Below are 72089 nucleotides of genomic sequence, written 5' to 3' on the forward strand. Positions count from 1 at the left end.
TGTGTACAGGTAACTTGCTGTCACAGCAGGGGTGGGTTTTTAAAGTGTGTACAGAATAAACTTTGTTGCTTCTCATGTCATTCCTCCTGTCGTTTCCTCCGTTCCTCTGTTTGTGCTCCTTCCGTGGAGAAAACAAGCAGCGTACTGTCCACAACAGGTCCAAACACTAAATATATAAACTAAATACTGTTCGTCTACACTGTTGAGATTATGCAGTTGTTGCCGAAGTACGGTAGCTCGATTTGAACAAAATACATCCAATTGACAAATGCGCATTTACATTAGGCATACGCTGTGCTGTTGCGCCCTCTTGTGACATAAACCATATTGACTGCATACAATCAAGGACATGAACCGAAAATAGTAGAATACATACAGTACATCATGGACAGCTGAGGATAAAGTATGTCACAATATCTCATACATTTCATATTAACAACCCTTCTTAATTATAGCCATTAAAATTAAAACCGTTCAAATTTAATGTAGCAAATGACTCCCAATTATTGTCATCATTCCTACAACATGAGAAGCAACAAAGTCTTTTGATCTGGAGACTGTCAGGCCATTTTCTCGATTACACCTGCCCCTACCTTCCTAGTCTGTTCACGGTCACCCTAGCACTAACTCAAAACAAAAGATAAATATATTTTAAATATACTGCATGTGGATACATAAATGCATAACACTATTATCAATTGATTTTCAGGTTATGCACTCCCAACGCCTTAATGAGCCACCAGTCCAACCATGGGTGATCCTCCGCTCCAGTGGAGAGGTAGAAAGCGCACATTGTACCTGTATGGCTGGCATTGCGGAGTCCTGCACTCATGTAGCAGCAATGCTGTTCAAGGTGGATTATGTGGTCAAGGCCAGAGGAAGGAAGACCGTCACTGATGTGCCAGCGTACTGGATGATGCCTCGTAGTATCAACAAGGTCTATCCTGAGGAGGCATACAAAATAGACTTTTCCTCTGCCGCAGCACAGAGGAAAAAACTGGAGAAGCAAATCAGTGGAGAGGAGGTGGGAGGTATCCGTACCCGTAGAGGGTGTTCAAAACCATGTGACCACCCCACCACCACACTAGATGACCTGGCCCCACTACTCGAAGTACTGCATGTACACAGCAAAGCTGTCTGTTTGAGTGGCATGAAAACATACTTCCATCAGTACAAAGACCCTGTTCAGCCACGCATTCTACCAAAGTCCTTACAACACCTCCGTGACCCAGGTACAGATGGCTTTGTCTACCCTCGACTTCAGCAGCACTGTAAGGAACTCATGCACTTGACTGCCATTAGTGACACCCAAGCAGCTGTGGTGGAAGCAAAGACGCGGCGACAACACCGGTCCCCTGCATGGTATACCATGAGAGCTGGACGGATTACAGCATCCAACATCCATGCAGTTGTTTCCACCAGCATCTCCAAACCAGCCATGTCTACAGTGAGAAGTGTATGCTACCCCAAGAAGACAGCTACCACTCCGGCCACAAGATGGGGAATCATTCATGAGGTGGAGGCAAGGCAGGCCTATGTTTCTCTCGCAGCACCCCACCATGAAAACCTGAAGGTGGAGCAATGTGGTTTCATTCTAAACCCAGCATTTCCAGAGGTAGGCGCATCACCTGATGGCCTTGTTCATTGCATTTGCTGTGGAAATGGCTGTCTTGAAGTCAAATGTCCTTTTAAACACCAAAACACCTCAATCTCTGAAGCCTGTACCACAGACAAACATTTTTGTCTCCAGATCACTGATGGAAAGGTAACATTAAAAAATACTCATAGGTACTTTTATCAAGTGCAAACACAAATTTTTGTCACTGGCTCTGAGTTTTGTGACTTTGTTGTCTGGACTTTGAAGGACTGTGTTGTGGTCAGGGTGTTTCCTGATGAGGATTTCTGGAGAGCCGTCTTACCTAAAGCACAGGAGTTCTTTGCCAGTGTGTCTCTGCCAGAGATTGTGGCACACTATTACACAGGCCTAGTCTCATCACAAGCTGGGCCTTCAACAGCCCTGTCACAGGCATCTTGTGTCCAACCCCCCAAGCTTAGGCCTAGGAAACGTGCAAGACATTAAAGTACAGTAAAACACTATTGTACCTACAGCATGTTTGGTGGCGCTGTTTGATACCACTTCTCTGCAATGTTCACTTCACATAGTTCTCATGTTCAGCATTATAATGTTAATGGAATAGTAATCAACTTCAACAAAATTGCAAAAAAAGAGTGTTGATATATGTATATTTATTCAAGACATTAAATATTTCTTAAAACACATGTCAATTGCTTGCTTTGTGGAAAGTCCATTCATCAGGTGTTATTTAGTCATCACAATGGTTTAACAACGATACTGGAGCACATGTTAGTGAGGGCACAACACACCCAAACAATTTTGTCCAATAACATCCTATCTTCACCTTCACCAGGAAGCACTGCGACCACTGGTGTTGTCCCATTTAGAATAGTGTATTTGTTTCGAATGCAACCAATTACTCTCTCCACATGTACCCTAAGATGTGCAATCTTTCTGGTTTCCTCCACATCCTTCGCCTCAAGTTGGCAAAGTCCTCGTGTGAACGCAGGTGTTTTGACTTCAGCACACATGAACCCAACACTTTCATCAATATCAAAGCCCCTGTCCGCCAACAAAATATCTCCAGGTAGTAACTTACGCAACATACCCGAGCACTCTGTAATGTGCTTATCACTAGCACGCCCCCCCCACCCTTTAGAAATGAAAGATACTGCTCCTTGTGGTGTGCAACCAATAAGATACTTAATTGTGTGCTTGTGTTTGTAACGGGAAAATGTTTTGCACTGCGCTGTAAGGTTTGATGCCCTTTCCATGCCAATCTCAAAGCAGTCCACAATAACAGCCACACGATTACCAAACGCCTCAACAAATTGGTGTGGCATGCTTCCACGTAAAAACTCTCTCTCTGGCCAATGTATCAGTGGGCTCAAATGACTGTTTAAAGTTGACACAGTGTCTCTGATTGTTGTTGAGGCAGTCTTCCGACAGATACTGAAGAGGTCTGCTAGATGTTGAATGGGTAGGTTGAGTCTCAATCGCATCAAGGTCAGCAGCAACATCTGGAACGCAGTCAGCTTCCGACCAATCTTTAAACAAGGGCTAATCTCAGCAAGAACGCCCATCAAGACGGCAAGACATGGGATACCAGTGTAATAGTTCACCTTCTCCTCATTTTCAAGAAAACTTTCAGTCATATTTTTTTTTGACAACTCTTCCTACAGATGCTGGTTCTCAGCGAGTAACCGGTTTATTTCTGCACGCCTCAGGCAACAAAAACTGCACTCCTGCTCGCCTTGGTCCATATCCACACTTGACGACAATGTATCAGAGGTGTCATCGCCATCATCTTCATTGGAAGGGGGAGGAGGTGAAGCAGGTGTTTCAGTAGATGGTGTATGCCTACATTCAGGAGGTTGCTGTCGATTCATTCTGCGGCGGTAACGTTCAGTATCCACACCAGCCTCCGTGTGACCAAGATGTAGGGATGGTGCCCAGTCTGGGTCACACTCCATCATTTCATACGAGGGTTTACCTACAAAACACATACAAAGATATTGTCAGGATGTGAAGCTGGTTGAAAATGAATGAGTAATTATCTGCAATTGAGTCACACAGTCACATAGTTGTTTAAATAATAGAGGTTTAAACCCACAAATAAGCCAAAGTGTAAGAACTAATTTAAGATATAGCCAGACAAAGATCATTACATTAAGTGCCATTTGTGCCATTCATGTTAAACCACACTAATGCTTAGCTTTTCTGAAATGCTGAGGTGTTGAGTCATGTTTACATGCTACTGTAGCCTACTTAATGTTGTCGCCTCTGCCAACCAAACAAACAAAAAATATTTCGACAAACCAACGACCCAGCAAGTCAAAAAAACTTGATAGTTTACCCAGGTAGGCTATGTTTACAAAAAAATATCACGTCTCTATGCCGATTAGCAGTATCCTGGTGCTAACGCTAACGGATGTTTACGAAGCCGTCAGACACATTTAAGCACATTCTGATTAAAACTATTACTATTATTTTAAAATATATTACAGATCTTACCAGTATGAAATTGTCTGGAGCAAACAAACATGTTTTTTGACACGTTGTTGAAGGTTATGGTAGTCCTCCTTACAGCTGCCACCCAAGCCATCCGACGCCTCTTTGTCACCTCTGACACATGGGCTCCTTGAGTTTGTTTCCACGTTGGAAAAGAATAAAATCTCCGGTTTTGTAAAAGCTTTCCATGGCCGTCGTGAGACCGATTATAGCAATCCTTCACACAACACCCACGAACCATTTTCCGAACTGGTGTAGTTGTAGCACTCGACTCTTACCGCAGTATCTCAATGTAAGCCGTTCGCTTTCTGCCTGGGATATCCCCAACTCCCACAATGCTTTGCGGCTTCTTTGTTGCGTGACGACATACACCCGAACCTTATAAAAAGGAATGCTCCTTTACTCAGAGCTCTGTACTACGCCACACCTCAGAAACGTAAAGACATTCTTAGTCATTGTTCACCCGATTTTCTTAAGACTTTGTGTGAGATTGCTCTGAATATTTTAAAGGGTAACATTAAGCTGTCACCTTCTCAATATCGGAAATTGAAAAAGCAGAAGAAAGTTATCAGACTGCTGGCTGATAGGAGAAGCGGTTTAAAACGTAAACAGCTGGCTCTCAAAAGTCAAGGAGGCGGGTTTATTCTACCTATCCTAACGGCTCTAGCACCTATAATTGGGGACCTAGTGGGTGGACTCGTCAGAAGGTAAAAAATCATGTCTCTCAGAACGGCGCAAAAAATGTTTCTCATTTCACCCCATCAGTTCAGACATTTGACTCAACCAGAGACCTCCATCAGACAAACGGCGGAGGAGGAATTAGATGGTAAAATGAGAGCTATACTCGATGAGTCGGGAATGAACTCTTATGAAAAAATTAAGAAATATAACGCTCTGTTGCAGAGATATCTCACCCTAATCAAGCAGGGTCAAATAGAGGAACCTCAAGTGACTGTGACTCTACAACGTAAAAGCGTTAATGACCCAATACCTGAATCAGATTCCACTGAGACGGATCGTGTTCACGATACCGCTCAGATAGAACTGGATGCAACAGCGAATGAGGTGTTAAAAATCCTCCCCAAGCGTGATCGTCGAAATGGAGAATACATTCTGAGAAAATTATCTGAGAGAAACGGATGGACCGCTAAGGGCGAATTTATTTACCAGGGGCAGGCTGTGAGAGGGTCTCATTTGATTGATTTGCTTAAAAATCTTTTACTCCCTTTTAAAAGAAAAACCAGTGCCCTGCAACCGACAGGTTGGATGAGTTTTCTTAATACCCTGAATGAACTGAACATACCCATATCCTCTGTGAATAACCCACAAGCACGTGATCAGTACCAACGCCTCAGAACGGATCCGAGTGGTTTGGAGAAAAGGCCAATCGTAAAAACCAGAAAGAAAATAACCCTTTCTCCGCATTTTTTAAGACCGGTGGAGCAAGATGAAGCTGCAGGTGGACAGAGTCTGCGTAAAAGGACAAAACCTCTCCGTTGGGATACCTTATCCCCTTAAACCTCTGTAAGAAATGAATTAAAAAGACACAGTTATTTGTTCTCAATAAAGTGTTTATTGATCCCAGTTTTTTCAGAGTGTACAGTTTTCTTTTTTTTTTTTTTTTTTCCATGCATTCACAATTTGTAACAATCTTTGAACATCTGTAAAGAGCAGGCTCTGTGATGAAAATAGGCACCATTCTGCTTTCTGATGCATCTCTGGTATTTTTTCACAAAGTTGGACACCATCACATCGTTTTTAAGAACATCACCACCGTAGGAAGTTAATACTTGCTGCAGAGATAGACCGCAGGCTCGTCTGCAGAGGTAATAAATACAGTGTTGACCGCATACGATGGACAGGGTGTTCTGAAGTTGGCGGTTGTGGTACAATATTTCCGAGGATCGATCTTTCAGAAATGAAACAATGTCTGACGGGTAGTGAGTAAAATCTGGAGGTAATCCATAAGAATCAAAAAAGGTGGCTTGACCATTCTCCTCCAAAGTCAGAGCTAGCCAGTGTTCTCCGGGCATGTGAGAAGGATGAGTGTTCACGATAAAGTAGGATGGTTTTGTAAACGTTTGTGCGAGTAAGGGGAGCTGGTCACAGGCCCACACGCCGCAAAACAGGTCTCCCAGTAAGTGATGCAGCAGGCTCTCGATCTCGTAGTTATTCATGCTCTCTCTTTTTTTAATAATAGTCCACCAGCACCTGTCTTCTTGAGTTGATCTCCAAAATGGAATCGTAACACGCATATACAATTAGAGTAGTGGTATGTGGTAGCGGTACTCTAAACCTCATTTCCAATCTTAAATTCCCATTGGATACAGGTGATAACGCCTCGGTATCCTCACCAGGGTTTAGATTAAAGACAAAAAGCGAATACCCATTATTAAATTCTTCACGATTGATACTCAGAGGGAGGTCTTTTAAATGGCGACCGGTAGCGATGAACATGTTGTAAAATTCTCTGACTGAAATGCCTTGGTTGAACTGCGGTTGGAATGCCTTGGCGGGGACTTGTCTGCCATCTTGGCAGAGGGCCAGATATTCTATATCCATGTGTTTAAAATTAAAAGGTGAGAGGTCGCGTCTGCCTGTGAATGCCTCGTGATGCACCATGCCTAAAACAATATATTTAGGCATCGCTCCCAAAAAGAGATTCTCCTGATTACATATCCTAGAGTTTTCAGGAATGGAGTATGTTTTCACATTCACACGTGACAGAGGATAGAGGGCATTTCCTCTCATTAAGGCGGATGTATGGCCTAAACGAACCGCCGGGGAGACGGTGACTTTTTTGACAAAAAGAGAGGCGCCTAATATCTGCAATCGGAAAGTTGAATCTCTAGCTCCCATGAGGTAGAAGGCTTCACTAGCCCTGGTTAGTTTAATTCTCATATCCACAGAGTTCAACAGAAGTCTTTCACAGAAAAAGACATCCCCGTGGAGAGGACCCATTAGATGTACTTCTCTGGAATTAGCTGTAGAGGCCGCTCTCTGGTTTAATCCTCTGTTTGGACCGTTATTGGTCACTATAGAGTCAACAGATCCGGCCGTATCTTTATAGTAAAGACCGGCGCTGAACTGACTCTTTAACGCATCTTCAGAAAAGTTGAGCAAAGTCTCAATCATGGCTCTATAAGGATGAGTGGCGCTAGACTGTGAAATTAATCTATCCCCCAGAGTAACATCGCATTGACTGAAAAGTGTATTGAGAGGATAATTGATGAGGCCCACTGGTGCATCGTTGACCAGGTCAGTTCCATCTGCATTGGTGATCTTAACGCGGAGATGTAGCAAGGTGTCATTCAGATCAAGATATTTTTCTCCATCTCCCGGTATAAAAAACTCAATCGGACCATTCTCAGTAATGGCCGAAAGAGGCCTAATTTCCGTGTAGACCTTATCCTCTATAGAAAGCTGAGTCATAGGTACTGAAAATAAGTCCAGTTCTGCCAGGGTGCACTCCGGGGATTTGTGATGCAAAAGAGCCATGTTTTTATTCTCTCGCCCCTGCTCCTTCTATTTATGATTCAGTGAAATATATCTCTGCTCTGTGTAGACTTCCTACCCCTAGGTCTGTTTATCCCGACTGACTTCTTCCTTTTTGCCCTCCTCTGTATTTGTAACCCTCTCACACGTTCACCAGGCGGCCGCTTCCTCGGTCTTCGTGAGAGAACCGTTATCCCTGACCCATCTTGACCTCCTGATATTTTAGTCATGGCTTTACCTACAACATCTGAGGCTATGTTTGTGGCTGCTGTCTTCAGATATGGCTTGGCTATAGCAAAGCCTTTTTTAACTAAGGGCGCAACAAAACGGAATAATTTTGAAAATATAGACCCTATCCCGCGGCCGTACATTACAGGTGCTCCATAAAAGCCGGGCAAGGTCCCGCCTACCTGGTTCTCGTAATAGTTTACAAAGCGATGAGGGTCATCCCTCATGTTCATCTTAACCATGTTGCTTTGTTTTGTTATCCTTTTTTTTTTCTTAACACAGGCGTCACCTATGGGGTTAATGTCTGCTCAATGTCTTACTCTCTCACTGATATCTGAGTGAATGACCATCATTTCATAACGTGCTGCGTTTTCACCGGTCGGAAATGTAATCTCACAATGGTTTTCCCGTAAGTAAAATTTACCGGAACATTTTGATCTGTTCTGATCTCGATCTGAATGTTTTCAATGTGCTTCTTTGCTACAGGTAGATAGTTGACTGGGTTAAAAGTATGCGTGATTATATCACCAAACTTCCCATCTACTCTAACTGTTCGTAAGAGAGGTGCGTACGCATCACCGACTATCTGTGGAGCAACCACATCGCTGTAGCAATAAAACTGGTAGAAACCTGATCTTAAATCCATCGGATAAGGGGCTCTCCTTTTATCAAACACAATCCATTCACCAGACTCCACGCCTAGTATGTAGCTCAATGGTGGATAAAATCGTAGATGATACTGGGCACCTGCCTGGTACTTGAGTTTATTTTCAAACGTATCCATGACAAAGTAAATATCAGAACCTATTTTTCTAAGCTGGTTCTCGATCTCTGTCTTTAGTTGAGTCATTTCCTTAAAGTATCCACATCCTATATTCTGGCGATGTATCTTTTCCACCCCCAGCTTCTTCCACTCAAAATAAGCCTGAGTCTTTGGGACATTGTGCCATGTATGTGGATAGGAAATCTCTGTCAAGGCCACTTGCCACGAACCTTCCAAGTCAATATGTTGTGCTAAAACCACACGAAAACTGGAGCTAGAATTATGCTTAAAGACATCGAGACTGGCGTTAGAGGGCAGGGTGATATAAAACCCCTCGTCCTCTTCCGTTCGATTCATGATGTAAAGTAACTTGTGGGGAGTAATGAAGGCTTCTTTTTATACGCCGCGAAGATCGCTGGCTCTGACCCAGCTGTTGAATTTCTCAGGCCAATTTTTCCAGCGGACAAGGACCTGTTTTATACCTCTGACGGTGCGTTGTTTTAATACCTCCTCCACTTGGTACATCTTGTCTTTATTCAGTTTAACTTTTTGGAGTTCCTCCGCATAAAAGGAACCTTCGATAGGCTCTCCATCAAAATCTTTGAGTTTGTATACACGAGGAGATCGGGCAATCTGATCAGTCACTGTAAACACCTCGTCTGTAAAACTTTGTTCATATTTTTTATCAAACACACCTCGCAGTTTAGATATTCTCACACTATCGCCTATTTTAAATCTTATCCTGGAGTCTGCGCGTGGTTGACCTGAAGTACCACCGTACAGGTTTTTAAACACTTGAAGGGTATTTTCTAAAGTCACCTGCATAGGCATCATTTTTATGCTTGAATGGTAACTATGGTTGTAACTTTTCACAAGATCCTGCAGGACATCCAGGTATCGGAGCGTGTTATTAGCAGTAAAAAATTTCCACATCCTCGTTTTTAAAGTACAGTTAAACCTCTCAATCACTGATGCTTTTACTTCACTGGGTGTAGCAAAATGTTCAATGCTGTAGCGTTCTAGTAAAGCCTTAAATTTCTTGTTAAAGAATTCTTTACCAGCATCTGTTTGAAGTTTTTTAGGGGTCTTACTTTCTCTAAAAACAGATTCAAAACCCTTCACCACCTCTGCAGCGGATTTTCTCTTGAGAGCACGAACGTACGCCTTTTTTGAAAATATGTCAATGACGGTTAATAGGTAATTATAACCATCGTTATGTTCCACCAGGGCCTGCATGTCGCAGAGATCTGCCTGGAATTGTTTTAAAGGGCTGGTGACAAAAACTCTGTTTCTCGGAAAACGGATTCTTGCAGGCTTATGTAGAGTATAGGCGTCTTGCCCTGATAAAAACTCTTGAACTTTTTCGTACATAACTTTCCTACCACTTTCATCCTGCACTGCTTTACGTAAACTCTCTACTCCCCCAAAACTACCTGGTCGACCAGGATCGTAGTAAACCTTTTTCATTAATCTCATTTCAGTCATCTTATCTTATGCAGGTTCAGACTTGTACTGATGAAAAAACATAAAACGCATGTATATTTCAATCTTATCTTTATTATATACACACATACACACGTTTATATATTCATGAACAATGGATAAATGACAGTAATTTAAGAAGTAGAAAAAGCTAAATGTTATAACAACATCGTACGTGATTACATCATTAGTCTAAATACTTATAAAATGAAAAAATGTTACATCCCTCTTCTTCAACCCTCCCAAAACTTTGTCATGGTTTGAAGTTGTTGCAGTTTCTCAGCATCCTCTCCAATCAGGTGTTCGTACATGTCCTGAATAGCTGTATTGATTTGTTTCATTACCGTCAGTTCGTACAAGTAAGCTTCAGCCACAGCCGTGACTCTCGCGTCATCCTCACGAATCCTACGTGCAGTCAAAAGATGCTGAATAGAAGCAACGAATCGTTGATTATAAAGTTTCCGCATCAGTCTGTAGTAATGGACATGGAAGAAGTCCTCCTCCATCACATCCATACATTGATGTTGTCGTAAACTAGGATGGTCCACGGTGCATCCATAGCAGCATTCTACCATGAATTTTTTGATGGTCTCATTCAAGAGGTGTAACACTGCAGTTTTTACAACTTTGATAAACCCCGAATGTACCCATCCATCAAATTCATCCTCACCCTCATCCCCCTCTTCTCCTTCATCCACGTCCTCCACTCCTCGGTCATCCCGAGTGCCAGCCGATGTACCCTGGCCTGGTGGAATCTGAGAGTCCTCCAAGTTGTCAGACTCAGCTTCCTCCGGTATTACGGCCATGGTGTTGATGCTAGATCCTACCCGGCAGAGCGTTACGAGGCTGTCATCGGGTGCCGTGGGGGAGAACTCAATCTCGGGTGAAGAGGATGGTAAGTACTCGGGTGATATTGATCGTGAGGGAGGGTGGTACGGCTCCAGGTCATAGTCTGGTGATCGACACTGCGGCGATACGGATGCCTCAGATGGACTCCCTGGTTGCACCAAGAGCGAGGGAGAAGTATCCACCGAACAGCAATCAGGGATCTCCCCGCACGTGGTCTTCTGAATATTAGTACTCATCCTGCTCTCGGTGTTGGTTGCTGAGTTCCTGACCATGCTGCAATGTCTCTTTATAAACCTAAAGGTTAGGGGGTGTGGTTAATGTCTAGGGGGTGGAGGATGAGGAGGAGGAGGTAGTACTTGATTGGCGGTATGTCTATACAGCCAGTGTTTTCTTGACTGCCAGAATTTCAACCCAATTCTGACAGCTGCGGAAGAGCGAGGAAATCCGCTCCGCTATTTCATCCATCTTCTCCATCCATGCTGCGTGAGGTAGTGCTAGCATCGTTCTAAACACACCACAGTCAGAGTTAAAACACTCAAGAACAAAAAGATCCCCGTCTATCTTATCACTAGATTCCCGGGAGCTTGCACGAAAGAACCAGCGACCACTGACTGCTGTTTTCGATTGCCACACCGCACTGAAAGCCATCCTTGTTTGGGCTATCTCGGTATCATTTAGAGGAGTCATCACTCTCGGGCGTTTAACAGGAGGTCCCTGGCTTTCTCCTGATTCTACCTTCACTGATGCCTCTTCCCGAAATCCTCCAGGACGACGACGAGGGGTTGCTAGCTTCAACACTCCCCAGTCGTTGGAGGTTAGCATACCCACGCTGGTCAGAGGCCCCAGAGTCTCATCATTTTCGTCGAGCTGATACAGACAGAGCTCGCCTATTTCATACCTGAACACATACCCCCATTTTCCACGCATTCTATAGGGCTCCAACGACCATTCTTCCTGTAGAGATTCAGGCGGAGGCTGCTGCGTTCTACACAGGAACACCGTACACCTTTTGGGAGCATCTGGCACCAATGGAGGATCTTGATATAAAGTTACCGGAGTCTCACAAATGAGAGAGCGCCGAGTAAATAACCTCTCCCCCATCTGCGAAGATTTCTCTTCTTCTTCTTTTACTCTGCTTCTTGTCCTAATCATCCTGAATCAGTTATCTTCACACTGATATTGCGCTCTACATACAGATTCGTTCAGGGTTTTATACATTACCAAAACCCCACCCTTCTATCATCTCATTGGTCCTCAAAGTCACGGGCTATACATGACCTTTATCCTATTTTTCCCCTACAGGGATCTGCAAAGCTGCCAAACAGCTATTTTTTCGTCATTTCTAGTCCCGAGGATACTTCAAATTGTTGTCAGCTTTGCTCCTAAAACTTAAACTTTCCCTATTCCGTCATTAAACACTCTTTCATTTATACACTCAATAAATATTTAGACTTACCTAATTACTTTATACTATTTTCACCCATACAGGGATCTGCAAAGCCGCCAAACAGCTATTTTTTCGTCATTCCTAGTCCCGACGATACTTCAAAATGTTGTCAGCTTTGCTCCTAAAACTTAAACTTTCCCTATTTTGTCATTAAACAATCTTTCATTTTACACTCAATAAATATTTAGATCCATCCCTTAACCACTCCCCACCTAAACACCTTCCCATAACTCCTCCCCTAACACCACTCCCCTAACCCCCTCCTCCCCCTCCCCCCTATAGCCCCTCCCCCCACACCTCATGACCAGGGGTCACTAGAGTTCACCTCGTGACCAGGGGTCAACTAGAGTTCACCTGTCACATCCAATTAACTAATTAAGTTTGACGAAAGGGTGTTACTTTAAGTGTGTCAGTACTTACCTTGCGCAGCGAGAAGATGAAAAAGGACTGACCTGCTGATGTTGCCGGAAGTATATAGGCTCTCCGGGGTCAGCAGGGGGTCACGAGTGACGTTGTTGGTATTAACACTCGACCTGCGCATACGCATCCAGTGCTTGAAAGCACCGCCTCTGGCGGTCAGTAAGGATGAAATAGAACAGTGTCTCACAGTTTCAGACACTAAATGTGTCTTTTAGTTTGAATCTCAGCTGACATTACAACAACTGTAGAGGGACTCATATCATTTCACCAGCTGGAGCAGCACCTGGGATCTTTTGGGAGAAAAGGGGATTCTCTCCATGCTGATAGAGCTGGTGATAAATGAGTTTATGGATCCTACATATTACACAGTAAAACAATGATAAAGGTGCTTTCTGAGCCTTGACATATTTTTCTTTTATTAGGAAAATGTTCCAAATTTTATCCCATGGAGGGAGCCAATGAAGTAAAGATTGATGCATAAAATCATTAAAACCTCTCCTGTAAGTTCTCTGTTCAAGTTTTATTTTGGTTCAGCTGCATGTTTCTCTTTGTGGAATCTTTAAGCCCTCATAGATCAGTCTGATCCCAACAGAAGTCTGGCAGGTTTACTTGGTTGCTGTAGTTCACTAAAGCAGGACTCTGAGCAGGGCCCTCCGCTAACAGGCTCTTCTCCTTTAGAGCCAGTGACAGGGTTGGCTTTGGGAGGTGTCGTTGCTCTGTGCTTTAAAGAGCAGGCTTTAATCCACCAAACTTCAGTTGGATTATGATCTACTTTTCAGAGGATTTGTAAATGACTAAATAAATAACACCACTGACTAAACCTTCAACTGAACCTGAACTGTGAGCAAGAGCCACAGGCGCTTGCACACGCAGCGACTGGCAGGGAGAGAGTTTGGCGTCCGACATGTTTGTTTGTTTTAATCGGTTGTATAAGTCTTAATTCAATTCAATTCAATTCATTTTTATTTATATAGCGCCAAATACAACAAATGTCATCTCAAGGCACTTAGATAGTAAGTCCAATTCAAGCCAATTCCTGACGTTTGTCTGAAGTCTGTTTAAAGTTTGTCCACGTCATTTCACCCTGAACTGACGATACAAAACAAAAATGGAACTTTTCTATCTGGTTGTAACTTGGATTCTGGTGTCATGCCTGCTGCTTGCCCGAGACATAATGCAGGCCGCCCAAGCAAGAACTGTGTACAGCAGAGACCAGTTGCTTCAACTTCGCTTTGAGGGCGCGCACAACACACCAGATCCGGTTTTAAACTTACCAGACTGTATAAGAAAAGATCACAAGCCCGAACACTCGGCATGGCAGGGAAAAAAGAGGAAGCGGGGCAAACGCGGAGGTGTTCGTTTACGCCGGAGGAAGCGGTGTCTGAAACGGATCCCCCTCCCCACCATGATTTTAGGAAATGTGCAATCCCTTAGGAATAAACTCGATGAGCTGCAGGGAAACGTCCAGCTGCAGAAGGATTTTGGGGAATGCTGCGTCTTGGCCTTCACGGAGACCTAGTTGTCTGGGCATGACCAGGACCGAGAACTGTGGATCGACGGTTTTGGATCACCTATCCGGACGGACAGAGATGCTAACATAACGGGGAAGACGCTCGGCGGAGGGGTATGTGTATACCTGAACAGGCGCTACTGTACTTCTGTGACTGTCAGAGAAAACATCTGTTTACCCGACATTGAGCTCCTGTCCGTGTCAATGCGTCCATTCTATCTGCCACGCGAATTTCCGCAAATCTTTCTAACAGTCGTGTACATTCACCCGAAGGCAAATGCCACCATTGCCTAAATGTTATTTCGGATGTCACGCATAAATTACAGTCACTCTCACCCGACGCTCCGAACTTTATCCTAGGTGACTTCAATCATGTGACGTTAAAACATTCCGTGAGAGACTTTTATCAGTATGTCACCTGTCCAACCAGGCGGGGAAAGACACTGGATCTCTGTTATGGTACAGTGAAGGACGCCTACAAATCGATTCCACTGCCCCCGCTGGGCTCTGCAGACCATAACTGTGTTCAACTCATTCCCAAGTACAGATCTGTCTTGAGAAGGGAACAAGTGCAAATCAAGGAAGTAAAAGAATGGGCTGAGGATTCAGTTATGTGCCTTCAGGAATGTTATGACTGCACAGACTGGGACACTTTTACAGACTCCTGTAATGATTTGGATGAACTCACTGATGTGGTGTGTTCATATGTGGCTTTTTGTAGGGATATGATTATCCCATGTAAACAGATCAAGATTTACCCAAACAACAAGCCATGGGTAAATGGGACTATTAAAAGCTGTTTACAGAGAAAAAGGCAGGCTCACAAGCAGGGTACTGCTACTGATCTACATGTAGCCACCAGAGAACTGAAAACTGAGATATCTAAAGCCAAACAAAGATATAAGTCCAAACTCAAACAAAGAATGGCTGAGAATAACCTTGGCTCTGCCTGGTCCTGTATGAAAACTATAGCTGGTATCCAGAACCAAAGTAAAAGTAACCATATATCCCTTGAAGGTTTTAAATCTGATAATGAGCTGGCAAATGCCTTGAATTGTTTTTATAACCGTTTTGATAAGTTTGATTTCAGCCAGGAAATTGGAAAACTCCAGTGCAAACTCAAAGATGGTCAGCACACCAGCATCACATGTAGAGATGTTGAAAATGTCTTCTTCAAGACAAAGGTTAATAAAAGTTATGGACCAGACAATATCTGTGGGCATGTAATTAAGACATGTGCAAAAGAGTTGAGCTCAATATTCCAGCTCATTTTTAATAAATCTCTGCAGACACAACATGTACCCAAGGTATGGAAACACGCTGTTGTGGTCCCTGTCCCGAAATGTGGCAGGCCAAGTACTTTGAACTATTTTAGACCCTTTGCCCTAACCTCAATTGTAATGAAAAATTTTGAGAAATTGATAGGGTCACACATCTTAAGGCACACTGAAAATGCATTGGACCCCATGCAGTTTGCCTACAGGCCGAACAGAGGAGTGGAAGATGCTACCATCACCCTACTCCATCAGCTTCTAAAACATCTTGAAGGAAGTGGGTCACATGCACAAGTTTTATTTATTGACTTTTCATCAGCTTTTAACACCATCCAACCACACATTTTAATAAACCGTCTTCTTACACAATTTTCTTTAAGTTTTAGTCTTGTTGGTTGGATTTTAGACTTTTTAATTAATAGGACACAGGAAGTCAGGGTGAATGGAGTCATGTCCAGTCAACTTTGCTCCTCCACAGGCTCGCCACAAGGGTGCGCACTCTCACCCCTCCTGTTCATCCTGTATACAAACATGTGTCAGAGTACTTTTGCTAATAGGACCATAATTAAATATGCAGATGACTCTGTCATTGTAAGCTTGCTACAGAAGAACGAACGAGGTCATGGACCAATAGTAGAAGATTTTGTACAGTGGTGTGAGGAATCATATCTTCAACTGAACATAGCAAAAACAAAGGATATGCACATTGATTTTGGAAACAATCCTAGGCATGAGGCCACCACTATGAAAGGTCAAATAGTGGAACAAGTTACATCCTATAAATGCTTGGGGACAATCATCGACGCCAAACTAAATCTCCGGGAGAATTGTGAGGCTATATGCAAAAAAGGACAACAGCGGTTACACTGTTTGAGGAAGCTTTACCAGTTTAATGTAACAAGACCATGATGATTTTGTTTTATCACTCTTTTATTGAATCAATTATATCTTTTTCTTTAGCATCATGGTTTGGCAATATTCCCCTTACACACAAGAACCGCCTATACCAAATTGTCAAGTGGTCAAGCAAACTAATTGGGGAGACACAACTGCACCCTTCTTCCCTATACACAAGACAACTACAGCGGATAGCAATGGGTATCCTGGATGATAGCCGACACCCCTTGAATAATGAATTCCAGTACCTCCCCTCTGGACGGAGGCTGGGAGTTCCTGGTTGCAGAACCAACAGATTCTAAAACAGTTTTTTCCCAGCTGCAGTTATTCTGCTAAATAAGATGTAAGACAAATTTCCTGTGGATTATTATGTTTCCAATGCACTTGCAGATTATGTATTTACTTGTAGCAATGCTTTTGCACTTAAATTGCATTCTAACTGCCATAGTTCTTCAATAACTGCATGAAGCCTTACGGTCATCCCACTGCAGTTCTGCTTCTTGCGTACATATATGTTGTATGTTATATGTCAGCTCTGTCCTTGTATTATTTATTCTTGTGTAGCCTATATGTGTTTTTTAGATTCCATGTTTATATGTGTCACGTGTCTTGTAGCTTGTATGTAAGGACACCCATCTCTCTCTTAAACTGCAAAACCAGTTTACCTACGGGTACCAATAAAGTAAACTAAACTGAACTGAACTAAACAGAAGTTTGACTGGTTTGGATACGGTCAGGAGGATCACACTCATTGGACTCATAGAAGATCTGATTTACTTCCTTTACTTCTTCATTTGCTGTTCTGAGTGACACAGAAGACGGGATGGTGAATGAAGAACTGCAGCTAACATTCTTCACAGAGCTGGTGTGGACGGGAGAAGATGATATTCACTGTTGAGGTGAATGGAGACGGTTCTGTGTTGGATGTCATGTAAACATTCCTTTCAACACCCCGACTGATTCATTATGGAACTGCTGCCTGTGCAGAAATCAGAGCAAAGGGTTCAGTGGAACAGTTTTTCTGCACAGAAAGGTTCCTAACTGAGTTCAATAACAGGAAAAGGTCAAAAATCATGAATGTAAGGTGATGTGTTTCTGTAGTTTATAGGTCAAAGTCCAGAGAGAAGAGGTGTAGGACAGCACATCGGAGTGTCTGGAAGAATAGCTCAGACTGTTTGGTGAATGTTTTCAACCTCAGAGGTTCTGGGATCAAAACTTATGACTCAGTGAAGTTTCAGCTCCAAACACTAAAAATACAAATTGAAAAACACTCCAGAAACATCTCCAAGTGTGAAGGTGGCTTGGTGCGTTTCACAGAGACCATAACTTGCCAGTGGTGCAACAGCTGGTTCAAATCCTGCCCGTTATCTTCAGGATAACTTTACACTCAATGGAGCAAACTCCCCATCCTTCCATTTGCTTTACATGGTTTCAGGGGGACTGGAGCCTATCTGCCACAGAAACTCATCAACATTTCAATCCAACAAGTCTGAAACTAAATGAAAAACTGCAGCCCCAGATCAACGTCAGCATGATATAGTCTATGTCAAATGCAAAGGCAGTCCCTGTTTCCCTTTTTGGAACTTCTCCTTTCTCAGGACAAAGTTAAATGTATGAGGACCAAAGCCAACAATGACCTGGGACATCTCAGCAGATCCAGGATCAGCAGCTTGTCCTCTGTGGAGGAAACCTCTGTTAACAAAGCTCAGTGAGACCGCATCAACGTTTCAGTTTAATTTGACTTCCTGAAGGAGAGAAACAGCGCTGGCTGCAGCTCTGAAGAAGTCTCAACTTTATGACTGCTTATACATTCACAGATGGGGTGTTACACAAAAGTGGACGACCTGCGCAGGACAGATAAGTTTTTCAGTCGCTAACTTGACCTCTAAAGCTGCCAGACTTTGCTTCCTGCTTCTGAAGAGTGCAGACGTGTCTCTGCTTCCTCCTGCTGCTTATTGCTTTATTTGCTTTTAAATCATTTTACTTCTTTCCACAAGTCTTGGATATAATTTTATTCTTTTTCTTTTAATGTCAGACAATATTTTCACGCCTTTCAGGTGTGGCGGATAAATACTACAAATTAAATGATACCATCACAGACTCTGTGGTATTTAGTAAATATAATAATAAACTTGAATCCACTGTGTACTTGGATGTAACTTTATTAGCAGCGTCCTCCTGACGTAACATCCTCTCTGCCTCCTAACGCTCTCTGGTCGCTATGGTAACGCTGAAACATGTCTTCAAAATGCAGCTTTCTTTTTCTTAGCCTCTTCTTCTGTCTCCTCAGAGGGAAGAAGCTTTCCAAACACGCCTGTTTTTGACTCATTTTGCTCGGTTCGTGGGTTTAATATCAGCTTTGATGTGACTGAGACGAGAGAGCGAGTCAAGAACAGACGGATGGAACAGAGAGAATTCGGTCATTTTTCCAAATAGTGTGGCTCTTTGTGGTAACACAGTAAAAATGCGGCTCTTAGTCTCTGACCGGTTGGCCACCCCTGCTTTAGGTGTTCTTGTGGGAGGTGTGAGCCAATGCCAGTAGTAGATGAGTCGGTGTGCTGCCGCGAACAGTCTAAAGTGTGCGAGAGGAGAGAGGAGGAGGGAGCAGACGTTCCGGAGCATACGTCATTTTTATGTTGGAACGTTGGCGGGACACTGGCCTGTGGATTTCAGTGGCGTGCGTTGAAATTTCGAAAATAACAGAGAACCGGGCATATTTATCACAAAAATGTATTTCAACTCGAAAATAATAGTTATTTCAGACTAAACAAAAAAAAAGTCGTCTCCAGGTGTCATGAGGTCTTTAATGTTGGCCTGTTGGGAATTTGATATACGTGGCTGAGATGCGATTAATTCTGTCCCACGCGGCTGGCATGGCTCTGGTCACGGTAGACTGGCACAGTCCCAATCGGTAGGCCAGCTCCCTCTGGAATGCCCCGGTTGGAACCCCAGTGTGCACATCACCTCTGGAATGCTCCGGTTGGAACCCCAGTGTGCACATCACCTCTGGAATGCCCCGGTTGGAACCCCAGTGTGCACATCACCTCTGGAATGCCCCGGTTGGAACCCCAGTGTGCACATCACCTCTGGAATGCTCCGGTTGGAACCCCAGTGTGCACATCACCTCTGGAATGCCCCGGTTGGAACCCCAGTGTGCACATCACCTCTGGAATGCTCCGGTTGGAACCCCAGTGTGCACATCACCTCTGGAATGCCCCGGTTGGAACCCCAGTGTGCACATCACCTCTGGAATGCTCCGGTTGGAACCCCAGTGTGCACATCACCTCTGGAATGCCCCGGTTGGAACCCCAGTGTGCACATCACCTCTGGAATGCCCCGGTTGGAACCCCAGTGTGCACATCACCTGTGGGCACAGGCAGCGCATGCCTCCTCGCTGTGTTGCGCTCCAACGCCGGCCGCAGCTCTGCGTACAGTTCCAGGAGGATTTCCCTCAAAACGGCTGATGAGTCAGTCGCCATCATGTGCCAGCTAATCCTCTCTGTTGTAGTGAACACACGCTCTCTTCGAATTGCACCATTTGCAAAGTCTTCTAATTTAAGCAGCCATTGTTTTTAATAGTATGCATTGCACCACTTTGCGCTGTTTTTATGTCCGCTCGTGTAACTGCAGACACATGGGTGTGTTAATAGTTTATCAGTATTAATTGTTCATGTGTCTCAGGTGTGCACATCACTGTCTGAGCACTAATTGTTTTCACATTTATTTATTATAACAGTTTCCCAACATCACCTTAGGTGTCGCCAAAGAATCAGCAGCTGTAGAAAAGTGCGTACGCCAGCCCTGAAGCTGCCGTGAGGCACCGCACATTTCCACGGTCTTTTCGTTCTTGATCTGATGTTGACGTGAAAACGTGCGCCACTATTTTGTGCGTACGCACGCTTTGTACATGAAGCCCCTGATGTCTATGTATGCACGCCACAGATTCCATGGCTACGTCAGCTGACCCCCCCGCTCTCATGAAACGTAAAATGTCTACCTTCTGGCTCGTTGGTCTAGGGGTATGATTCTCGCTTCGGGTGCGAGAGGTCCCGGGTTCAAATCCCGGACAAGCCCTCCTACTCTAAGAAAAGCTTACGGAAAGCTTGATGGTTAACTTTGGGTACCTTCCTTGATCTCACCCAAATTGATCATTAAGAGTGCTGATAACAATTGGAAAAATGTCCTGTCTTACTATATTGTTTGGAGCTGTAGCAGCTGGCTCTCCCTTCACTCAACATGAGTGAAGTTATTGAGGACATAGACTGAACATCCCCAACATTAAAGGAGTCTTGGCCCTGTGGTGAAGTGGTGGTTGATTGACGCTGTGACGCTTTGCTTTGCGGTAAGACGTATTGCATCACTTACTGTTACCTTGCTTGTGCACTGTGGAATTTATTTATCCTCTTGGACTACTGATAATCATTTTATTTCTACCTATAACTTACACAATTTTGCATAGTTAACTCTATAGCTTACCGTTCTTTTCTAACACACTCCTACAGATCTTTAATCTTTATTCTCACTTTTTAGCGGTGTGTCTGGTTCTCTAGCTTAGCATGGCTACCAGTTCTCTCCCTCCATCTCCTGCTTTCACTTGCTCCGTGTGTCAGATGTTTAGTTACTCCTCTGCCTCCTTTAGCGATAATGGTACATGTAACAAATGTAGTCTTTTTGTAGTTTTGGAGGCGAGGTTATCTGAATTGGAAGCTCGGCTCTGCACTGTTGAAAATCAGCCGATAGCGAGCCAGGTCCCTTTTGCCAGTGTGGAGCCACCTAGCGTAGCTAGCTCAATTAGCCTCCCCCTAGCAGAACCTGAGCAGCCGGGATTACAACGTGGCTGGGTGACTGTCAGGAAGAGGCATAGCTCTAAAGTAAAGCCCGTTGTTCACCATCGACCTGTCCATGCTTCAAATAGATTTTCACCACTCAGCGACACACCCGCTTTAGGACAAAATCCTGGTAACTGGCAGCTCTATAGTCAGAAACGTGGCATTAGAGACACCAGCGGCCATAGTCAAATGCATTCCAGGGGCCAGAGCGGGCGACATAGAATCCTATTTAAAACTGCTGGCTAAGGATAAACGTAAATATGGTAAAATAGTTATTCACGTCGGCGTTAATGACACCCGGTTACGCCAATCGGAGGTCACTAAAATTAATGTTGCATCGGTGTGTAATTTTGCCAAAACAATGTGGGACTCCGTAGTTTTCTCTGGACCCCTGCCAAATCTGACCAGTGATGACATGTTTAGTTGCATGTCGTCCTACAATCGCTGGTTGTCTAGATGGTGTCCAGCAAACAACGTGGGCTACATAGATAATTGGCAATCTTTCTGGAGAAAACCTGGAGAGACGGCATGCATCCCACTTTGGAAGGAGTGGGACTTTCCTGTTCCTGCACCACCGTTGACATAAAAGAAAAACTGCTCTGGATTTAGGCCACACACAAGTTTAATGCAGCAGTCTCTGATAGCATGGAACACACAGGCCTGCTCAGTGGCGGCTCCTGACATTTTTTTTAGGTAGTGCAATTTCCAGTCTGTGAAAGCTGCATCAGAGTGAGCTGTGCGAAGCTGAACCGATTGCACTGATGCAAACCTGTTATGCTCCCACACAGGAAATAAAATGTCCAATCATCCAGAAACTCCTTGTCTTCCTTAAATAAACACAACGCAGAGTCGAGGGGTTATTTGGTCTGCCAAATAACCAAAGTGACTGCAATGTCCCCCCGTTATGTCCATAAGTACCATAAAAGTCCATAGGACTGAGGTATATTTGTCTAGGTAGCATAATTTATTATAATGATTTTAAATCATTTTTTGTTATTTTTTGCATAATTTGCCAATCAGTTGATATTACACCTTAACCATTATTTATTTATTTTCCTCATATTGTTCCAGGATTCTATGAAATAGGTAAACACACAAGCTCTTAATGATAAGATTCATTCAATTTTCATTCTAAAGAATGTAATTAAAATGACAGCATATAAATCCAAGTCAAGTGTTTATTGAAGTTTTGGAAAATATGACTTAGAAAAGCATAACCAGTTGTCAAACATGGTTAAGTGCAGCTTACTTATGTGAGATTTCTCTCTTTTTTTTAAATATAATACTGCACCATTAACAATGAATGTGTCATTATACATTCTGCTATCATTGTCAACATTATATAAAAGATTTAAATCATTACAAGTCAATGATTGAGCACAAAAGGGTAAGTTATACTACCTGGAAAAATAACAGGGTTGGTGGAGCCCTGGGTTTCATCTTTGCCTCGCAAGGCGAGCCCGAAAATCCCGCAAAATTCTTCCAAACTTCCTTCTCCGCATCAGTACGACGACTAAAGGGCACTTCTGTCAGAAACACTAACGTATTGTTTCACTCGACACTCGCCATCTTCTTCATAGAATGTTTTTTTTTTTTTCTTTATTGAAAACCACAATGTTACAACAACAAGTAGAACATTCATGGTCCCGCGCAACAGACATATGACGAAAGCACGTTGTGCGTCGTTTGTGCGAGCACATAAACCCTCATAGAAAATGCATTGGGAGCAGGATTTTTGAAAAAAACCGAGGTCCCATTCATGTCAATGGGAACTTCCTGGTGCAAATTCGACCCTGACAGAAATCGCACAAAATGGGCGTAGCAACACCAGGCGGGACCTTAATCTGATTGGACAATGACATATACAACCAGTTTGCCTAGTAGATCAGTCCCACTTTAGCAACTAGATTAAAAAAAAAAAAAAACTCTGTGTTTGGTAGTGCGTCGCACAATTCGCCCCTATGGAGGAGCCACCACTGGGCCTGCTTCTGCTTCAGGTTCTGATACATCTGCCGCAGCACAGCTGGATCCACAGCTGGGGGTTCTCTGATGGCTCTCATTTCTGTCACAGCAGCAGACTGAGGACAATAGTCGGGCACATGTTCCTGCTCATCGTCTGGCTCTCTTTGCTGCAGCTCATCATCACAACTTCAGATTCAGGAGCCAGATTCCACCATTCATCCATCACATGCTCTCTGCTCTCCTCAAACTCTACAAGTGCATTCTCAATCTCCTCAGTGTGTTTCTCATATTAGTCTCTGTGTGTTTGTATAATGTTTTTCACGCTCTCAGGACGGTTTGAGCCTGGGAGCTGCACCCAGCCAGAGTTGTACAAAGACTCGTAGGTTGGAAGATGGGCACTTGGTATTTCATACTCGGATCGGTGAGGAAGGTACAGTCTCAGTAATCTGGCATAAAACTGCTCGGGCTGTTTCTCCTTGGAACATTGGTAATATCTGATGACAGAGGGCTTATCATTTTTCCGCCTTTGGACAAATCCCAGCTCATTCAGAAGTGGTGAAACACCATCACGCTTTGAGTGGTCTGCACTGACAAACCTGCAGCTAGCAGCAAAATCAGCCGAGCACATCTCCTCATACTCTGGGGTCTCGGGTCTGGCTTTGTATTTGTCACTCAAACTCGTCATCCAGACATTACGAGACTCTGACGGGGTGTCCTCCAAGAATGACATGGGGCGACTCATTTTCACTGGACTGTCATCAGTAGGAATGAACACAACACTGCGTGAGCACTTCTTCATCTTTATTCCACATGCACGAGTCACACACTCCTGAGCACTGATCTCTCTCTTTCTGGAGTCAGCCTGCATGACAGCTCTCATCTCATCACACTCATTAACTCTGTCCATGTTGGAATTCTCCATGACAGTTTGCAGGTACTCTGACAGACCACTTTCCTTCTTTGGGATGTATTTAGTCAGATACTGTACACACGAGTAAGCAGCTGCCCTGCAGTGAACATCATGTGCTGATTGGCTGCTTTATCTGTCAATCACTGACACTGCCCACAGGAACAGGACAGTATATTCAGCAATAAGGAAATACTTTCTGCTGACATGGCAGACTCGCTTTAACTGGAAACACTTGAGATATTTATATTACATTTACATTATATTACAACAACAGATATTTAGATATAAATGTATGTTTGTCTGTCAAGTGATGACTGTGCACATTTGTGAAAGTTAAGCAGTTATAGAAGTTTGTTGAAATTTTGTTAATAGTACAAAAAAAAATTGTGTCTTACAATGAAATCAAGTGACAGGTTTAGGATTATTACAACTTCCATCTTTCAAAGTGTTTTTCACCTCAAATCCTGTCAATTTTCGCCCTGTTATATGTGTAACCTGGACGTCTTGTAGCTGTTGTACTGTTATTTAAGAGTCGTAACCTTTAATTTTAATCACAATAACATGGTGTGTTAGACTTTACATTACATTACATTACTGTAGACTTAAATGTTATAAAATGTAATCTCAGTGTGGCGAACCGAGCTCAATGGGAATATAAGCTGACAGTTAAAACCCGACAACGCCACACTGGGAATTTCACCCAGGGAACTAACTTAAAAATAAATTAAACAAAAATGTGATATGATGCTGCAGTTGCAATCCCAAAATCAAAGACACTCAGGTCCGTTTTACCCCAAGCAGTAGACGTGTTCCAATATGAAAAACATTTTATTAAAACAGATAAGGTTTAAAAACAAGTTAAAAACAATGAGGAAATGGCTGTAATAATAATGCTAAGGCTTACCAGTGGGGGAGGCAGGTTAGGAGGAAGACATCACCCCACAGCACACGTCACACTCTCACTCACAATCACAATCACACGGTGGTGCAGCCCAAACCCAAATGTGCAACACATGCAACCACACTAGGGAGACTCTGCCACCAGAAGGACCCTGATCCCCACCACTGGAAGCTCTCCAGCGCCTGAAATAAGAATTAATTAAAAAAAAAAAAAAGAAGTTTATGTAAAAAAAGGAAATTTAAACAATATATTTACAGTTTTAACACAAGACATACAATAAACAATGAATCAATTAAGCATCAGCGGCGTCCTCCGTTATCAAACAATGATACGAATTGATCAACCAGAGGCTGCGTAAAATCCAGGTCACAGAAATGAAACTTAAAGGCAAAGCAGCAGCGTTCCTGCAGTTTGGAGCCAGTCTAGAATCCTGGGCATAAATAAAACATATTACTAAACGATTGCAGTAATTGGACGTTCTGGGATGCAGATGTTACATACCAATCAGCCAGGTGATCCACGCAAGCGGCAGCGTGAGGCTTATCCACCTTTGGAAACGAGCGCATCTACCCAAGGCAAAACCACCTGCTTCATATACATCCAACCAAGACTGATGACATGTGAGAATCAAACTTACTGGGAGCGTTCCAGACACACGGGGGGGTCACAGAGGGAGACGATCTATCCGAGTGACAACAGTACATGGGCGGATGGCACTCAACACCCGAGTTCAATCGTAAAACATGAATCACCATCTAGCGTTTATAACCAGGATGGTGAGACCTGATTGGTCAATAATCTCAACAAGCCGGAAACTCATGGGCATTTCCTGCCACATCAGTAAGAGACATTATTAAAACTTTAATCAGAGTTCCCCAAAATGACTAATACGGTGCATGATTCTATCATAAGTTCAATGGATACAGTCAAATTTGCATGAGCTATATACTGACCGAGGGATCGGACCTGTCCTGCATAATGTTAATCTCCCCCTTTTGTGTAAATGGCAGAGCAGAGCCTTCCGTTATCAGGCCCCTCTCTGTGGAACCAGCTGCCAGTTTGGCTTCAGGAAGCAGACACCCTCTCTACTTTTAAGATCAGGCTTAAAACTTTCCTTTCTGATGAAGCTTATAGTTAGGGATGGCTCAGCTGAGCCTGAAACATCCCATAGTTCTGCTGCTGTAGGCCCAGCCTGCTGGGGGAGCTCCCATGATGCTCCTCTCCTCTCCATGTACATGTGACATCATTGTTGTCATTAACTTGTTCCTCTCTCAGCAGGTGTCCCTGGCCTGGTGTTCCGCTGCTTGTTGTCCCCTCTTTTCTGTCCTCTCAGCCCCAGCTGCTCCAGGCAGATGGCCGCCCTTCCTGGTTCTGGTTCTGATGGAGCTTTCTTCCTGTTAAAACTCAGTTTTTTCTTCCCACACTTCTGTGCGTGCTCGGGATTGAACAGAAGTTACGGTGCATTTTGTAGGATTCCTTAGCTAAGCTACTTCTTTTAATTGTGTCTGTGTTAATAAAACTGAACTGAAATGACAAATAAATGAACATGTGCATCTGTACTGTTATATGTTACGTTAAAACAGAGTACTGAAATATATCTTTATTGAATAGATGAATAAATCTGAAGTCTGATTGTGTCCAGGGTTTCTTCCAGGTGTCCTCCCTCTGTCACCATCTCACATCTGAAATTCCTGTCAGTAGTATTTCAGAGCTGAGCCTTGGTTGGGAGAGTTTTTATCTTCACTTCATCTTCACAGACTATATTACCACAGCAATACAACTGAGCCAAATGCTGGATTTAAATTCATTTTTATTAGATTTTCAAAGAAACGTCATTAATAAATATAGAACATAAAACAATATTAACTATGTGTAAACTATATACATATATATGAAATGTATTCTGCCAGAGGGCAGGGTCTTTCCACTGCCTCAATGTTAATGATTTTGTTCCCAATATATTTTATATTTAGAAAGACTTTACCGTTTTCCAGGGCTCCCACAAGTCCTGGGAAATATAAAAGACTTCGGTGCTGGACATGAGGAGCTCCAGCACCCCCCTTGTGCTGCTCTCCATCACGCCCATCACCTCCACTCCAGCTGCCTCATCAGTCACAATCAGCACCTGCCAAAACAAACAGCACCTATGTCCCATAATACCTTGCAGCTAGATATTAAACCCCTTTCTTACTCCTTGTTTATTTCTTTAATCTCTTTCTCAATTGTGTCAGATCACTTGCCATTTTATGTCTGTATAATATACACTAGATTGCCAACAGTATTCACTCACTCATCCAGATAATTAAATTCAGGGGTTCCCATCACTTCCATGGCCACAGGTGTAGAAATGCAAGCCCCTCGGCATGCAGACTGCTTCTACAAGCATCTGTGAAAGAATGGCTCGCTCTCAGGAGCTCAGTGGGTTCCAGCGTGGTGCCATGATAGGATGCCACCTGTGCAACAAGTCCAGTGGAGACATTTCCTCGCTCCTAAATGTCCCACAGTCAGCTGTCAGTGGTGTTAGAACAAAGTGGAAGCGACTGGGAACGCCAGCAGCTCAGCCACTAAGTGGTCGGCCACGTAAAATGACAGAGCGGGTTTGGAGGTCTGTAGCAATGGACTCTGCAGAAGGTTGGCGACCTTTCTGCAGAGTCAATTGCTGCAGACCTCCAAACTTCATGTGGCCTTTTACATGTTTAACCAGAGAAAACAACTCCTTGTATGTGCCTACCGACTTGGCAAATAAAGCTCATTCTGATTCTGATTAGAATGTGTTTTTAGATTAGATGAATTAGAATGCTTTTTACTTCTACATTGCTGTAGGGTGTTGTGTGCAGGAAGTCCCCTCCTGCATCCATGTTGGACTTTAAGTGGGTAATCCTGCACTGGCTGCCGAGGTCCAGCTCCTGGACTGCAGCTTCCCGCCACAGCGTGAGGGAGGCAGAAGCTTTATCCTGTACAGAACACAGTATGAGATGTCAGAACTATAAAGGCACCAGAGATTACTCTGTGATGTGCAGCCTACAAGTGACCACAGTAAACATATAAACAACCAGCGCCACAGAAAGAGACAGTTAGCACACTCCCATAGACTACTAAGGTACTCACAGAATATGAAAGTTATCTTATTTTATCTTCCCTTATCTAGAAACCACAGAGGTTGTCCCTCCTCTCCAATCCTCCCGTTCTCTGGTCTTACCTGCTGCAGCTTCACCTCACGCAGCGGGACCTCCTCTCTCCCACTGCGGACCTTTTTCACAGCTGAGAGCTAAATAAGAACAAGTTCAATCACTTAGTGATCTAATTAGACCTAAACATGTCATTGCAACAGCTTTTCTGTAATAAAACATTTCAAATACTGGTAGGCATTACTTTGTCTACCTAAAATGTTTGTATCTCTGAATTACAATTAAGCACGGTCATTTATCTGAGTGTATTAGTGTGTTCTTCTGATGAAGACAAATCAACATACCTGAACAACTTTGCCCTCCAGTGTGAGGAGGCCCTTTGTCCCCTTCACATTCTTTATAGTTGTGTGTAGGGACGGGGGACAGAGGAGGGCTTTCCTGAAAAAGGGGTCCATCCTGCAAACCTTGCAGCACCAACCCCGCTCCATGCTGTCAGAGGTGGAGAAGATCATTAGGCTTTCCCTGGCCCTGCCCATATCTGTCACAGCATCTGAGCGCTCTGTCTCAGCCTGAAAACCTGGCTGCGCAGCACCATGACGCAGGAGAGACTAACACATTTGGCCATTATGAACACTCACAGTGACCTTACGGATAAATTGGCTTAAACAATTTATCAAGAACACATCTTCAATTTGGAACTTCATACCGAATTTAATTTTCTCTAAATTAGGAGGCCTAAATTTCTTTTTACTTTGTAATTATAATGTTGAAAAAATCCCCTCAAAACTATCCTACTTTCATAAACAGATGCTTCTTTCTTGGTGATTGATCTACAAACATAATTTTCCCCCACAGAGATACTACATATGGAGCAATATTGGTATGAAGTTCAAAATTTAAAATGGGTTCTTGATAAGTTGTTGCCAATTGCCAATTTATTTTGAAAATATTAATACCACCTCAAACCAACTGGGTTATGTGTCGCACACGGAGCAAGACACCTGAGCTCAGCCACTCTGCTGGGAAATAATATGGGCACGGAGCGCAAAAAGAGCGAGATGAGGAGCTAACTGGGCTATATAGTCCATCCCACCTGCAGTCAATGGCTATTTACCCTTATTGCGGTGTGCAATTAGGGCCGTCATGACTCATAGGGTGCGAAAGCATCTATGCTACTACACCAGCCTTCACCAATTCCCCAAGGAAAGACAGCGCCAGTGCATTATGAACCTCATTTATCCTCCTCTCTGCATCAAACACATTCATGCTGCCTTAACTGAAAACCGTCATTTCCACGTTGCAAATTTGAAAGTCAGGCCAAAATGCCATCGCTGTCAATTTGGGGAAAACGGAAAACTCATGCTACAACATTTCAAATGTGAGACTTTCAAAGTAATTAGGCTTTGGAACTTTTCAAAGGTTTTAAGATAATCACAGGACTATGGTGGGAAACCGCCCAAACTCGCCTTAACCATGGCCTAAACAGGCTAACGTTATGCCTGTTTGGTTCGTTAGCTAGCTAACTAATGCTAACGTTAGCTAGTGAACGCTAACAGTCAGAGCAGTAATTAAAACATATTAACAAACATACTTGCTTGATAACTTACCTTATTTATTCTTCTTCAAAAGAATTAAAAAAAGTGGACTCAGCAGGCTGCCCTCAGTGCCTCGGCCTGTGTGCTGGACTGCTGCGTTGCTGACATAGACCTAATATACTTTGCTGAGCGGGAGACACTGAATGTGGCATGCATGCACACTTCTTCTTCTTTGAATGCGCAGTGGGAGTGAGACTGTGTTGCTACTTATTGTTGAATGAGCTTCACTCTAAATAAAGTCATCTTCCCTCTAAACACTAAGTTTTTTGCATTTTTCACCATGCAACTAACTTTTACTTCATAAAAATCAGTCATAAGTGCATATGGTAATTAACCTAGTAAAGTTAATGAATGTATGTATGTCAGGGCAGCTATTGGACATTACAGTGAAGATGTATTGTATATAGATAATCCATGAGCCTAGTCAAGCGGTGAAGTTGTAAAGCAATGAGATTGCTGAGATTTTCTCATGAGAATGAGCTTTGATCCTCATACGTTTAACTTTGTCCTGAGCGGGCGGGAGTGCAAAGTTGTACCATCTGAAACGGCTGAAGAGTGCAGCGGCTTCTCGGCCTTTTGGCTAAGATCAAGTGTAGTATCTGTTCTTATCAGTTTAATATTTGATACGTCCTCTATATGAGGACTACATATTAAATGGATTTTTAGGCACAGGGGTTGAAAAAGGGGCTTGCTCCGCTCACTCCACGCATCGACCCGGTACTGCAGTGCCGCCGGGAACGGTGCACTCTTCCCAACTCTTGTGAAATAACAAAACCAGCGGTACATGGTGGTAGTTTCAGGGAGCCATTGTATTCTGACTTCTAAAATGGAACTATAATCTTTAGAAAAGACGCAGTTTATGAGCACGTCGTGGGATTGAGCTTCCCTGGTTTCTCTGTATGACCATGAACACCAAACTACACACAGAGAACAGAGGAGCTTGACAGACACACACTAAGTTATCTGAGAGTCCCATTTTCAGCTGCAGAGAACAATCACATCAGGGAAGTCGACGTGCAGGCTCAACATCAGCCTCTCAAGCCAACTCTCTGGTAAAATAGGGGCAACGTATGGTTCCAGCACCTATGTAACACATATTTGTCACAGGGACTGTGGCTTACGGCCACACCGCCCTGAACACGTCCGATCTCGTCCGAACTCGGAAGCCAAGCAGGGTCGGGCCTGGTTAGTACTTGGATGGGAGACCGCTTGGGAATACCAGGTGCTGTAAGCATTTTTCTCTCTTCTCTTCTCTCTGCATGTCTTTTGTTGAAACATCTGTTGATCACCCTGTGATCCATCTTGCTGATCCTGGATCTGCTAAGGTGTCCCAGGTCATGGTTGCCTTTGATCCTCATACATTTAACTTTGTCCTGACAAAGGAGCAGTTCCAAAAAGTCAAACAGGGACTGCCTTTGCATTTGACGCAGTCAAACTGCATGCGCCTGGAGAAGCCAAAAGGCTTACAGCACCTGGTATTCCCAGGCGGTCTCCCCATCCAAGTACTAACCAGGCCCGACTCTGCTTAGCTTCTGAGATAAAACTCTGGCTTTTAGTCTGCGAAAAGAGAGTGAAAGTGAACTCCACTTTGAGATGGCTCTGGGATTGGGCCGACTGGGAGAATTGCTTGAAAAAAAGCTCTACACCCAATGAGCGGTCAGAACAAAGCCTCAAGACCCCTAGTCTTTTGCACAGAGTAAAAGACAAAGCAGCCATTGAATAGGGCCCGATTGTTCCTACCTGGTCGGCCGAGGAGCGAGCGTCTCAACCAAGCAAAGCTCACCGTGGGGATGGTGGCTATACCAACTAGCCTGATGCACTGCTCCCGCAGTGTCAAATTCTCGTTCTCTGGTTTCTCTTCATAACGTACAAGTCTTTCGCCTTTTACTAAAGACTTCCGTGGAGAGCAGCATTAATGAGTTGTTTCTATTTTTGGAAGGCTTTACCTTTGCGGGTGAAGCCCATTCTGTCTGTGCAAAGGAAATCTTCTTGCTGTGCCAAGTGACTTCTCGGAGTAGAGTCACCTTATTTGTTGAGACCGTGCCCATGTTCAAAGCTGGAGCGCTAAATTGTTGTTGTTGTTTGAATGGTGCTCAGTGGAGCGGGCGGGAGTGCAAAGTTGTACCATCTGAAACGGCTGAAGAGTGCTCACTGCAGCGGGTGGGCGGAGGTGCAAAGTGACGCTTTGTAGGCAAAAAAAGAGCACCGCCACAAGTGCGCATTGTGCCAGGAAGGGCGCTCGGACGTGAAACAGTGGAGGGTTATCGCTTCTCGGCCTTTTGGCTAAGATCAAGTGTAGTATCTGTTCTTATCAGGGTTGGGTTTTAGTTTGATATTTATTAGTGTTCTTTTAAGCATTTTATTTAAAAACTGTTTGTGGTGCCTCCATCATGTCGGCAAACTATGCTGGCATGAGGAGGCACCACAGCGCTAGATTTTTGTTTAAGGAAAATGAAGGAAAGCTCATAGAGATGTTCAGATTGGACTTCTCTCGGAAGCTAATCCAAAAAACATTGAACTTTAAGCCAGACGATTTAAATTGCATCCTGTCATTGCCTTTTAACAAAGGTTTCGATGTCAGTTTTCGCACTGCAGCTTTGCTGCAGGAGTTTTGGACAAGATTTGAAAATGTGAAAGCCCAGTTTTCTGCGTTTACTATTGAGAAACTTACTGACAATACTCTGAAGACAGTAATTGTCAGAATGTTCAATGAAATGGTGAACGCAGAAGATATCTGTATATGGTTGGGAAGATTCTGCACTGTTAAAGGCCAGGCAATGAAGGTGAGGGATGTCGACGGCATCTGGAACTGCGCCTGGAGGGTCCCCATCCAACAATGGCAAGACCCCCAGGGCTTCCAGGGCCTGAGACATCTCCCATCAATGATTGTCTTGGGAGAAAACAGAGGCTACATCCACTACCAGGGACAGCCCAAACTCTGCCGCAAGTGTGGGGAGCACGGGCACCTGGTGGAGGCCTGCACGAAGGTGTTCTGTGGCAAATGTAGAGGAATCGGTCACACCTTCGAAGAGTGTACAAATGGCAGAAAGTGCAATCTCTGTGGAGAATCAAACCACCTCTTCAGAGATTGCCCAAAATCTTTTGCCAACAAACTGAAATCCAAAAAAACGCGAGAAGGAAATGGAGGGCAGACCGAGGCAGTTAACGAGCTACTTGAAACAGCTGGGCTGGAAAATTCAAACTTCCCGCCAAAATCCCTGAATGGTGGACAGCAGTCAGGTGAGGCCGAGGAGGGGGAGGGGCCTGCTACACCCCCACCAATGGAGAGCTCTGGAGAGGAGGAGGAGGTGGTGCAGGCAGAAGGCGGAGCTAGTTCAGAATGTGAAGAAGTCCAATCACAGGATGATAGCGAGGATGCCTCCCTCCCCGATGCCCAGCAAACAAAGAGGCTTGCATCAGAATTGTCCTCTGATTCTCCTATAGTCTCAGAGAAGAGGGGAAGAGCTGGGACTACCTCAGACAGTTCATCTGTGGAGGAGCCCAGAGTCTTCCCCTCCAATTCACCAAATGAGGTCTCTTTTTTAAATGTAGTTCTGCAATCAACCCCTAGAGACTCAAAGTTTAACAAAACCTTGCAACAGAGGCCAACCCCCAGAGTCCGACCGGGGAATAGAGCTCAACACCCTCGCCTCTCACCTGTAGAAGTGAAGGAAGAGCTCCGTTCACAAGAAATAACATAACTGCTTTTAAGACATTTTAAATGTTTTAACCCTCATTTAGTCTTTTAAGATGTCATACCTGTTGTTTTTAACCATACTCATGACACTCACTCTCTCAACTATTAATGTGAGAAGTGTAAAGTCGAAAGTTAGAGCCCAGAGTGTTTTATCCTTTCTTAGTTCTTTTAAGTCAGATGTTCTTTTAATACAGGAATGCGGCCTACCGTTTTTAAAGCACTACAGACAGTGGGAGGAGATGTGGCCACAGACATCATTGTGGAGTGGATCCAACCAAAACAAAAATGACGGAGTGGCCATTTTGATCAAAAACCCTCAGGTTCTGGTGAAGGGCAGCACTGTGGTGAGAGACGGACGGGCACTTTTAGCACATTTGACTTTTATGGGACAAGATTTTAACCTCTTAAATATTTATGGCTTTAACGAAAAAAATGACCGGTATGACCTTTTAGAAGACCTGCAGTCCCACATGCTAGGTAGGGCACCACTAGTTTTAGGGGGTGATTTTAACTGTATTTTAAGCAGGAGTGACAGAAAAAGAGCAGGGGAATTTTTTAAAGTTGACAAAACATCGGTTTTATTACAGGGCATATGCAAGGATTTTAAACTTCAGGACTGTTTTAGGACCATGCATCCCAGAGAGGAGGGCTTCACCTGGTTCAGTGGTGATGGCACCAGAGCCTCTCGTATAGACTACCTTTTTACACGGGACTGCCCATCAACCGATGCTAGATTGACCCCCGTTTTCTTTTCTGATCACCTGATGCTTTCCTGCACCCTATCACTCTTTTCGGGTGTGACTTCCGGAAGTGGTCTGTGGAAACTAAACTGCTCCCTTTTAGAAGAAAACGAAATAGTTAGTCAGTACCGGGAGCAGTACCACGAGTGGCAGACCCTTCAAGACTTTTACGATACACATGCACACTGGTGGGAAATGGTGAAGGAAAAGACCCAGACTTTCTTTAGACAGGCAGGTAGGAGAAAAAAGAATAGGGAAAACAGACGCATGATGGGACTGCAGAAGCGACTACAGCGCTATTTTAAATTAAACCAACAAGGGATGGATTTTAATGATGAAATCAAACAAGTGAAAACAGAGATGTAAAAGACAGTGTGCTTTTAACCCAAGATTTTACAATTTCAGAGTTAAATAAATGTTTTACACATTTTAAGAAAGGGAAGTCCCCAGGACAAGATGGACTTCCCTTGGAATTTTATTTGACCTTTTGGGATATTTTAGCACCTGACTTGTTTACTGTTTTTATGGATTTTGAGCAACTTGACCGACTTCCTGACAGTTTTAGAGCAGGGATAGTGACTCTTCTTCACAAAAAAAAAGACAAGACTGACTTGAAGAATTGGAGACCGATTACACTTTTAAACTTTGACTGTAAACTTTTTAGTAAACTTTTAGCCTCACGTATGTCCTTGTTTTTAGAAGACCTGATTCACCCGGATCAAGCCTGTGCCATCCCGGGGAGGAAGATAACCGACAGCCTCGTACTGATCCGAGACACCATCTGTTATGCGAGAGACAGAAACATTCGGCTAGCAGTCCTAAATTTAGACTTTGAGAAAGCCTTTGATCGGGTCTCGCACCAGTACCTTTTCCAGGTACTGCAAAAAATGGGGTTCCCAGAAAGGTTTATAGCTTGGGTGGGTCTGCTGTACCGGGGCATTACCAGCAAATTCCTTGTTAACGGGCATCTGACAAAAGCAGTAAACATCCACTGCGGTGTCCGTCAGGGTTGTCCGTTATCTGCCCTCCTCTACATCATCTGTGTGGAACCACTGGCACAGAGCTTGAGAAGGGACCACCGAATCAATGGGGTGAGAGTCCCGGGGAGCGGGGGACTATCGACAAAGTGTGTTTTATATATGGACGACGTAAACATTTTATGTACAGACCTAATATCCATCAATAGGACTCTGGACTTGACTGACTGGTATGGACGGGCCTCTGGGGCAAAACTAAACAGAAACAAGACCCAAGCCCAATTTTACGGGCCATGGACAGCGACTGAGACTGCAGGACTCCCCGTGACTATAACCCAGACAAAACAGAAAATACTGGGGATTAATTTTGACAAGGAAGGGGGAGGGACATCAAACTGGCCAGACGTGGTAGGGAAAGTAAAGCAAAGACTAGGATACTGGGGACTTAGAGGACTGACCATTGAAGGAAAGGTTTTAATCATCAAAGCCGTGATTTTACCTTTGCTTTTACTAATCAGTTCTGTTTTTATCCCACCTAGAAAAGTGCTTTTAGACCTGGACCGAGCCATTTTTTATTTTCTGTGGGGCTCCAAGTGGGAAAGACTGAGGAGAGATGTAATGAAGAAACAAAAAGAGAAAGGAGGAAAAGGAGTGCCTGATTTTTATTTGTTTTTAGGAAGCAGATACACTACACTGCACATCCTACAGGCCACAGACCCATCCGGAAACCCCAAAACTAAAGCAATGACACGATTCTGGATGGGTTCTTACCTCAGAAGACTGAAGATTTTACCCACCGACCTAAAAGTGCCCGTGTCTTTTAGCCTGCCACCATCCTATGCTTTTATCGGATGAAGGAGCCGGAGCTACACACAAAAAGGTCAAAGCAGCGACGGCCTGGCTCTCCGGGTGAGGCAGGTGGGAAGGAGCAACAGGGTGGGGATCTCCTCTGAGCACCACGACAGGATCCCGAGAGACCTACTGTTTGGGGGAGCGAAATGAGTTTCCCTGGGTAGGGACTCACTACGCTCCTGCACAAAAAATGGACTTGGAAGAGAGCATTTTAACTAATGCACTCCTTTTTAAAGACACTCAATACAAACTGCTACTCGCATGAGAACTACTTCACATGTAACTTTTACCTTAGACGACATTGACTTTATTTGTAATATCCCATGAAAAACTTGTTTTATTGTTGTTTGTTTTAAATGTGGTTATACAGATTACACTTATTTATTGATGTTTTTATTCATAGGTAAAACATATGTCTTAAATATGAAGTTTTTATGAAAATGTGATGTATTAGTGTCGATAAATTTTTTCAAAAGAAAAAAATCTGTTCTTATCAGTTTAATATCTGATACGTCCTCTATATGAGGACTACATATTAAATGGATTTTTAGGCACAGGGGTTGAAAAAGGGGCTTGCTCCGTTCACTCCACGCATCGACCCGGTACTGCAGTGCCGCCGGGAACGGTGCACTCTTCCCAACTCTTGTGAAATAACAAAACCAGCGGTACATGGTGGTAGTTTCAGGGAGCCATTGTATTCTGACTTCTAAAATGGAACTATAATCTTTAGAAAAGACGCAGTTTATGAGCACGTCGTGGGATTGAGCTTCCCTGGTTTCTCTGTATGACCATGAACACCAAACTACACACAGAGAACAGAGGAGCTTGACAGACACACACTAAGTTATCTGAGTGTCCCATTTTCAGCTGCAGAAAACAATCACATCAGGGAAGTCGACGTGCAGGCTCAACATCAGCCTCTCAAGCCAACTCTCTGGTAAAATAGGGGCAACGTATGGTTCCAGCACCTATGTAACACATATTTGTCACGGGGACTGTGGCTTACGGCCACACCGCCCTGAACACGCCCGATCTCGTCCGAACTCGGAAGCCAAGCAGGGTCGGGCCAGGTTAGTACTTGGATGGGAGACCGCTTGGGAATACCAGGTGCTGTAAGCATTTTTCTCTCTTCTCTCTGCATGTCTTTTGTTGAAACATCTGTTGATCACCCTGTGATCCATCTTGCTGATCCTGGATCTGCTAAGGTGTCCCAGGTAACAGGAAATGATGCAATACGTCTTACTGCAAAGCAAAGCGTCACAGCGTCAATCAACCACCACTTCACCACAGGGCCAAGACTCCTTTAATGTTGGGGATGTTCAGTCTATGTCCTCAATAACTTCACTCATGTTGAGTGAAGGGAGAGCCAGCTGCTACAGCTCCAAACAATATAGTAAGACAGGACATTTTTGCAATTGTTATCAGCACTCTTAATGAACAATTTGGGTGAGATCAAGGAAGGTACCCAAAGTTAACCATCAAGCTTTCCGTAAGCTTTTCTTAGAGTAGGAGGGCTCGTCCGGGATTTGAATCCGGGACCACTCGCACCCGAAGCGAGAATCATACCCCTAGACCAACGAGCCAGAAGGTCAACATTTGTACGTTTCATGAGAGCGGGGGTCAGCTGACGTAGCCATGGAATCAGTGGCGTGCATACATAGACATCAGGGGCCTCATGTACAAAGGGTGCGTACGCACAAAATAGTGGCGTATGTTTTCACGTCAACATCAGATCAAGAACGAAAAGACCGTGGAAATGTGCGGTGCCTCACGGCAGCTTCAGGGCTGGCGTACGCACTTTTCTACAGCTGCTGATTCTTTGGCGACACCTAAGGTGATGTTGGGAAACTGTTATAATGAATAAATGTGAAAACAATTAGTGCTCAGACAGTGATGTGCACACCTGAGACACATGAACAATTAATACTGATAAACTATTAACACACCCATGTGTCTGCAATTACACGAGCGGACATAAAAACAGCGCAAAGTGGTGCAATGCATACCATTAAAAACAATGGCTGCTTAAATTAGAAGACTTTGCAAATGGTGCAATTCGAAGAGAGCGTGTGTTCACTACAACAGAGAGGATTAGCTGGCACATGATGGCGACTGACTCATCAGCCGTTTTGAGGGAAATCCTCCTGGAACTGTACGCAGAGCTGCGGCCGGCGTTGGAGCGCAACACAGCGAGGAGGCATGCGCTGTCTGTGCCCACAGGTGATGTGCACACTGGGGTTCCAACCGGAGCATTCCAGAGGTGATGTGCACACTGGGGTTCCAACCGGAGCATTCCAGAGGTGATGTGCACACTGGGGTTCCAACCGGAGCATTCCAGAGGTGATGTGCACACTGGGGTTCCAACCGGGGCATTCCAGAGGTGATGTGCACACTGGGGTTCCAACCGGGGCATTCCAGAGGTGATGTGCACACTGGGGTTCCAACCGGGGCATTCCAGAGGGAGCTGGCCAACCGATTGGGACTGTGCCAGTCTACCGTGACCCGAGCCATGCCAGCCGCGTGGGACAGAATTAATCGCATCTCAGCCACGTATATCAAATTCCCAACAGGCCAACATTAAAGACCTCATGACACCTGGAGACGACTTTTTTTTTGTTTAGACTGAAATAACTATTATTTTCGAGTTGAAATACATTTTTGTTATAAATATGCCCGGTTCTCTGTTATTTTCGAAATTTGAACGCACGCCACTGAAATCCACAGGCCAGTGTCCCGCCAACGTTCCAACATAAAAATGACGTATGCTCCGGAACGTCTGCTCCCTCCTCCTCTCTCCTCTCGCACACTTTAGACTGTTCGCGGCAGCACACCGACTCATCTACTACTGGCATTGGCTCACACCTCCCACAAGAACACCTAAAGCAGGGGTGGCCAACCGGTCAGAGCCGCATTTTTTACTGTGTTACCACAAAGAGCCACATTATTTGGAAAAATGACCGAATTCTCTCCGTTCCATCCGTCTGTTCTTGACTCGCTCTCTCGTCTCAGTCACATCAAAGCTGATATTAAACCCACGAACCGAGCAAAATGAGTCAAAAACAGGCGTGTTTGGAAAGCTTCTTCCCTCTGAGGAGACAGAAGAAGAGGCTAAGAAAAAGAAAGCTGCATTTTGAAGACATGTTTCAGCGTTACCATAGCGACCAGAGAGCGTTAGGAGGCAGAGAGGATGTTACGTCAGGAGGACGCTGCTAATAAAGTTACATACAAGTACACAGTGGATTCAAGTTTATTATTATATTTCCTATATAAATACCACAGAGTCTGTGATGGTATCATTTAATTTGTAGTATTTATCCGCCACACCTGAAAGGCGTGAAAATATTGTCTGACATTAAAAGAAAAAGAATAAAATTATATCCAAGACTTGTGGAAAGAAGTAAAATGATTTAAAAGCAAATAAAGCAATAAGCAGCAGGAGGAAGCAGAGACACGTCTGCACTCTTCAGAAGCAGGAAGCAAAGTCTGGCAGCTTTAGAGGTCAAGTTAGCGACTGAAAAACTTATCTGTCCTGCGCAGGTCGTCCACTTTTGTGTAACACCCCATCTGTGAATGTATAAGCAGTCATAAAGTTGAGACTTCTTCAGAGCTGCAGCCAGCGCTGTTTCTCTCCTTCAGGAAGTCAAATTAAGCTGAAACGTTGATGCGGTCTCACTGAGCTTTGTTAACAGAGGTTTCCTCCACAGAGGACAAGCTGCTGATCCTGGATCTGCTGAGATGTCCCAGGTATTTGTTGGCTTTGGTCCTCATACATTTAACTTTGTCCTGAGAAAGGAGAAGTTCCAAAAAGGGAAACAGGGACTGTTTCTGCATTTGACATAGACTATATCATGCTGACGTTGATCTGGGGCTGCAGTTTTTCATTTAGTTTCAGACTTGTTGGATTGAAATGTTGATGAGTTTCTGTGGCAGATAGGCTCCAGTCCCCCTGAAACCATGTAAAGCAAATGGAAGGATGGGGAGTTTGCTCCATTGAGTGTAAAGTTATCCTGAAGATAACGGGCAGGATTTGAACCAGCTGTTGCACCACTGGCAAGTTATGGTCTCTGTGTAACTCACCAAGCCACCTTCACACTTGAAGATGTTTCTGGAGTGTTTTTCAATTTGTCTTTTTAGTGTTTGGAGCTGAAACTTCACTGAGTCTTAAGTTTTGATCCCAGAACCTCTGAGGGTGAAAACATTCACCAAACAGTCTGAGCTATTCTTCCAGACACTCAGATGTGCTGTCCTACACCTCTTCTCTCTGGACTTTGACCTATAAACTACAGAAACACATCACCTTACATTCATGATTTTTGACCTTTTCCTGTTATTGAACTCAGTTAGGAACCTTTGTGTGCAGAAAAACTGTTCCACTGAACCCTTTGCTCTGATTTCTGCACAGGCAGCAGTTCCATAATGAATCAGTCGGGGTGTTGAAAGGAATGTTTACATGACATCCAACACAGAACCGTCTCCATTCACCTCAACAGTGAATATCATCTTCTCCCGTCCACACCAGCTGTGAAGAATGTTAGCTGCAGTTCTTCATTCACCATCCCGTCTTCTGTGTCACTCAGAACAGCAAATGAAGAAGTAAAGGAAGTAAATCAGATCTTCTCTGAGTCCAATGAGTGTGATCCTCCTGACCGTATCCAAACCAGTCAAACTTCTGTTTAGTTCAGTTCAGTTCAGTTTACTTTATTGGTACCCGTAGGTAAACTGGTTTTGCAGTTTAAGAGAGAGATGGGTGTCCTTACATACAAGCTACAAGACACGTGGCACATATAAACATGGAGTCTAAAAAACACATATAGGCTACACAAGAATAAAAAATACAAGGACAGTGCTGACATATAACATACAACATATATGTACGCAAGAAGCAGAACTGCAGTGGGATGACCATAAGGCTTCATGCAGTTATTGAAGAACTGTGGCAGTTAGAATGCACTTTAAGTGCAAAAGCATTGCTATAAGTAAATAAATAATCTGCAAGTGCATTGGAAACATAATAATCCACAGGAAATTTGTCTTACATCTTATTTAGCAGAATAACTGCAGCTGGGACAAAACTGTTTTTGAATCTGTTGGTTCTGCAACCAGGAACTCCCAGCCTCCGTCCAGAGGGGAGGTACTGGAATTCATTATTCAAGGGGTGTTGGCTATCATCCAGGATACCCATTGCTATCCGCTGTAGTTGTCTTGTGTATAGGGAAGAAGGGTGCAGCTGTGTCTCCCCAATTAGTTTGCTTGACCACTTGACAATTTGGTATAGGCGGTTCTTGTGTGTAAGGGGAATAGTGCCAAACCATGATGCTAAAGAAAAAGATATAATTGATTCAATAAAAGAGTGATAAAACAAAATCATCATGGTCTTGTCAACATTAAACTGGTAAAGCTTCCTCAAACAGTGTAACCGCTGTTGTCCTTTTTTGCACATAGCCTCACAATTCTCCTGGAGATTTAGTTTGGCGTCGATGATTGTCCCTAAGCATTTATAGGATGTAACTTGTTCCACTATTTGACCTTTCATAGTGGTGGCCTCATGCCTAGGATTGTTTCCAAAATCAATGTGCATATCCTTTGTTTTTGCTATGTTCAGTTGAAGATATGATTCCTCACACCACTGTACAAAATCTGCTACTATTGGTCCATGACCTCGTTTGTTCTTCTGTAGCAAGCTTACAATGACAGAGTCATCTGCATATTTAATTATGGTCCTATTAGCAAAAGTACTCTGACACATGTTTGTATACAGGATGAAGAGGAGGGGTGAGAGTGCGCACCCTTGTGGCGAGCCTGTGGAGGAGCAAAGTTGACTGGACATGACTCCATTCACCCTGACTTCCTGTGTCCTATTAATTAAAAAGTCTAAAATCCAACCAACAAGACTAAAACTTAAAGAAAATTGTGTAAGAAGACGGTTTATTAAAATGTGTGGTTGGATGGTGTTAAAAGCTGATGAAAAGTCAATAAATAAAACTTGTGCATGTGACCCACTTCCTTCAAGATGTTTTAGAAGCTGATGGAGTAGGGTGATGGTAGCATCTTCCACTCCTCTGTTCGGCCTGTAGGCAAACTGCATGGGGTCCAATGCATTTTCAGTGTGCCTTAAGATGTGTGACCTTATCAATTTTTCAAAATTTTTCATTACAATTGAGGTTAGGGCAAAGGGTCTAAAATCGTTCAAAGTACTTGGCCTGCCACATTTCGGGACAGGGACCACAACAGCGTGTTTCCATACCTTGGGTACATGTTGCGTCTGCAGAGATTTATTAAAAATGAGCTGGAATATTGAGCTCAACTCTTTTGCACATGTCTTAATTACACGCCCAGAGATATTGTCTGGTCCATAACTTTTATTAACCTTTGTCTTGAAGAAGACATTTTCAACATCTCTACATGTGATGCTGGTGTGCTGACCATCTTTGAGTTTGCACTGGAGTTTTCCAATTTCCTGGCTGAAATCAAACTTATCAAAACGGTTATAAAAACAATTCAAGGCATTTGCAAGCTCATTATCAGATTTAAAACCTTCAAGGGATATATGGTTACTTTTACTCTGGTTCTGGATACCAGCTATAGTTTTCATACAGGACCAGGCAGAGCCAAGGTTATTCTCAGTCATTCTTTGTTTGAGTTTGGACTTATATCTTTGTTTGGCTTTAGATATCTCAGTTTTCAGTTCTCTGGTGGCTACATGTAGATCAGTAGCAGTACCCTGCTTGTGAGCCTGCCTTTTTCTCTGTAAACAGCTTTTAATAGTCCCATTTACCCATGGCTTGTTGTTTGGGTAAATCTTGATCTGTTTACATGGGATAATCATATCCCTACAAAAAGCCACATATGAACACACCACATCAGTGAGTTCATCCAAATCATTACAGTCTGTAAAAGTGTCCCAGTCTGTGCAGTCATAACATTCCTGAAGGCACATAACTGAATCCTCAGTCCATTCCTTTACTTCCTTGATTTGCACTTGTTCCCTTCTCAAGACAGAACTGTACTTGGGAATGAGTTGAACACAGTTATGGTCTGCAGAGCCCAGCGGGGGCAGTGGAATCTATTTGTAAGCGTCCTTCACTGTACCATAACAGAGATTCAGTGTCTTTCCCCGCCTGGTTGGACAGGGGACATACTGATAAAAGTCTCTCACGGAATGTTTTAACGTCACATGATTGAAGTCACCTAGGATAAAGTTCGGAGCGTCGGGTGAGAGTGATTGTAATTTATGCGTGACATCCGAAATAACATTGCAAGCAATGGTGGCATTTGCCTTCGGGTGAATGTACACGACTGTTAGAAAGATTTGCGGAAATTCGCGTGGCAGATAGAATGGACGCATTGACACGGACAGGAGCTCAATGTCGGGTAAACAGGTGTTTTCTCTGACAGTCACAGAAGTACAGTAGCGCCTGTTCAGGTATACACATACCCCTCCGCCGAGCGTCTTCCCCGTTATGTTAGCATCTCTGTCCGTCCGGATAGGTGATCCAAAACCGCCGATCCACAGTTCTCGATCCTGGTCGTGCCCAGACAACCAGGTCTCCGTGAAGGCCAAGACGCAGCATTCCCCAAAATCCTTCTGCAGCTGGACGTTTCCCTGCAGCTCATCGAGTTTATTCCTAAGGGATTGCACATTTCCTAAAATCATGGTGGGGAGGGGGATCCGTTTCAGACACCGCTTCCTCCGGCGTAAACGAACACCTCCGCGTTTGCCCCGCTTCCTCTTTTTTCCCTGCCATGCCGAGTGTTCGGGCTTGTGATCTTTTCTTATACAGTCTGGTAAGTTTAAAACCGCATCTGGTGTGTTGTGCGCGCCCTCAAAGCGAAGTTGAAGCAACTGGTCTCTGCTGTACACAGTTCTTGCTTGGGCGGCCTGCATTGTGTCTCGGGCAAGCAGCAGGAATGACACCAGAATCCAAGTTACAACCAGATAGAAAAGTTCCATTTTTGTTTTGTATCGTCAGTTCAGGGTGAAATGACGTGGACAAACTTTAAACAGACTTCAGACAAACGTCAGGACTCTTAAGACTTATACAACCGATTAAAACAAACAAACATATCGGACGCCAAACTCTCTCCCTGCCAGTCGCTGCGTGTGCAAGCGCCTGTGGCTCTTGCTCACAGTTCAGGTTCAGTTGAAGGTTTAGTCAGTGGTGTTATTTATTTAGTCATTTACAAATCCTCTGAAAAGTAGATCATAATCCAACTGAAGTTTGGTGGATTAAAGCCTGCTCTTTAAAGCACAGAGTAACGTCACCTCCCAAAGCCAACCCTGTCACTGGCTCTAAAGGAGAGGAGCCTGTTAGCGGAGGGCCCTGCTCAGAGTCCTGCTTTAGTGAACTACAGCAACCAAGTAAACCTGCCAGACTTCTGTTGGGATCAGACTGATCTATGAGGGCTTAAAGATTCCACAAAGAGAAACATGCAGCTGAACCTAAATAAAACTTGAACAGAGAACTTACAGGAGAGGTTTTAATGCTTTTATGCATCAATCTTTACTTCATTGGCTCCCTCCATGGGATAAAATTTGGAACATTTTCCTAATAAAAGAAAAAAATGTCAAGGCTCAGAAAGCACCTTTATCATTGTTTTACTGTGTAATATGTAGGATGCATAACGAAAGTTACGTATGTAACTACGGTTCTATGAATCCTGGATGACCGCCAGAGGCGGTGCTTTCAAGCACTGGATGATACATCTTGCGCATGCGCAGGTCGAGTGTTAATACCAACAACGTCACTCGTGACCCCCTGCTGACCCCGGAGAGCCTATATACTTCCGGCAACATCAGCAGGTCAGTCCTTACAGAATCTTCTCGCGAGTATACGAGGATTCTGAGTGACAGAACGCTCTGGCGGTCATCCAGGATTCATAGAACCGTAGTTACATTCGTAACTTTCGTTCTATTTCATCCTTACTGACCGCCAGAGGCGGTGCTTTCAAGCACTGGATGACTAATACCAGAAGAGTCACGAGGAATCCGCACTTACTCACTTTATTGAGAGGAAGCAGCAGAGTCGGGCAGCAGGACCACAGCCAACGGGTTGGGAGTGGCAACATTCACCCGATAGAACCTGGAGAAGGTACTCGGTGACGCCCATGACGCTGCCTCACAGATGTCTTCCAGGGGAACGCCCCGTAGGGCTGCCCATGAGGTCGAGACAGCTCTGGTGGAGTGGCAGCTCACCCCAGCTGGCTGGGGGCGCCCACTTCCCTCATATGCCTGGGTGATGGCGTCCACCACCCAGTGAGACAGTCGCTGTTTAGAGAGCGCACAGCCTCTCCGAGGGCCACCGTAGCAGAGGAAGAGCTGGTCCGACTGCCTGATACCGGCAGCCGCGGCCACGTAGGCTCTCAGAGCCCGCACAGGGCATAGTAGGCGTAACCTGTCCTCCCCCTCCGGGGGAACAAACTGTGCCAGGTGGATAGGTCTGTTAGATGAAAACAGCACCTTCGGGAGAAAAGCGGGGTTCGGCCATAGGGAAACCCCTGAGCCATCCGAGTTCCACCTCATGCAGGAGTCGCTCACCGACAGAGCATGCAGCTCCCCGACGCGCTTCGCTGACGCGATAGCGAGTAGAAAGGCGGTCTTAGCGGAGACCCACCTCAGCCCTGCCTGAGCAAGGGGTTCAAAGGGAGGCGCGCACAGGGCGCCGAGCACCAGGTGCAGATCCCATGGCGGGGTGCGCCGCACTCGTGGGGGGCGCAGCCGCCGCGCACCTTTCAGGAAAAGGGACACCAACCTGTGGCTTCCCACCGTGCCGTTATCCACTCGAGCATGCCGAGAGGAAATGGCCGCCACATACACCCTCAGGGTAGCGGGGGACCGGCCGTCATCCAGGAGTGACTGGAGGAACTCCAGAATCCTAGGGACAGGACAGTGCACAGGGTCCTCACCCCTGTCCAAGCACCATGTAGTGAACAGCCGCCACCTCTGTTCATAAAGCGCCCGGGTAGAAGGCGCCCTCGCGTTTAGGATGGTATGGCAAACCTCGCCAGAGCACTCAGTCAGCATCGGGTCGGGCCCTGCAGTGGCCAGACCCACAGCTGCAGACGGGACGGGTCGGGATGCCAGATCCGACCCTACCACTGAGACAGGAGATCCCTCCTGTCGGGGAGGCGCCATGGGGAACCCCTGCAGAGCCTGTGCAGCAGTGGAAACCACGTCCTCCCTGGCCAAAGGGGGGCTACCAACAGCAGCCTGTGGCCCTGCTGGAGGACCCTCTGTAGCGTAGGGACTATCAGAGGGATCGGTGGGAAAGCATAGAGGAGAACCTCTGGCCAGTTGTGGGCCAGAGCATCCTGTCCCAGGGGACTGCTCTCCTCTGTCAGGGAGAACCAGAGGGGGCAATGGGTCGACTCTTCTGAGGCAAAGAGGTCCACGTTTGCTCTGCCGAAGGTGGCCCAGATATTGAGCACCACCTCCGGATGGAGCTGCCAATCCCCCGGCGGAGGCTTGCCACGGGAGAGCAAGTCCGCCGTCTGGTTGCGCTCCCCGGGCAAATACATTGCCTTTAGGCTGGCTAAGCGTGGTGCTGCCCACAGCAGGAGGTCCCGGGATGCCTGCAGTAGCAGTGCAGACCTGGTGCAACCTTGGTGGTTTATGTGGGAGACGGCCGAAACACTGTCCGACCGCACGAGTACATGTCGGCCCCTCAAGAAAGGGAGGAAAGCCTGCAACGCTCTGTGTACAGCCCGCAGCTCTAGTGCGTTGATGTGCTGTGAGCGGTCCCGCGCCGGCCACAGCCCCTGAGCCGTCCGGTTCTGCCACACGGCGCCCCACCCCGAGAGGGAGGCGTCCGTCGTGACTGCCTCGCGACGGGATGCAATGGAGCCCATGGGCATGCCCTGGAGGAGAAACGAACGCTTCCTCCACGGGGCCAGAGCAAGAAGGCAGCGGTGGGACACCGCAAGCCTCCTGTGCCGGTGTCTCCTGGCGTCCAGGTGAAAGCTGTGCAACCACCTCTGGAGGGGACGCAGCGACAGCAATCCTAAGGGGACCACAGCAGCCGCAGCTGTCAGTTTCCCCAGGACGCGTAAGAACTCCACGTGGTGGAACCGCCTGCCTTCCCGAAACGGGAGGAGGTGGCGGAGGATGTCGTTCACCCGCCGTGGCGACGGGCAGGCCATCATGGTGACCGCATCGAGGGTCACCCCAAGAAAAACTGTGCTCTGTGATGGGACCAGGCCACTCTTTGTAAAATTCACCCTGAGGCCCAAACGGGCCACATGGGAAAGAAGACACGTCGTGTCGAGGGCCACCTGAGACTGGGACGGCGCACAGATGAGCCAGTCGTCCAGATACGGCAAGATCTTCATACCCCGCGACTGTAGGTGCGAGAGGGCTGCCGTCACACACCTGGTGAACACCCGTGGGGAGAGGGAGAGACCAAACGGGAGCACCCTGAACTGGAATTGACGCCCCTGAAAGGCGAATCGCAGAAACTGCCGATGGTGTGGCGCCACAGGAACGTGAAAGTAGGCATCCTCCAGGTCTATGGAGGTAAACCACTCCCCTCTGGAGACCGTACGCAGAACCTCTGCAGTGGTCAACATATGGAACCTCAAGACCTTCAGGAACCTGTTGAGGTTCCTGAGGTCGAGGATAGGTCGAAATCCGCCATCTTTCTTTGCTACCAGAAAGTAAGTCGAGTAGAACCCCCCGGGGTGCAACAGGGGGTCTACCGGTTCGATGGCACCCTTGCCCAGGAGGACGAACAGCCCCTGGGCGAGGGCTCGGGCTTTTGCCGGGTCACGGATGACAGTCATCCTGACTCGGCCATGGGTCGGGGGCCGACGTCGGAACTGAAGTTTGTACCCGTGGGTCAAGGTGGAAAGAACCCACGGGTCCCTGGTGGAAGCAGCCCAGTAGCTGAGCTGCTGCTGGGAAAAAAGGCCGACGGTCGGCCCCGTGGCCTCAGCGTCGGGCCCCCCGACCTCTAGGGGCTCCAGGGGCACGACGGGCAGTATGTGAGACCTGAGGTTGCCCAGGGGGCAGTCGGTCAGGCGCCCGAAAGGACTGTGCCTGCCGCTGAGCAGGCTGTGGGCGTGAGTACTGGGGCCGAGGGAGGCCCCTGGCCCGTGAGTGGGTGCCGCGCTGCGAGGCAGGTGGCGGCGCGCTTCTGTGAAGCTCAGACAGCTGCTGTCGGGTCTTCCCAGCTTGGACCGTGCGCTCGAGGGCTTCCAGAGCCGCGGAGCCAAACAGCTCCCCCGGTTCCACCGGAACACTGCGGAGGGTTCTTCTGCAGGCCTCCGAGAGAGGGGACTGCGCCAACCAAACCTGGCGGCGAGCCTGAATGAGAGTTGCCATTACCCGTCCCAACTCCCTAGACATCAGTGCAAAGGCCTGTAGAGAGGCGTCAGTAACACTGTGGACAGAAGTGTCCAGTTCGGTCTCCTGCAGGGATGATGACAGGGCGAGCAGCAGGTGGGACATGGAATTACCCATCCGAGCCATGCGTGCTGCCGCCTCATAGGCCTTCGACAGCAAGTCATCCGTAACCCGGCACTGGGGGCGAGGACACCTCGCCTCCCGTCTCAGAGCCTCATCGGGTGACACGATCAGGGCGGCTATAGTGGGCTCAACCGCTGGCATGCGGTCCAGGCCGAACTTGGATGCGTCCTGCATGGCTGCCAGGGTCCGAGCATCAGCTGTCGGACGGGCAGGGGCCCTAGGGTCCCTCCAGAACGTCTGTAATTCCCTCAGATACTCCTCTGATGGAGGTACAGTTAGTTCAGCGGGGGTTGAGGAGCGCCTGAAAAAGGCACTGGCCGAAGCTGGCTGAGCCTGCGGCACGTCCAGCTGCAGCCTGGCTAGAGCCGTACGGATGGCGGCTCCCACAGAGCCTTCCTCCCTGCCACCCGCCGAGCTACGGGCTGAAGACAGGGAGCCCGCTGCAGAGGGACGGGAGGCTTCGTCTCCCAGGAGCACGTCCGAAGCGTAGTCCTGAAACATAGTAGCTGAAGCTGCTATGGAAAATTTATCCTCCTCCGGACCGAAGGAGGCCGTTGGAGGAACAAGGGCACCCGGCTGGGTTGCTCCAGCCCCAGGCTGGAGAGCCAGGAGGAGGGACTTCATGCTGTCAAGCTCCGCTGTCAGCTGATCCACTCTAGAGGTAAGCCCGGACCCCTTGGCCCTCTTCCCGGAGGTGGGGCCTGCAGTCTCAGCAGGCCGACGCCGTGGTCGGCTAGACCGAGACGGGGCCAGCCGCTGGTCAGGGGTCAACTGGGGAGACGAGGGAGGGCCCAACAGGCGCTCTACCTCGGCCAGCCTTGCAGCCCTGACAGCATGAGGCAGGATGCCACAATTCATGCAGGACTCGTCTGAGAGACCCTGCCTCAGATGTCCGAGGCCAAGGCACGGAGGACACAGATCATGGCCATCCTCAAGTTGTAGAGGAGCCATACAGGCCGAGCAGGAGTGGTTGTGATCCATGTCGGGACCACCTCTAGCGCCAATATATAAATAAATAAATATATATATATATATATACACAGTATATTGCTGATAGTACGTAAGTACTAATTCTTATTTATATATTTCTTCTTCCTTTTTTTTTTTGTTTTTCAGAAGAAAATTCTTTACTTATAGCGGAATGCTGGGAGCGGGAGCCGCAAACGGTGCCTTCACCGACAATCAACTATAGGCCACCTGTTCTGGGAGCGGGGGGCGCACACGCCGCCTTACACCAGGAGAGGGGCTATTGCTGTATTTATACACCGTCTATAGGTGGATGCACCGGGAGAAGGAGCGAGCATGCTACCTAGACCGGCGCTTGTAACAGCTGGTCAGTAAACTTCATCAGCCGAGGGAAAAAAAGGTTACATACCTCTCGGCAGTTCGCCGCGGTCTCTGAAGGGCGAGCAGCTCGCAGCCTCGACGGGATGTCGCGAGACCACCAGCAGCGAACGATGAAGTAGAATTGGTTTTAGAATTCGTCTCATATGCAGACGCAGTACTTACCTTGCGCAGCGAGAAGATGAAAAAGGACTGACCTGCTGATGTTGCCGGAAGTATATAGGCTCTCCGGGGTCAGCAGGGGGTCACGAGTGACGTTGTTGGTATTAACACTCGACCTGCGCATGCGCAAGATGTATCATCCAGTGCTTGAAAGCACCGCCTCTGGCGGTCAGTAAGGATGAAATAGAAACTCATTTATTACCAGCTCTATCAGCATGGAGAGAATCCCCTTTTCTCCCAAAAGATCCCAGGTGCTGCTCCTGAGGTGTTTCTGTATGTTTATCACACCAGCTGGTGAAATGATATGAGTCCCTCTACAGTTGTTGTAGATATCAGCTGAGATTCAAACTAAAAGACACATTTTGTGTCTGAAACTGTGAGACACTGTTCAAGTGGGACTGAAAGCAGATTCAGAGGGTTGTGATGTATGTTTTTCCACCCAAATGACGTGATAACTGTCAGAGATACAGCAGTGCTATGAAATCCACTTTAGAAGCTGCAGTTATTGGACACAATGAAAGCTGACCATCTCTGTGGCTCAGAGGAAAACTGAGCAACAATGTATTTTAGATAACTTATATATTATATATATTATTTATATATTTCTATAACTTACAAATGAGGATATAATGCAGCTAACAGCAAAGCTAACAATAAGCTACATAGAAGGAAAAGCATCAGCCAGAGGTGACAGTGTAGAAACAGAGTGCAGGCACAAAGGGAAATGCAGGTTAAGTGGAAGATTACATTTCTACATCTGCACAAGGACTTGAACCCTGGACCCTCAGATTAAAAGTCTGATGCTCTACCAGCTGAGCTATCCAGGCTCTATGAAAGCTTGTCTGAGTGACAGCTGACATCTGAAACACTTCCTGAGTCCAAAGCTGTGACGCTGTTTTCTGAACAAATGCCTGGTTGATGTGAACTTGTGTTGCAGCCACTGAGCATAAAGAAGAAGGCCTTCATGGAGGGAAACAGGGAGTTAAGCAGGAGTGTGAAGAAAAAAGGAAGAGAGCAAGTCGGTGGGAAACTATCTGCAGCAGAACAGTGTGAGGGATGTGTGGTCAGGAATGGAAAAGCTCACAGGCTTTGGGATAATGTGGGATCAGACAGATGGAAGAGTTCAGACAAACTCAGCATGCTGCTGCCTCCTGCTACAGACCTCACATCCTCCATGTACCAACAGCTTCCCTGTCACACCTCAGCACATCTACATGAAACTATCACATCTATAGGAAAATAAACTATGGCCTCATCTGGAATACAAACTAAAGAGATGATTGTGGATTTTAGGAGGAGCAGCAGTCAGCTGAACAGCGTCTCCATCCTCGGTGAAGAGGTGGTTGAGGATTACAGATACCTGAGGGTTCACCTGGACAGCAGACTGGACTGGAAATGCAACACTGAGGCTGTCTACAAGATGGGACATTCAGTAAACTATTCCTATAACTGTATATATGCTAACTGAGCTGGCATGGGTTGGTGCACTAACACATGTTACAGAGTTTAATATTTCTGCATCTTTTAGTAAAAACAGGAAAGAATGAGTGTATATTTCCAGCCAAATTCCCAATAAAGCTGCTCTCATCCACATATTTTTCTGTTTCTTCTGTCAGACGGCTAAACTGAAAATCAGCACATTAAGACTACGTGTCAACTCGTGGTCACTTAAAGCATGTCCAGACTGTCGCTCTGCTCTAATAAAATCCTGATTTTGTAACCGCAGCCTCATGTGAGAAAATCACCCTTCAGGTGACTTAAAGACAACATGTTGGCAGCGATTTCAGCTGTGCTTACATGCAGCGTGATGTCCCACAGAGAAAGTTAGAGGCAGCAGAATGTCAGGAAGGTTTTCTGCTCAGTCTATCCCGTGCATGTACGCTGGGACAACATGGTGGTCCAGTTAAATGGACGAGTACACCTGGAACTGAAGCTGGACTTACCTGTGCATGCAAGCGTTCTGAATGTCCTGATCAAGATAAAAATATGTAACATACAGAACAAAAAGCATCCATCTCCAGCTGAAAACATGAAACCTGCATCCTACAAATAAAATGTTCCACTGGGGACACCGACCCAAGTTGGTTATTAGGAGGAAATTTCAGAAATATGCTCAAAACCAGTTTTTCTCAGTGTGCAGACTTCAGCTTTTTGTTTTAAGTTTTGAACAAAGAAAATAGACTCAAATGTAACCTCTCTTCTATGCATATTCAGAACTTATTTAAATCTCTTCCAGAAAAACTCTTGTTTTGATCGTTGTCTTTAAAACAAAGATTTTTAAAAAGCTAACTGACCATGTGCTCTGTTTTACATATAACACCAGTTATAGAGGTAAACAAGCAAAGTTAACATATTGACAGGTTTCAAATATACGTTTCAGTGGCGGCCGTGCTTTGGCTCACTGGGCCTTCAGTGCGGGTTTACCGTCCATTCAGAGTCGCTATTTAAATCCGTCCTGAGTGCCCACATGGATCTGGATCTCACTAACCGTGCTGTATGCCAATAAACACAGAGAGACAGCTGCTAGAAGACTTTCTTCTGCAGGTTTCCTTCTGATTTATTTATTTTTAAACACATATTCAGCAGCAGGATGTTTATTCATCAATTAGCCTCCTAATAATGAACTATGAGAGGCATTTCACGTGTTGAGAGCGACTTCCATTGTTATTGTTATTATTATCACGTATATCAGCAGTTAAGGATATTTGATCATTTATATTTATAATTTTATATTTATACATGTAAATAAAATACATAATACTCACAAGAGGTCCTGATTATTATCTATTTATTGACATAACACTGAGATGCTCCATATGTTAGTCCATTGTTGCCAGTTAACTGCAGCCTTGCACCTTTCAGCAGCAGCTGTTACCGCTGAGCAATCAGTTCCCTCTGCACTGATGATCATATGAAAGCAGCTCCTGCAGCTTCAGGTTAGTGTCACAGGGCTCTGAACTTTGTGTTAGTGCAGTTTGGCAGGAGCAGGTCCCAGGCAAGCTTTAATTATATTGCAGCAGAATGAGGTGAGTAACTTCTAGTCTATCCCAGTGCTTCTAAGTGGTGGCACTGAACCTCTGCTGCCTTAAATGTCTGAGGCAAGCAGAACTAGTGATGGCGAAATGAGGCTTTGTGAACCAATGAGGCTTTCCAGCCCAAAGGTTCGCCAAAAGGTTCATTACCCGAAGCCTCATTGAAACGGTCTCTCTAGTGACACCTGCTGTGCAAAAGGAATATATGACAGACTAAATTAGCTCTGAGTTAGAGCATCCTGCAATATAAAATAAACAATTGTTGTCACTGTGTCTCAATGAAAATAAATGTGTGAAAACTGCATATGGAAGTATTATTGAGTGCTATGGTGTTGATCACTCAAATGAAATATATCAATGATGTACACTGACTACAGTGCTTATGGAACTGGGAGTATGAAAGTGCTTATGGGACCGGGAGTCAGGAATAAACTGTAACAGAGCAGTATGGGCAACAAGACAAATATAAGTTATTGGTTTTTATTTTAAAAAATGTGTGTCAATAACGTTGCGGTTTAATATGCCCAGAAGAAAAAAGAGCGACAGCAACTACCGATAACTATGTTCTTCTCTCGAAAAAACACACCTGCACTGCGGGCTTTAGAAGAAAAAAACCGCTGAGTCAGGATGCAGCGGCTCAGTCAGAAGAGCAATGAAATACACGCGAGTCACTATTTGTCCTACTGTAGCCTACTTTGTATTTTTTTTTTCATAATCATTTTTCATTTTCTCCCGTTCTAATCCAATGACTCGGGTCGCGGTGCTGATCTCCGCAATTTGAAGCCTTCAGTTCGTATTGATTCAAATTATTATTTTACAGTAGGCCTACAGTAGTTATTTGTAAAAAAATAAATAAAGGTTACTACTTCACGGATTTTGCCTATCACGGATTCTTTTTGGAACGTAACCCCCGCGAAAAACGAGGGTTCATATCCTATATAACTATTCTAACACTATTCTAATAATAATAGCTGATATGACTGATATAATAACTGAACTTAACCACTAACTCTGATACAACCAACGCACACTCTACCTCTCACCAATACCAAACGCCAACTCAAAACCCTCGAAGTGCCGCAAGGTTCAAACCCTTTTTATGCGATAGTGACGCTCAAAATGAATCAGTGACGTGTACACTGAATCCGAGGCCTCGTTTGTCATCAGTCACGTGATTTTTATGGAAACGATACAAGCCTCGAGCCAAAGCTTCATCTGGCTCGCCCCTTTTTGCTCGACACATGCTTCGAGGCCTCGCTTCAAACGCCACATCACTAAGCAGAACCTCATTTGGTCGCAGCATTACACTATGAATATGCAGTTAAGCTCAACAGGACTGGGCATGTTAAGGGGAGGTGGTGGTCGGACCCCACTGGTCTCTAAATGTACTCAGAACTTCATATGAGATGTCCCTGTTTCTGCAGGGTTTTGTGGATTTCTTGTGTGCTGATTGGAAGCATCGCCTGCATTCCTGCACAAAGCGGTAAGCTGATCCCAATCAAATCTCAGCAACTAAAAGCAGTTTAAATTGACTCGGGGTGTAAATGGAAGGCTGATCTTAATTCTGTTTCCTCACCCATGTATTCAGTTTATGGACAAGATCTATCTAAGCCAACGTATCAGAAACAAACTGGAACCAGTGGTTCTGGAGCACAGCAGCATGGTGCTCAGGGAGGTCAGTCTGGAGCTCCTGGCAGCAATTACCAGTTTGAAGATGGGAGCTGGAGCCTTTCATCTGACACCAGCGGCGAGGACGAGCCAGTCTTCACTCCTGTGGCCGACGAGGATCAAGTCTACGCTTACAAATCTCGGTCCCGCTACAACAAGAAGCGTGTGCTGTTCAGCCAGTTCCGCTACACCCCAACAGAATCTGAGCCGGACCACGGCAAAACCTCTCAGCACAAGGTTCAAGTTCAGAGCGGCTTCTGAGGATCTTTCTGGTGAGGCTCATTTTCCTCTGCATGTGTGCTCTCTGTAGCTGCTGGTAGGTGACTGACTTTCTTTGTCTTGCAGATCTGCATATTCTAGAGGCATCGCTGCTGCTACCGCTTGAATAAATGGCTTTAACTTGAATACCTTGTTGCTCCATCAAATGGCTCCTCGCTGTCTCTGGGTCATCCAGTTGTGGGTTGGAGGGGATAGTTGAGGGTCTGACAGGTTGACATGACTTAATCCTATAAATAAGATGTTGGCATTAACTTAAGGACAGTTTCTGCTCAAAGGTGAGCTTATGAAGGTCTTGACGGCTTCAGCTTGGAATGCATTCCCAAGTAAAACTGGCTGAAAAGCCAACTGCAGCTGTCTGACAGCAGTGGGTAAAGGTGTGGCCTTGAGCTCTATCAGAAGATTCCACTGCTGCATATTGTGCTGAGGGGGAAACCTTTACACTCTGTAGCAGTCCTCACCCTACAGCTCTGGGTAAGGGCAGACCCATCAGATGCTAGGGCCATGTGAAACCTGGACAGTAGTTTCTGCAAGTCCATGACCAAGGATGGCTTCATAACATCTTCTGTGGTTGCAAAGGTCTTGTACTCTGAATACTTGTAATGAAGCTTGTGCTACACAAATCAAAAGATGTGGCAGCTACTTTTAGTGAAGTGGATTGAACAAAATTTATTGGCTCAATGTTGTCACTTACTCACTACCTGGAAGTAAGTTGGATCAGGTGGTGGGGGCAAACATCTAGTGGACCCTGTTCATGACATCTTAAACACAAAGCTGAGTTCTTTTTTTTTTTTTTTTTTTAAATCTATACATTACCATTGAAGTGTGGCCAGAAGGTCATCATTGCCTATCAGGACAGTAGCATAGGACCTGCTTGTGAATATTAGCATGTAGGGAAAAATTCAAACTGTAGAAAAAGGCCTTTTGTGTTGGGTTGTTCAGGAGGTTGACCTGAAGCGGGTACCAGGTGGCCAAAAGGGCCGCATCATCAGTAGCTGCTCAAGCTAAAATTCAGGGATGGGAAGAATTTCTCATCTGGCTGCCTATAAGGTTCAGGATCCAGTTTAAAATTCTTATCACATACAAAGCCTTTAATCATCAGGCACCTGGTTACATCTGTGACCTGATCCACCCCTATTACACAACCAGGTCTCTTAGGTCCTCAGACCAGAGCTTATTGACTGTCCCCCGCTCTTGTCAAAGACAAAGGGTGATCGTGCCTTTGAGGTATTGGCTCCAACTCTTTGGAACTCTCTTCCGCTATGTCTACGGTCTGCAACTTCTTTAGACATTTTCAAAAAGAATCTGAAGACCCACCTATTTAAAATAGCTTTTATCCGTTCTTAAAGTGCCCATCTGCTCTGTAGCCTCGTGCTTTTCTGCTATTACTGTGTTTTCTTATGTGTGTGTGTGTGTATATGAAACGTTGACTTGCATCGTATTGTGAAGCACTTTGTGAATTTTATTTTCTGAACGGTGCTATACAAATAAATTTATTAAATTATATTATCTGTTCCCATTTCTTTGTATCTATAAAATAACAGTTTGACATGCATGAAATGGCATTTTTGCAGAAACCAGGTAATTCCCTGAGAGATGCATCTGTACCTTCAGCTGTTCAATGAAGCCTCATCAGAAATGGGCTCCATGGAAGGGTGGCTGTCAAGAAGCCGTTCTTAAGGAGGGGAAACAGGGAGAAAAGGCTAAGCTATGAAAAATGGCACAAGAAGTGGACTGAAAATCAGGTCTGATGGAGGGACCAATCCTCCCCAGAACCCAGGGAGGGTTAGAATAAATGTGTTAAATAAATTAATAAATCCAACAACTCTCATGGATTCTGTCCATTACATCAGATTTTACAGATCAAACATCTATTTTGTTCTACATTTGGATGCAAGAAGACGAGCCAGGTGTTGGAATATATCCAGTTAAGTCGTGAGCTGTACAACCACACAGTGGACTGTGCACAAAAGCATTCACTATCCTGTCTGGAACATGAACAAACATGTCTGATTAATACTGGGCATTATGCAACAGCTTAATGTTCCATCTATATGTGACAATCAGATGTCTTACCTGGTCGTCTCTGCAGCAAGAACACTGCCTGTGGGGGACTACTTGCAGATAGTTGACATATATTGACTAATGATTAAAAGAAAAACTTCTGTGGACTTGTTTCCACACTTTAAGTCACTCACATTGTAAACCTGCAGGTTGCAGTTTACATATTAACATGATAAAGTCTGGTCTTTGTTGGATTTTATGAAAGTAATTATGAGGACAGATGATGTTAACTACTGTAACAAATGTTAGTTTTCAGAATTAAAACAATCTGGGGATATAAATATTCTCATTTTCATAAATATATATGAAGTTCAGGTGTGACAGTCAACATTTTACAGTAAAAGACTTTCTCAGAAACGTAGACCCATATTAAAAAAGAGCATTATTCAAATAGATGCATTTTCCCTTTAAATGAGTTAAAAATGTAACTTTAACTTCAGTGTATTTTCAGTACAGTTCCACCTCACTGATGGCTGCTAAAGCCTCCACAGTACAAAGAACAGAAAACAGTCGCCTACAGACTATAAAGTGCTCAAATGTCACATTTCCCATGTTGGAAGTTTGCTGTGTCATAGGGAGTCTGTGGGAGTCTGTGGTTGTTCTCACAAGGCAACAAGTTTTCAGGAGGAATGATGGAAATCCACAGAAATCGTCAAGACAAATTTGAGAAACACTTCCAGATATGAACAAAATGATGGCACAAGGTGCTTTAAATATTTAACCTCCGTTATGTCCTGTTTAATCAAGTTCATCTGAAATAAATCTAAGATCTCCTCCATATCACTTAATAAAAGAGCAGCTCTGCATCATGTTGTCTCACGTTTCTACATCTCAGCTCAGACATTGATCTGAGCTTTAAACATCTCAGAGTGTGCAGAAGGCAGTTAGCGTGACTTTAGTAAGAATCCACCCTCTGCTATGTTCCAAACACATCCATGCTTCTAGATCCTCTGGATGAGAGCGCTTTAGAGCTCCTTATTCCTGCCAAGGAGTCAACATTATTTTAGAGTTATTTCCAGAACTCAGCAGGTTAACTTACTAAGACTCCAGTCTTATGTCACGCTGAGCTCACTTTTTTCCCCTTGAAACCCAACTAGCAGCTCCCACTAGTGAAGTGGACAAGTGATGTGTTGGACCCCAATTTCATGACTGTGACGACTTTGTGACGTATTAGAACCGAGGTTATAACCTGGAGTCCTTCAGACCAAATCTCTGTCACTCCCCTCACACTCCCCAGCCAGAGATTAGGGGCCCACAGTGATCTGCAGGACTTTGGTCCAGATGTTTAACACCGTATCTGACCAAGCGGAATTCACCTTCTTTAAAACATCCCATGTTCATTCCTCACATGTTGCAACAAACCTTTTTAAATGGGATGTCAGAAGTGTTCATTTTCAGAGCTGAATTGAATGCAGCACGATTTGACTGGGTCCCAGGTGAGGTTTATGAGTGTAATTAGAGCAGGTAGAGCACCAATATAAAGTCAGCTGCAGCCTCAGATGAGTTACAGCACAAATCTTCTCTCAACAGCAGTCCCTAGATTGCTGTTTTGGACCAGTTTTATCTGAATAGTGTTGCTGCTGTTTTGTCTTGTTCAACATGTTGTTTAAGGTTTTCTTCAGGTGAGTCTTCATGTTTAATGGTTTAGGTTTTTGTTCTCCTATATACTAAAGTTTCTTTCTTTTCTTTTGAAATCCAAACAGGATTTCCTGGCTTTGTGTCCTGCTCTTCAACATTGGAACATGTTATCCCCCCCAGAAAAGCAAGTATATCAACATTTAGGTGCACTTTATATAAAGGCAGCCAACATGGGAAGTTGTTTAGGAATGAGAGGGAAGAGGGTCTGCAACTATATTAATCATGCAGCACCAAATCTTCAGGTTTAATGACCCACTTGAACTGCAGATACTCCTTTAGCTTTGTTTTTGTTACTAAACATATTGGCAGTGATACAGAGGCTACTGACAGCATGACCAACCATGCTGTCATAGTTTGCTTCAACTAATTTCTTGGCTCAGGTCAAAACAGTGGATCCTCTGGTAGTAGCACGTCTGGCTACGGCAGCAGCGGCTCCTCTGGGTCTGGCTACGGCAGCGGCGTCTCCTCTGGGTCTGGCTACGGCAGCGGCGTCTCCTCTGGGTCTGGCTACGGCAGCGGCGTCTCCTCTGGGTCTGGCTACGGCAGCGGCGTCTCCTCTGGGTCTGGCTACGGCAGCGGCGTCTCCTCTGGGTCTGGCTACGGCAGCGGCGTCTCCTCTGGGTCTGGCTACGGCAGCGGCGTCTCCTCTGGGTCTGGCTACGGCAGCGGCGTCTCCTCTGGGTCTGGCTACGGCAGCGGCGGCTCCTCTGGGTCTGGCTACGGCAGCGGCGGCTCCTCTGGGTCTAATGCTGGCTTTACTGCGCAGGACGCAGACTTTGCCCGTTTCCTTGCTGCCCTAATGAACTTGAAGATCGACCGTTCTTTCCCACAGTCTGCCTGGACCTCCGACCAGGTCCCTAAGGACACATCTGAGATGCGCACTGTATACCCTTCATCCCACGTCGTCCAGTCCAGCAGTGGCTACCAACGAGCCCGCGACTCCAGTTCGTACGCCAAATACTCCCAGGATGCCTTTGACCACTTTGATGCCAAGACTGGGTCTAAAGGGCAGAAGTTGTACTAAGGTAAAGCTGGACTAGTGTCTGAAGTATTGAGACTCCTGTATCAATACTGACCCCTTCTGTTTTCTGCAGGTGACTCTCATGGACACTTCCATGGAGATTCCAACATGTGGCTGAGCTCTGGCAAAATAAACATGACCAATAAAATGTGGTCTGTGTATTGAATACTTTAACTCGAGGATTGTTTTCACTTCATAGAAGATTTGAGTCTTCACCACACCCACTGAGGCTGACTCTGCTTTTGAAGGGCAAACTGAATACTTCTGCTTTAAATTCCACCACTACATGTTTCCTTCTCCTCATGGTTGAATTGCATTACACAAACCCAGACCAAAATAACTTGAAGCTCAATACAGTGGCCCTGCTTGCCCTTGTACCATGAAGGTGCCTCGGTTAAATCTGCACTCGCTGGCCTTTTCCAAGCTTTAATTGCATGTGACTCGTTAGCCTATGCTACGTAGCTTTGCCCCTCCTCTGCTTGGTGTCTTCTGTGTGCCTCAACAGTCTTACATCCCTCTTAACCAACTTTGTCTCGACTTGCTCTCTGTGTGTGCGGCCTTTATTCATCTCACCTGGGACACCAGCTGGAGGGCTCATGACCCTGTACATATTGCTTGAAATACTCTTCACACCCCCATTGCAACCAATTAAAAGTTTTAGTGGCCTCTTGGAACAAACTATCCAGTCATATTGAACGGACTGTTAACGATGATTGCGTCCATCAAACTGCAATCTGCTCCTTCCCCCTGTGCGCGTACCCTTCTTCGTGAACAAATTACGTGTGCCCAGAAGCTTGGCAGGAAGCTAAACTAGAGCCAGCTTGGCTAGCATTATTAAACATATAGTTAGCATACTAAATACAGCAACGATCGACGCTTGTCAGAACAGCGCTCGTGCACCTTCGTGCTCATGTACTCTAGAGGCGTGCCTTCGGGGGGAAAGTCTGAAGAAAGGGGTTGGGACTTTTGACCTGTGTATTTTCAAAATGCAGCTTCACTGGACTCAAAATCCAGGATCTCCTACCCTACCTTTAATACAGGCTCGGTCCTGAATATGGCATCATTGGATCTTCCCATGTTGGGATTTTCATCCTACACGAGACTTAAAGGAGACATATTTTACCTCTTTAAACAAGTTAGAATTGGTCTATGGGCTATACAAAACATGTTCATGAAGTTCTTTGCACAAAATCACTCTCACATAAAGAGATTTCACCAGTTCTATTCTTGCCATTTTCAGTCTCTCCCAAATTGAGCCGTTTAAAGGGCTCTGTCACTTTTATGCAAATAAGCTGTTGCTGGCCACGCCCCGCCCCTCTCATGAGTAGCCTCTGGCTGCGTGTACTGTTTACCCTTTTGTTTTGAGGGTCCAAAAGGTACATATATGTACTCAAGTGGTAAAAGGTACATATATGTATCCTTTTTTCTACATGCTGGGGTATAATAGACAGTCTTTGTTAGGCTACTTCAGTATAAGGGTACAAAACTATCCTTCAGAGGGTACTGCCTCAGTGACAAGCCATCGTGCCCCTAAAGGTACAATTCTGTACTTTATTTTCAGAGAGTGTATTTTTAAACTGTTTTTTTTTATTCTTAGATTGTTTTTAAAGTGTTTATAATTGTATAAACATTTGTATTGCTTTATTATGTCTTGCTACTGGATGCTTGAATTTCCTTTGGGATCAATAAAGTATCTATCTATCTATCTATCTATCTGTCTATCTATCTATCTATCTATCTATCTATCTATCTATCTATCTATTCCCTATGAATTAAGGGTTCATTTGTTTTCAGTGCAGAGCTTCTGCAGTCTCCAGCCTGACTCACCTGTGGTGCGTTTCTGGAGACCCAGGTGTCCAGCAGCAGCTCCAGTCTCTGCCGGTGATACCTCTCAACTTATTTCAGGCGGCTAGGCCGGCAGAGGAGAGCGATGAGTGGCCCAGCGCGGAGGAGCGCTCCCCCTCGGCCTGTGGAGCAGCTCACACAGGTTGACCTGTTCGTGGCTGTGAAAACCACCGGGAGGTATCACCGGCAGAGACTGGAGCTGCTGCTGGACACCTGGGTCTCCAGAAACACATCACAGGTGCAGCCAACAACACAACAACTTCATGTGTGATTTTCCTTTCGTAGCCATTGCGCTCGTATGCTCGATGCTCGATAAAAGATCTTCAACTAATGTAGAGGGTGGGGAGTGGGTGGGGACTCGACAGGTATATGCAAATTCCCCTATTGTGACGTCACAATAAGGGAGCCATCCAAATGGCTCACAGCAGCATTTTTTTCTTGACACCAAAGTCTTTCTACTGACCTACAGAAAATGGATGGATGGGTTTTTTTCACGCTTGGAGTGTTTAAAGGAACAGTAGACACCCAAATATGAACACAAAGACCTGCAAAAAGTGAGTTTTGCATAATATGTCCCCTTTAAATCTCTCCTGCATTTGTTTTCCTGACTCTACCACCTGATGTGCACACATGTGGACGATGCATTCTCAAATGCCCTTGGGTGCAAAGCTACATGATCAATTTGGAGCTGGAAGCTGACACCCTCTCTACCTGTAAGATTAAGCCTTAAACTTTCTGTTTAAATCTGAACAATGGCTAATGGGATGACAATATATCAGCACTTTTCTCCTTTAATCAGTCCAACATAGAAGCTGGGTGAAGACCGAATTACATGCAGTTCAGATCAGAAAAATGTATCAAATCTGATAACCGGGACGTCTTATGTGCAGCTGTTTACTTTTCTGTGCGCATCTACATATACTTTTATAGTGCAAAGTGCTGTGGGATTAATTGCATTTTACACATTACAAGAACTTAGTTTTGGTCCCTTCATTTTGTTAGTTAGCACATGGCTTTATGTCATTTCCCGTTGGTTGTATTTTCTCATGGCACGTTGAATTGGTTTTGGTCAAAGCGTTGCACATGTGTTCAGGGACACAACTTGCTGTGAAGGAAACATGTTGATAGAACAAGAATTATGTATCAAAAGCTAAATAAAATGTGTCAAAAACTGACTTTAGCTTACAGAGATCGGGCATGTTCAGGGCGGTGTGGCTGTACACGAGAGAAGTGATCACAAACAAGCTTTTTATAGATGCAGAAACATCTATTATTGTACTCTGTTTTCTAAAAATAGAACTATACTGTTTAAAAAAGACGCAGTGTATGAGGATGTCATCAAATTGAGCTTCCCTGGTTTATCTATATGAGGATGAACACAAAACTACACACAGGGAACAGAGGAGTTTGACACACTAAGTTATCTGAGAGTCCCATTTTCAGCTGCAGAGAACAATCACATCAGGAAAGTCGATGTGCAGGCTCAACTTCAGCCTCTCAAGCCAACTCTCTGGTGAAATAGAGGAATCTCTTCACTCTACAGCCTGCAGGGGGCGCTGACCTACAATAAAATGACTTCATGGGAAGATTTTTGGAACAAATTCTTTATAAACTGAAGGTGACAAATCCACGATGATCTTTACAATCACACAGTCTTAAAGTGGAGCTTCTTCTTATGTTTCTATGCAGCTGAGCACTCACATCATGATGACTGACATGTGGAGAAATCCTGCTCTTCACCACATTTTATTTCACATCCTATAAGGTTTAAAGTTCACATTGTTCAGCTTTGATGCTGCTTCCCGTCATCAAAACCTGGGCATCTGGTGTGCAATTTAATGCAGTAAACACACACGAGTCCATTCTTCCAGATATACCCAAAACACTCGTGGTATAAAGATATAGACTTCAGACACCCAAATCATGCTCTAAAAGCACAGGTGGGAAAAACAAAAAGTTATTTTAACACATTGAATACCGGCGGTGTTTACGGAATTATGTCGTAGAATCCCAGCGTCCTAAACCATTTTTTGACGTTTTTTGTACAGTCACAGCATATTATGTGATAGGGCCACTGAAACATGTTATGGCTCGTTTGAAAGCTGAGACTTTAAACTCTTTGTGGGTCAAAACTGCGTGTCTCTAGGTGCCGCCATTAGCGAGCTATCCTTAGCTAAACCAAGGCGGTTATCCACCAAAATCAAAAACAAACATATCGGGCTTTTGTGAAACATGCGCTCTTTCAGCCTGTCGCACTTAAGATACTTACATATCCGGGTCAGAGGATTTGCGTCGTGTCCTTGTGTCAAAGCAGTTTACATGTTCATAAAACCACGAAGTAGGTGGAGGGATTCTAAGAATGTATAGATTCAGAATCCATAAAAAAAAACGTAAAAACGTATTTTTACCATTTGGGAGCCAACGCATGGGCAGTAAAAACGTAGTTTTACGTGACTTGGGAGTCAATGTGTTAACATAATATGTCCCCTTTAAGATTTTCTCTGAGCATCTCAGGGATTTGCAGGGCTTGTGACTTTATAGAGCATTTTTCAAGCAAAATGTAAAAAAATGTTTGATATAGCAATTAAAAAGGACAAACATGGAATGAAACAAAATACAAGTATTGTAAAATGACCACACTAATAAAAGCATTTGCAGAAAACAGTAAAATATTAACTCAGCAATAAAATCAAACCGTGTACAAGACATGAAAAGAGCACATTAAAACAAGGCAAACAGGCCAATTGAGGAATCTATGGAGGATTAAAATTCAAAAGATAGTTTTTATATTTTCATAGACAAACCAGTCTTCAAATCAACTTTATTTTTCTTAAATGGCATCAACAACACATCCTCTCGCTTAGAGTTGCTCCAACAGCTTTCCTGGACCACTTATGAGCAAAAACTGCTGGAAAGAAATTTGAAAGCTGGATGAGGAGCTGGGTACTGGGAGAGCACCATTAGTTCTACCAATACTTTGCTCAGTGAGTTAGAGCAGAATAGCAAATGAAAGATTTCACGTTTACTCAGTAAACCATGTACACTTCCAACTGTACAAGGACTGGATAAAGCTTACCCAGGATACCTACTAGGAAATCTGACTTCCCATCTAGAAGTTGTAAATTCAGAGGATGCAACATCAATAGGCATGTTCTGGCACAACTGCAGAACCTGCCATTACAGAGTGGAAAGGCAACAAGTTGCCTATTAAAGCACAATAGTAGAGTGGTACAGGGTAGGGTTGTCAAAGAATATTCTAAATTTGTATAGGTTTTACAGACAACGGTGAAAATTAATATTCAAATGTGGAAAAACATCTGTGCAGCCGCTGTCTGCATTGAGTCGGCACACTGCATGACGGGGTCAGGGACAGGTCACAGGAGTCACTGCTGAAAGTTGACTTATGTAATAAAAAAAAAAAAATAAAATAAAAAAAAGCTACGGTTAGCTCATTATTTGACCACCATTAACATGAGGTTACATCTTGAAAATGTGCACCCAAATGAACATGGCATAATATTAAACTCAAATATGTTTAAACTACCTATACAAGTAGTCATGTCTCATTGTAGTTTTTCTTGCTATTGACACAATGCTGTCGTCGCCTGGCTGATTGAAAGCCCCCAGATGCGTATGTGCGTCAGACAATGCGCAAATACAGATGTTTTAATGTTTTTCCTTTTTTTTTTTAGAGGGAATATTTGAACATAAGCAATTTTGACAGTCCTAGTATATGATACCCAGAGACAAAAATAGAAATGTTCATTAGCCACTGGCTTGCGATTACTTTAGCATTCCATCTGCAGGGAATGGGGGAAAAACCCAGACAAAGTCATCACATGACACTGCTAAAGACAGCACTGGCTGTGGTTTAATTGCAGAATAATATTTAAGGAGTAACCAGCCAGGTATTTCAAGCACAATGTTTGTTTGGCAAGCCTTCAGGTTGGCTACCGTGCACTCAGCAATCTGTGCCCGGAGTTACGTGGTGGCACAAAGTTGTACCAATTTGAAGCATGCACTGCATTGAAGGGGATGTGTCTGGCTGCCATGTACAGGTGTAGAGAAATGGCTGTAAAGGGTTCTGTAGCTGATCGCTATAGTCAATTGAGCAAAGGGTTCAACTATTTAACACTTCCATAGCAATTCCTCAAGATGCAGAGCTTTGAGAGGCCATGTTTGAAACCAAAAGCAGAACGTCCCAGTCAAATATGACAGGTGATGCCTGCCATTTGCCTTGAACCCAGATGATGTACACAGGACATAGTTTCCCTTAATCATTAATGTTAATAAAGTGGGATCATTTGACAAAACTTTATTCATAGACTAAAAAGAATCTTATGCTGTTGGGATTCATCTTTTCAATCTGAAACAGAACCAGATTAGTTAGAGCATCGAGATAAAGACATTTGCAGGTACCACTCAACATACCCTCTGCACATCATGTTCAGCTCTAGCGGGCACTTGGGAAGAACTTTTTCTGCTGCCCAGAACCATGGCTGTCAGTAATATGCTCCTTCAAGTAGTGGACATCCTGAAAGTAGTCTTTGCCCTTCTCATGCTGCTGGCTGAAGGTGCTGTAGGTTCCAGAGGGGTACAAGCCGTACAAAAGCCTGTAGTCAAAGTCAGGAGAACCACCCACACCAAAGCGTGGCACCAGTACGGTTGGGGATCCAGGTCCAGACCCTTGGCGTTCATCCGGGTAGCCGAATTCCTCCGTCTGCTGCTGGTAATTCCCGAGTTCAGCTTCCTTCGTGACACTGGAGGTCTCCCCTGACTGGAGGACAGGGCCAGGTGGTGACAGAGGGGCTGCAGGGAGAACGTCAGTGAGGCTGAGGGCTTGGGCTGACGCATCCTCAAAGACTGAGGGAGCAATAGCCCACTGGGTTTCTGTGTGGAGACATTTCACAATTAGTCCTTTTCACAGCAGAAGCTCTGATAGCACAGAGTGTTGACATCGCAGTTTCCTAGGATGTAAACTTAAAAGCTCCACTCCAAACATATTTTGGGCCATCTACACTCCAAGCAGAAGATTTACCTTGTGGTCCAAGTTGGGCAGCTCCAGGTTGCAGAGCGCCAGCGTCAGATCCTACGTAAACAGGCACAGAAGTGACAGTAGAGTATCCTGTTGCAGGCAGGCCAGAGCTCAAGCTGCTCAATGCTGGACCCGTCTGAACAGCCTGTGGGACACCAGAAGCTTGCACAGCCATTTGCACGGGCACAACGGAGCCAGAGCTGCTGAATCTTGGGTCTGCCTGAAGAGCACCTTGGACAAGGCCAGGAGCTTGGACAAAACCGGGAGCTTGGACAAAACCGGGAGCTTGGACAACCAATTGCGTTGGCACAAATGAGCCATAGCCGATGAGTCTTGGGTCAGCCTGAAGAACAGGTTGACTTTGACCAGAGACCAGCACAGGTGTCACCATATAAGTGTTACTGGAAGCAGTGTTGGGCACGGTCACCGGGCGGCCAGCGGCTGCTCCCTGGTAAGAGCCAAAATGACCTGCAGCTCTTGTGCCGCTGCTGCTCTGGCCTGCTGATTTTGAACCTGGGTGCATGAGAACAAGTTTAGCAGAAGCTGATTCAAGCAAGCATGTAATGTTTTACCACAACAGATGATAGCACACCTTTAGTGGGAAAACCCCATGTAGCAGCTGTCAACAAGGCAAAGAGGGAAACCCTGAAATTATGTACAACAAAGAGTAAGAATGCAATATTAACTAATGTTTCCAATCAAACAAAAACTGTAAAAGGCAGCTTGTGCTTATACCTCAGGAAGAACCCAGCAGCTGTCATGGTGAAAACAAGCTATGAGAGGAAACAGCAAGGGTGAAGGTTAATAAATAATGCCACAGAGCAGCCCAGACCAATCAAAGCTTAACGAGCTAAACAACAGACAGCTGCTTGTGAGGGACTATCAGGACAGGTGGATGCTGGAGGCTCATCTGGTTGTTCTGGTATCAGCCTCATTAAATGAGGTTACATGGCACTGAAAGAATCGGATTAAGGGCTAAATTAAAATAAGACTGATTTATTAAGTTCATGTGTACACCTTAATCTGACAAAAAATTGGATCGGATCGGGTTACTCGCGATCGGATTAAGACCCCGAGATAACTCGGTTGTGCGTCGCGTTTGTGCAATAAGCAGCTCATCACAAACAAAATGTAGAGGGACGTAGCGTCATCTTGCCCTTCGTTCGCCATCTTTCTCGAATGCCTGAGTTTGTTGTTGTTGTTGGTTGTGGTGAAGAGGTCAACCGGAGGTGGCTCTATTAGCAATAGTTGAAACGGGTACAGCGCCACCTATCGTACCGGGGTATGACGTGCTTTGTGCCTATGATTCGATTCATTCACCGCCATATAGCCAAGGATAATTACCCTTGCTCAAATAAGGAGCATAACCCAACCATAGCTATAATCGAACTAATCTCATCATATAGACCCACTGAATATCACCTCACCTCCACCCTCCTGTCTGTGCTAAAGGCACTTAGTCACTGCCAAATATTGTTATGTCTATTGCTGTGCACTTATTCTGAGTTTCTCTCGGAATTTCAGTTACATGTGGGAGCTGGAAATAACAGCCTAGATGTTGAGTTTTCACACCGACCCACTCACACATTTAACAAGTAAACTGAGGCCTGCAGAGTCTGAGATGTAGCTCTTATTGGTCCTTTAAAGGAGACATGTTTTGCCCTTTTTGGTACAATTTCCCGAGGTCTTACTGAAATGTGTGAGACAGGCTTTGGTCAAAATTCTTGAGAAAGCCAGATTCTCGTTACCATGGTAACTGCCGAGCAAGCTGCGGGGGAGGAAGAAAGTTGGTGAAAAGAACGTTACTCTGGTAGAATGGAACAACACTATCAGTCTGAACTGGAGTCAAACCCTGAACAAGAAGGAGCTCCCAGAGGTTCCACCATAAAACTGCAACAGGATGCTGGGGAAGCGTTAGTTTATGCTTCTTTGTACGTTGGCTAAGGATACACTATTATGCTGGCTGTTGCTGACACAAGTTTGTATCAAATATTGTGTTTACATGAGTCACCCGCATAAGCGTAGGAACTGGCATAGACGTAGACGTGCCTCTACGTGGAGACGTGTTTTCTTTGTTGGGTGTGTTGGAAGCAGCAGAGACCTGGGATTTAGGCCGTAAGGTGAACCTCGAAAACTCCTTCAGAACACCAGGTTTGTTCCGCGCTCTCCGAACCAAACACGCTTCAGCTCATAAAAAGATTCGAGTTATGTTGAGGTTTAAAAAAAATTTTCGCCGCTCAGAACACAGTACTTTTTTAGTTCGCAACGTTTAAAGGAATAACCAGTGCCTGGCAAGGCGTATGTACATATTCGGCAGGCGTAATAACAGTTTGGCTCGCGAGAGGTGCCACGGTTGAGACGTCATCAGAATGGACGAATCGGATAGCTGGTATGTCAGCTGAGCTGGTAAACAGAAACAGCACCGCAGCAGCAGCGCGATCATCCAGCAGTACCGAAGAAGACGAAATTTCGACCGAAAGATTTGTTACATGCACATATCTTCTGTTAAGCATGAGGAAACACAGAATTTCACCTGCACAAGGTGGAATGGAAGGAATCAGAAGGAACAAATAAAGAAGCACTTGCTGAGTTCTTATACGATGCGTGGCCGCATGCTGCTCTTACAGCAGTGGGAAGAAACCTCAGCTTGTACATAGCACATCACCAATGTCACTGTGTGACTGTACTGGAAGGTGTGCAGTCTGTTCATGCTGTGGAAGACCTGCAGTGTGACCACGAAGAATGTGACACAAGGGTGTTTTTGCATGCACAACATGCTGCACAGGAACATAAGACTGTCATTATTAAGAGCCCTGACACTGATGTAGCAGTCATTGCTGTGAGTCTGCAGAAAGAATTGCCATGCAGCTTGTACTTTTTCACAGGGAAGGGCAACAGAACACGCATAATGGACATCACCAAGGTGTCATCAGCTCTCGGAGCCAGTGTGTGTTCAGCCTTGATTGGGATCCATACGTTCACTGGGTGTGACACCACAAGGCAAAAAGAAGACATTTGCTGTGGCATGTGAGAAAGATGTCTACCTGAAGGCTTTCAGAAATCTGGGGACTGAATTTAACTTGGACCACTCTACATTTGCATTACTTTGCAAATATGTATGCCATTTGTACGATCAGCCAACCCGCAGAAAACATCAATGGGACTAGGTACAAAGCTTCCTGTATGGCATCATCAGCCTTGCCAGAATTATCTATCCCCCCAACAAGTGATGCCCTCCATCTGCACTGCAAAAGGGCAAATTATCAGGCTAAAATAATAAGGTCATGTGTTAGCAAAAGATTAGACTCATTTGAATCGATGGTGGAGAGGACGACACTGAACAAACTGTTATCCATCATGGATAACCCCACCCATCCTCTCCACCAGCTGCTGGTTGGACAGCGGAGCTCCTTTTCCAACAGGCTCATCCAGCTCCGCCGTCACAAGGACCGATTCAGGAAATCCTTCCTACCAGCAGCCATCACCATATACAACACCCCCCCTCTGGCTGAAAGAGAACTTCAACCTCAATAGGCTTGAAGTCTCTCCTAAAAAACAATAACAAAAAACAAAAAATACTGTAGATTTGTACATAGCAAATGTTTATTCACTATTTTTTATTTATTTTATATTATTTCATTTTATTTCATTTTTATTGTATTCTCTTCCATTTGCTTGTTTTTTTACCACTTTAATTGTTTTCATATACTGTATGCTGCTGCAACAAAACAATTTCCCAAATTGGGATTAATAAAGTATTAATAAAGTAGACTTGTGCAGGTGTTCCAGCTGTTCAAACACCACAAAGGAAACATAGGATAAAGAAGATGACAGCTGCCCTGACACTGACAGTGAGGAGTAGTGTATGTGTGTGCGTGCGTTTTTCTTGTTTTTTTTTACCTTTATTCTATTCCATTTGTATCATTCCTTTTATTATGGTTATGTATATAAGTTTATGCCGGTTGATGTGTATGCCCTACTTGTTTTGATTTTGTTATGTGTTGTATAGTTATTAGTGAATAAATCAGTAAATGAATACCTGAATGGTAAATGGCTAAATTGGCTCAATTCAGAAATACATGAATGAGCATTATCGTTGATAATTATTATTTTATGTTCACTTTAAAATGATATTTTGCGAGATTCCTTTCTGTAGGTTAGTTTTGACAGCATCAGACAGGTTGTCATTTTTCCAGTTTGTTGTTGTAAATCGGCAACATGATTGGTCCAGCGCGGTCACGTGGTGTCTTGTGACGTCAAAATCGTCATTCAGCCCTGCGGAAAATATCTTCAGAAAACGTCTCGGTTTAAAAAAAGTATAGGATTCTGTGACGCAAAACTTTTTTTATATGTGCAAAATAAGTTGGTCATTTTTATCAGCTAACGGGCATGTAGTTCGGAGAGCACGGAGCGAGCCTAAACGAAAACGGGGTTCACCTTACGGCCTAATTGATGGTTTCCTGAGCTTGCTGTTACAGCTTCTGGCCTGTTGGCGGGTTCCTCACAACTTTCCTCTTTGCCACTTTCAAAGGGAAATAAATAGAAACCCTCACACATACTTTATGCTTTACTAAAGAAAGGGATGATATGAATTAGTTCAAGGTGCTCTGTATTTAGTCTGACCCACAACTGGTCACAACAGGACGATCATCTTCAATATCAGTGCTCAGTGACAGCTGCAGAAGTATGTGTAGAAACCTGATCTGTATTTAGACTGTTTCTGTCCAGTCCAGCTCTCTGAGCTGACAACAAAACTCCCTCTGAGTGCTGCCCACAGAGGGAGTGGGACAGCTTCCTGAATCTGTAAACTTCCTCTTGGCGTGTTGAGCTGCAGAGGCCTGCGGATGATTCTGCAGGAGCTGGACATCCTCTGAGTGAGGAGTCCCAGCAGCAGCAGAGACCTCTGACTGCTCCTCTAACAACAGCAGATTTTCTGTGTTGGCTGTGTTGGAAGCAGCAGAGACCTGGGATTGATGGTTTCCTGAGCTCGCTGTTGCAGCTTCTGGCCTGTTGGCGGGTTCCTCACAACTTTCCTCTTTGCCACTTTCAAAGGGAAATATGTAGAAACCCTCCGACTCATTTTCCAGAATCTCTTCATCTACTATGTCACCCCACAGAAGTGCAGGAGAGGATATTCTGCTTTGACTCGTTTTGCTTGTTGTTTTTTAGCGTTTGTCTAAATGACTTTTTAAGTACGTGTTGTTTTTCAGGCGCTTTGTCTTTCAGGCTTTTAGAAACTACAGTGATGTCATGTCCTCTGATGACATGTTTCCACTGTGATGTCATGCAAAACTGTGAGGATACCCTCTCTTTTTCAGCTTTATGATCTGAACTGTAAATAATATGCAGCACATGTTCATAGAGCCCAGGCAATGGTGGCAAACATGGGTTGTATGAATGGTGTTTGAGATGTAAATGAAAACAGAAGCAGGGATCCTTTATATATATGTGATTAAAAATGGGACAACAGTAACTGAACCTTAATGCATCATTGTCCAGGT

The 72089-nt window shown here is 44.8% G+C and overlaps 7 non-coding genes and 3 pseudogenes across 7 annotated transcripts; 7 read left to right on the plus strand and 3 right to left on the minus strand.

The window, feature by feature from the left end:
* Positions 1 to 2331: 2331 nt before the first annotated feature.
* On the minus strand, positions 2332 to 11176 carry LOC142387924 (uncharacterized; annotated as a pseudogene).
* Positions 11177 to 20454: 9278 nt separating this feature from the next.
* Positions 20455 to 20526, plus strand: trnap-cgg (transfer RNA proline (anticodon CGG)). Its single transcript has one exon. It is a non-coding gene; the product is annotated as a tRNA-Pro (tRNA).
* Positions 20527 to 30337: 9811 nt separating this feature from the next.
* LOC142370193 (U2 spliceosomal RNA) lies at positions 30338 to 30528 on the plus strand. Its single transcript, XR_012767817.1, has one exon. It is a non-coding gene; the product is annotated as a U2 spliceosomal RNA (small nuclear RNA).
* Positions 30529 to 30892: 364 nt separating this feature from the next.
* Positions 30893 to 31011, plus strand: LOC142375694 (5S ribosomal RNA). The gene has a single exon (XR_012769023.1). It is a non-coding gene; the product is annotated as a 5S ribosomal RNA (ribosomal RNA).
* Positions 31012 to 31620: 609 nt separating this feature from the next.
* On the plus strand, positions 31621 to 31733 carry LOC142374208 (U5 spliceosomal RNA). The gene has a single exon (XR_012768663.1). It is a non-coding gene; the product is annotated as a U5 spliceosomal RNA (small nuclear RNA).
* A 307-nt stretch (positions 31734 to 32040) lies between these two features.
* Positions 32041 to 32205, plus strand: LOC142370693 (U2 spliceosomal RNA; annotated as a pseudogene).
* A 4297-nt stretch (positions 32206 to 36502) lies between these two features.
* LOC142370299 (U2 spliceosomal RNA) lies at positions 36503 to 36679 on the plus strand (annotated as a pseudogene).
* A 364-nt stretch (positions 36680 to 37043) lies between these two features.
* LOC142375252 (5S ribosomal RNA) lies at positions 37044 to 37162 on the plus strand. Its single transcript, XR_012768909.1, has one exon. It is a non-coding gene; the product is annotated as a 5S ribosomal RNA (ribosomal RNA).
* A 392-nt stretch (positions 37163 to 37554) lies between these two features.
* Positions 37555 to 37626, minus strand: trnap-cgg (transfer RNA proline (anticodon CGG)). The gene has a single exon. It is a non-coding gene; the product is annotated as a tRNA-Pro (tRNA).
* A 13137-nt stretch (positions 37627 to 50763) lies between these two features.
* On the minus strand, positions 50764 to 50836 carry trnak-uuu (transfer RNA lysine (anticodon UUU)). Its single transcript has one exon. It is a non-coding gene; the product is annotated as a tRNA-Lys (tRNA).
* Between the last annotated feature and the right edge of the window lie 21253 nt (positions 50837 to 72089).

The sequence above is a fragment of the Odontesthes bonariensis genome, chromosome 2, assembly GCF_027942865.1.
Source record: "Odontesthes bonariensis isolate fOdoBon6 chromosome 2, fOdoBon6.hap1, whole genome shotgun sequence".
In the NCBI taxonomy this organism is placed as follows: Eukaryota; Metazoa; Chordata; class Actinopteri; order Atheriniformes; family Atherinopsidae; genus Odontesthes; species Odontesthes bonariensis.